The 72,089-nt window shown below is 42.9% G+C and overlaps 1 protein-coding gene and 1 long non-coding RNA gene across 8 annotated transcripts; one reads left to right on the top strand and one right to left on the bottom strand.

Moving 5' to 3' along the window:
- Positions 1–15,237: 15,237 nt before the first annotated feature.
- Positions 15,238–56,317, bottom strand: MORC2 (MORC family CW-type zinc finger 2). 6 transcript variants are annotated; one of them, XM_021703454.1, is made up of 26 exons: positions 55,348–56,317; positions 49,125–49,178; positions 47,061–47,095; positions 40,293–40,361; positions 39,684–39,774; positions 36,107–36,215; positions 32,086–32,245; positions 31,871–31,982; positions 31,237–31,362; positions 30,342–30,421; positions 29,529–29,611; positions 28,889–28,974; positions 27,441–27,581; positions 27,205–27,359; positions 26,964–27,092; positions 26,352–26,457; positions 25,901–26,033; positions 24,810–24,884; positions 24,344–24,724; positions 23,622–23,753; positions 23,101–23,155; positions 22,541–22,682; positions 22,161–22,412; positions 21,975–22,068; positions 18,035–18,409; positions 15,238–16,960 (listed from the first exon to the last, which is right to left on the bottom strand). In XM_021703454.1, exons 1-26 carry the CDS (start codon positions 55,413–55,415, stop codon positions 16,892–16,894), a joined length of 3,312 nt encoding a protein of 1,103 aa, XP_021559129.1. In that variant the 5' UTR covers positions 55,416–56,317; the 3' UTR covers positions 15,238–16,891. The 6 variants fall into 6 exon arrangements, with proteins under 6 accessions (XP_021559129.1, XP_021559130.1, XP_044776996.1 ...); XM_021703455.1 differs by having other exon boundaries at positions 18,221–18,409; XM_044921061.1 differs by having other exon boundaries at positions 18,230–18,409.
- Positions 56,318–56,801: 484 nt separating this feature from the next.
- On the top strand, positions 56,802–66,734 carry LOC110592446. 2 transcript variants are annotated; one of them, XR_002481107.2, is made up of 3 exons: positions 56,802–59,291; positions 60,432–61,160; positions 62,800–66,734. It is a non-coding gene; the product is annotated as an uncharacterized LOC110592446 (long non-coding RNA). The 2 variants fall into 2 exon arrangements; XR_002481106.2 differs by having other exon boundaries at positions 60,432–61,175.
- The last annotated feature ends 5,355 nt before the right edge of the window (positions 66,735–72,089 follow it).

The raw sequence follows: 72,089 nt of genomic DNA, 5'->3' as shown, positions 1-72,089 counted from the left end.
TCACAGATGGCCAACTCAGTTATGTGGGTTCTTCCCAAATCTACAAATCCAACATGATCCAAATCAAAATCCTGTGAATATTTTTTAAACACTTGACAAATAGATTGTGAAATCTACATGGGAGAATTGAGCAATTCTTAAGCAAAAAATAATAGAGAATAGAGCAATTCTTAAGAAGATGGGGAACATGGACTTGACCTACATATACCCAAACATGTTAGAAAGCTACCAACAAATTGCTTCCTTTTTCTCCACTGCACTCTGGCATGATGTGTCATACCATATATTTTATTCATTTGTTGACTATCTCCCCCACCCCACAATGGACTGTGAGCTTCATGAGAATAGGAATCATGTCTGTCTTACACACTATAGCATCCCCAGTGCTTGGCACATAGGAGATGCTCAGTAAATAGGTGTTGAATTAATTCCAGGCCAGAAGGCCCAGACAGAGCAAAGGCTCAGGGGGATACTCCCCAGAGCCACTGAGAGTGTGGCTGCAGCAGCAAATTGTGAGGGGGCAACTGGGAAGAGCTGAACCTAGGGACCTAGGAAACTCCTGCTCCCACAAACTCTACAATCCAAGTCTTTGCTCCTGACAGACGGTGGGGAGGAAGCCTGAAGTTCCCTTATTCCCAGGGCTGGGGCTCAAAATAAAGTGGGTAAAGGACACCAGATAGAAAAATGTCAAAGTGTAGCACAGAGACACCATCAATGCAGTTTCTTATTCTTCTTATGAAGCTGGCCAACATAACTTCAACAACAAAACGTGGTAAAGACAGCACGGAAAATATAAGAACTGTGTATTTCAATCTCACTTTAAGAACAGAACCTGGGTGGCTCAGTTGGTTAAGCTTTGACTTCAGCCCAGGTCATGATCTCGGTGTTCTAGGATCAAGCCCTACACTGGACTCCCCAGTTGGGAGTCTGCTTGTCCCTCTCCCTTTGCCCCTCCCCTGCTCATGCGCTCTCTCTCTCTCTCTCTCAAATAAATAAATAAATAAATAAAGTCTTTTTAAAAAATAGAATTTTCAGGGCGCCTGGGTGGCTCAGTCAGTTAAATGCCTGCCTTCGGTTCAGGTCATGATCCCAGGGTCCTGGGATTGAGCCCTGCATCGGGCTCCCTGCTCAGTGAGGAGCCAGCTTCTCCCTCTCCCTCTACTTCTCCCCCTGCTTGTGTGTGCATGCTCTCTCTGTCAAATAAAATCTTTAAAAAAAGAGAGAATTTTCGGGGCGCCTGGGTGGCTCAGTCGTTAAGCATCTGCCTTTGGCTCAGATCATGATCCCAGGGTCCTGGGATCGAGCCCCGCATCAGGCTCCCTGCTCCACAGGAAGCCTGCTTCTCCCTCTCCCACTCCCCCTGCTTGTGTTCCCTCTCTCGCTGTCTCTCTCTGTGTCAAATAAATAAAATCTTTAAAAAAAAGAAAATTTTCAAAAATCCAAATAGCAAATAGAATCCAGCCACATACCAAAGACTAATACCTCAAGTTGGTAAACCCATGCCCAAGTTAGGTTTACCACAGAAATGCAAGAATGGGTCGGTGTTGGGAAGCTTTTCATTATAAATCATTCATTATATCAACCACCCTTGTATAATACTAGGCATGCTAGATAAAATTTTAAAACATCTTAAAAGCATCCATGAGTTGGAAAGAATATAAGGAATACTTGGACCAGATATTAAGTGAGTGTAGAAATATGGAAAGGTAAGAAGAGTCTGAAGTCTGCTTTTCCCTCATAGCCACTTACTGTACCAGTGAGCTTAAGTTTTCACCGCCTCAAATGACACTTCCAAGGTAGGGTATTTAACATCAGATGTCCACCATAAAGCTGGACTCCCAAAGGTCTATACCTTTGATATAATGAATCCAAAATCAAAAACAGGAAAATTGTTTGTCTTAAAGATTGGTCCTAAGCAGAGCAGAAAAGAATCCCCTAAGAATTAGTAATTGGGAGCAGACCCTCTCCTGGTTTGGTTTAATAGCCAAATACATACTATCAGATAGTCCAATAAAACCTTTGGCAGAGAATATAACATGGTCTCAAATTGGCAATGTCCCTAGTCACATGAGAGAAGCAAAGAAATCCTCTCTGAGGCTCTCCCCTTCATTCCAGGTCTTATGGAATCCCAGATGTGACACTGCAAGGAAAATGAATAGCTTACAGTGTGATATCTCTAAACACACAAGGAAACACAATACACAAGTTGGCCCATGAGCATAGGCCAACAGAAATAACAGCAGAATCAGACATAAAACTCCATATAGTGAAATTATCAAACACAGAATATAAAATAAGCACACGTAATATATTTCTAGAAATAGAAGGTTTCTAAAATTTTCATTCCTGAAAATGAGTGAACACTATTTTAAAAAACTAAAGAATTTCCAGAAATTAGAAAAAAATCACTAAAAATAATAATATTAAAACATACTACTGAAGAGAATAGTGACATAGAAGTAAGATCTGGAGAAAGTATCCAGAATACAACACAAAGATGTGAAAAATATGAAAGAAGAGACATGGAGAATAAAGTGAGAAGGTCCCATATGTGTCTAATCGAAATGGAGAACTCTTTTTTTTTTTTTTTTTTAAGATTTATTTGTCAGAGGGGCGCCTGGGTGGCTCAGTTGGTTAAGCGACTGCCTTCGGCTCAGGTCATGATCCTGGAGTCCCTGGATCGAGTCCCGCATCGGGCTCCCTGCTCGGCAGGGAGTCTGCTTCTCCCTCTCCCACTCCCCGTTTGTGTTCCCTCTCTCGCTGTGTCTTTCTCTGTCAGATAAATAAATAAAATCTTTAAAAAAAAAAAGATTTATTTGTCAGAGAGACAGAGCATGCACAAGCAGGGGGAGTGGCAGGCAGAGGGAAAAGCCGGCTCCTTGCTGAGCAAGGAGCCCGACGGCGGGACTCGATCCCAGAATCATAACCTGAACCGAAGGCAGACGCTTAACCGACTGAGCCACCAAGGCATCGCAGAGCATAACTCTTTAAAGAGTTAATGATTTTAAAATTTCCAAGAAGTCATGAGAAAGACCAACATACAGAGTAAACCTCAACAAATCCTAGTTAGGAAAATAAAAAGACATCCACAGCAAAATACAATAGAGTGAAATTGCAAGACTCTTAAAACAAAATCTTAAAAGCAGCCAGCTTTGGGGTAGGTGGTGGGAATTACCTTCAAAGAGCACTGATCAGACTAAGAGTTGACCTCCTAAGAAAGAAGAGAAAAGTGATTAGAGGAGAAAATGTTAGATTTCCCAGGGAAAATATCTTTCAGGATCCAAGGGAAAATAAAGGTATGAATAAAAACTTACTAAAACAGTATTAAGAGACTTGTGGAGTTAGACTTTGGTGGGTTAAGTATTTGGTAAAACACACAGAGTAATCACTAAAGAAAGAATAACGGATTTCCAAAACAAGGGAAAACATTGTGTATGGGGGGGGGAGGAATTTTCAGTCAATCTAAAAGAAGGCAAGAAGGAGGAAAAAGGAATGCAGATAAGGTGGAATAAAAATTACAAAATCAGACAGAAATAAGTCTGTAATGCATCAATAATACACAAAATTTAAGTAAGTTAAATCTTTGGGTAAGAATAAAAAGTATCTAGAATAAAACAAAATCTTGCTATATATTGTTTACAAGAATACACTGAAAACATAAATATACAGACAAGATAGACTTTAAGGGAAATATGTATTTCTATATGTCAACTCCTATAAATAAAAAAGTCACTTTGTAATGATAAAAGGTAAAATTCACAAAGCTCTAAAACTCCTATGCACCTAATAACATCTCAAAATAAAGTAAAACAGACACAATCACAAGGAGAAACAGATAAATCCACAATCACAATGGAAGATTTTAACATACCTCTCCCTGTAGTGAGAGCTCAGAGAGGCAAAAAATATCAGCAAGGTTTCCAACAACACAATCAACAAACTTGATGTAATGTACACATAACTGCAGAATATATATTTTTGAAATGTACATGGAACATTTTTGAATATTAACCACGTATTTGGGCCAGTCATAATGCCTCAGCAAATTTCAAAAAACTAATACACAGACCACATTCTCAGACTAAAATGAAGACAGTTTGGGGCGCCTGGATGGCTCAGTCGTTAAACGTCTGCCTTCGGCTTAGGTCATGATCCTGGGGTCCTGGGATAGAGCCCCACATCGGGCTCCCTGCTCGGCGGGAAGCCTGCTTCTCTCTCTCCCACTCCCCCTGCTTGTGTTCCCTCTCTTGCTGTGTCTCTATCAATAAAATAAAATAAAATAAAATGAAGACAGTTCAAAATCAGTAACAAAAAGGCAATTAGAAAAAAAATCCACTCTTGAACATTAAGAAACTCTTTTAAATAACTAATGGATCAGAGAAGAAAACAACAGAATTATACAGTTAAAAATTAAAATGCTAAATATCAAAACTTATAGGACAAAGGTAAAGCAGTATTTACAGAAAAACTTATAGCATTGAAAGCTCATGTTGTAAAAGAAGAAAGACTAAAAAATAATGAGCTAACCATCCAGTTAGAGTAAGAAAATGAACACTAAGACAAACTCAAAGGAAATCAAGATCAGAAATTAATCAAAGAGAAAACAAACACAATAGAGAGGATGATAAAAGCTAAGGTTGATTCTTTGAAAAACTAAAATTGTCAACACTGATAAGGAAGACAGAGAAAGGGAAGGAAGGAGAGAGGAAATGGATGAACCTAAAAAACACTATTTGAAATAAAAAGAAGACATAAATATAAATGCTACAGATATTGTCAAATAAGGATATTATGAACAACTTTGTAACAATAACTTTAAAAACAGATAAAGTTCTAGAAAAATATAACTTAAAACTGACTCAAAAATTAGAAAATCCTGAGTAGTAGTATAACCATCTTTAAAAATCAGTTTAAAAACTCCCCGCAAGGGTGCCTGGGTGGCTCAGTCAGTTAAGTGTCTGCCTTTGGCTCAGGTCATGATCCCAACATCCTGGGATCAAGTCCCACATCAGGCTCGAGTCTGCTTCTCCTTCTGCCCCTCCCCCTGCTTGTGCTCATGCTCTCTTTCTCTTAAATAATTAATTAAAAATTTTTTTAAGTAAAAACTCCCCTGACACATATACATACAAAACTCCAGACACAGCTGACCAAGGAATAATCAGCCTTACAGAAACTATCCCAAGAGTAGAAGAAATAATCCCCAACTCATTTCTTGAGGCTAGTATAATCTGGTCACCAAAACCTAATAAGGACAGTAGAAGAGAGGAAAATTACATACTAGTGATGGTATAACTCAAAACAAATATTAACAAGTCTAGAAATATAGAAAACTTATAATCATTATTCCAGAAATGCAAGGGTAGTTTACCCTAGGAAAAACTAATGAGTGTAATTCACCACATTAACAAAACAAAGAACACTACAAGGAAAATTGGACAGCCACATGCAGAAGAATGAAACTGGACCATTTCCTTACACCATACACAAAAACAGACTCAAAATGGATGAAAGACCTAAATGTGAGACAGGAATCCATCAAAACCCTCGAGGAAAACACAGGCAGCAACCTCTTCGACTTCGCTGCAGCAACTTCTTCCTAGACATCGCCAAAGGCAAGGGAAGCAAGGGCAAAAATGAACTATTGGGACTTCATCAAGATAAAAAGCTTTTGCACAGCAAAGGAAACAGTCAACAAAACCAAAAACAACCAACAGAATGGGAGAAGATATTTGCAAATGACATACCAGATAAAGGGCTAGTATCCAAAATCTATAAAGAACTTACCAAATTCAACACCCAAGGAACAAATAATCCAATCAAGAAATGGGCAGAAGACATGAACAGACATTTCTGCAAAGAAGACATCCAAATGGCCAACAGACATATGAAAAAGTGCTCAACATCACTCAGCATCAGGGAAATACAAATCAAAACCACAATGAGATACCGTCTCACACCAGTCAGAATGGCTAAAATTAACAAGTCAGGAAATGACAGATGTTGGTGAGGATGCAGAGAAAGGGGAACTCTCCTACACTGTTGGTGGGAATGCAAGCTGGTGCAGCCACTCTGGAAAACAGTATGGAGGTTCCTCAAAAAGTTGAAAATAGAGCTACCCTATGAACCAGCAATTGCACTACTGGGTATTTACCCCAAAGATACAAATGTAGTAATCGGAAGGGGCACCTGCACCCCAATGTTTATAGCAGCAATGTGCACAATAACCAAACTATGGAAAGAGCCCAGATGTCCACAGACAGATGAATGGATAAAGAAGATGTGGTATATATATACAATGGAATATTATGCAGCCATCAAAAATTGAAATCTTGCCATTTGCAATGACATGGTTGGAACTAGAGGGTATTATGCTATGTGAAATAAGTCAATCAGAGAAAGACAATTATCAGATTATCTCACTGATACGTGGAATTTGAGAAACAAGGCAGAGGATCATAGGGGAAGAGAGGAAAAAATGAAACAAGAAGAACCAGAGAGGGAGACAAACCATGAGAGACTCTTAATCTCAGGAAACAAACTGAGGGTTGCTGGAGTCGTGGGGGGGTGGGAGGGATGGGGTGGCTGGGTGATGGACATTGGGGAGGGTATGTGTTGTGGTGAGTGCTGTGTATTGTGTAAGACTGATGAATCACAGACCTCTACCCCTGAAACAAATAATACATTATATGTTAATAATAATAATAAAATAAATTTTTAAAAATAACACTATATGGTCATCTCGATGGATGCAGAAAACACTTCAGATAGAATTCAACATGCACCCATAATATTTAAAAGGAAAAAATGCTTTAAAATAGGAATGGAATCTTCCTTAATATGTTGAATGGTGAAGAAGAAGAAGAAGAAGAAGGAGAAGGAGAAGAAGAAGAAGAAAGAAGAAGGAAGAAGGAAGAAGGAAGAAGAAGAAGGAGGAGAAGGAGGAGGAGGGAGGAAGGAAGGAAGGAAGGAAGGAGAAGAAAAGGAAGGAAGAAAGAAAAAAGAAAGGAAGGGGAGGAGAAGAAGAAAGCTTTGTCAATGAGATAAGAAACAAAAAAATAGGGGCGCCTGGGTGGCTCAGTTGTTAGTGTCTGCCGTCGGCTCAGGTCATAATCCCAGGGTCCTGGGATCGAGCCCCAGATCGGGCTCTCTGCTTGGCAGGAAGCCTGCTTCTCCCTCTCCCACTCCCCCTGCTTGTGTGTCTCTGTCAAATAAATAAATAAAATCTTTAAAAAAAAAAAGAAACAAAAAAAACCCTGCTTTTCCCTTTATACTCAACATTGTACTGGCAGCCCTAGCCAATGCAACAGGGCAAGAAAAATACATGAAGCATGAGAATTGGCAAAATTATCATTCCTCACAGATATGTAATAGCAAACTCAAAAGAATCAAAAGATAAATTAGTATAACATGAAAATCAATTACATCTTTATATATTAGCAACAAACTGTCAGAAAATGAAGTTTTAAAAGTATCATTTACAATAGCATCAAAAACCATCAGGTACCTAGGCTACATCTAATCAAGAAAATAGAAGATCTCTGGGGTGCCTGGGTAGCTCAGTCAGCTAAGCATCTGCCTTTGGCTCAGGTCATGATCCCAGTGTCCTGGGATTAAGCCCTGCATCAGGCTCCCTGCTCAGCTGGGGAGCCTGCTTCTCCCTCTCCCTCTGCCTGCCACTCCCCCTGCTTGTGCTCTCTCTCTGTCAAATAAATAAATAAAATCTTTTAAAAAAAGAAAATATAAGACCTCCAAAAGGAAAATTATAATACTTTCTTGAGAGACACTAAAGAAAGATCTAAATTAATGGACAGTTTTACTATCTTCATGGTTAGGAAGACTTATAAATATCAGTTTTTCTCAAACTGATGACATAGAATCAATTCCAATGAAACCCCTTCAGGTTTTCTCTTGGAGCTTGAGTAAATGATTCTAAACTTTATATGGAAATGCAAAGGACCAAAAATAGTCAAGACACTCTTGAAGCATAAAAAGTGGTTAAATTGGGGCGCCTGGGTGGCTCAGTTGGTTGGGCGACTGCCTTCGGCTCAGGTCATGATCCTGGAGTCCCGGGATCGAGTCCCGCGTCGGGCTCCCTGCTCAGCAGGGAGTCTGCTTCTCCCTCTGACCCTCCTCCCTCTCATGCTCTCTGTCTCTCATTGTCTCTCTCGCAAATAAATAAAAAATCTTAAAAAAAAAAAAAAAAAAGTGGTTAAATTGGCTCTACTAGATATAAAAACTTACTGTAAAATGATAATAATTTAATCAGTGTGGTACTGGCATACAGAGACAACAGCCAAATGTAACTAAATAAAAATTCAGAAAAAGATTTACACATATAGGAACACTTGATATAAAAGAGAGGTAGCATTGCAAATTAATGGAGAAAGGTAAGACTTTTCATTAAAGGATGTGGGGACAATCAGAAAGAAGTAAGGAATTGAAGCTCTACCTCATACCATACACAAAAGTCAATTCCAAGTGGATTAAAGATTTATATGTGAAAGACAAAACTACAAAAGCTCTATAAGATAATATAAAATAGTATCTTAATGACTTCATGACAGGGAAGAATTTCTTGAAACAAGCTACAAGAAATGCAAACAATAAAAAATATTGGTAAATTAGTCTACACTAAAATTAAGAACTTCTACTCATCAAGACTCTATTAAAAAGTTTTTTAAAAAGATGCCAAAAAGTAGAAGAAATCTGCAACACAGATAACAAAGAACTTGTATCCAGAATATACAAAAATACAAATCAATAAAAAGAAGACCAAAGAACAGAAAAAATGGTCAAAAGTCTTGAACAAACACCTTATCAAAGAAGAAATCCAAATGGTCAATAGACAAGAAAAGGTGCTCAACCACATGAGAAATCAGGAAAATGCAAATTAAACCACAATGACAAAAATAAACAAACAAACCGCAATGACCTACCGCTATACACCCATCAGACTGGCAAAAAAATTCAAGTCTAAAAATATCAAGTGTGGGTGAGGAAGTAGAGAAATGAAGAATTTAGTGCCAGTGAGCATGTAAACATATACAAGTGCTTCTGAAAATAATCTGACATTACCTAGTAAGGTTGAAAGGGGTATGACCTATATGATTCAACAAGTCTACTCCAAAGATGATGCATGCATACATAAACAAGAATGTCCACAGCTGTATTGTAATAGCAAAAAAACTAGAAACAACCCAAATGCCAGTCACAGAGATATGGATAAAAAGTTATATGTTCCATTGTAGGTGTGAATCATTTTTCATTACTGTATGATATTCAACAATGATAGAATAGTATATGGTAGTGAAGATTAATAAATTACAGCTACATCTAACAACATGGATGGATTTCTGGAACACAATATTGAAAAGAAAATAGCATGTTGCAAAACAGTAAATGTTATGTCTAAAGTCCAAAAACAGGCAAAACAAAACAATTATTTAGGAAGGTAAAAGGTTTTAAAAGAGCAAGAACAAATATGCACATCAAATTCAGGATGGTGGTTACTGTTGGGCAAGGAGGAAACGGGAGAGGACCCAGGAAAGGCACACAGATTTATAAGGTAAGAAAAATGCTTTTTTAAAAAACAAGATGATAGATGTATATTGCTTATTCTTACCATATAAATATTTTATAAATACAGTATTCTTTTGTAGCAACACAATGTCTAATAAAAATAATTGTTAAAACAGCAACTTAAAGGAAAAAATACCCATATGATTTGACAGTCAGGGTTGTGTCCCTGATAATTGTGTGCTCCCCAACCCACATTTCAGTCTGTGTAACTAGTGCCCCCTGGTGCTCCACTCAGGTAACACTGGCAGTTTAAACAAGATGGAAACTCTTCCCACACTTTAAAGATCACTCACCAAAACCACAGCCAATATTCTGCTCAACTCTAACATGTGGATTTCCAACCCATCAGAAACAAGACCCATATAATTATTCAACATTGTTTCACCGTTTCTAGCTAAAGCAAAAATAGCAGGGCCCCTGGGTGGCTCTGTCAGTTAAGCTTCAGACTCTTGATTTTGGCTCAGGTCATGATCTCAGGGTGTGAGATGGAGTCCTGCCATGGGCTCCACGTGGAGCCTGCTTAAGATTCTTTCTCTCCTCCCTCTGCCCCACCCCACTTGTACTCTCTTTTTTTTTTTTTTTAAAGATTTTATTTATTTATTTGAGAGAGAGAATGAGATAGAGAGAGCATGAGAGGGGGAGGGTCAGAGGGAGAAGCAGACTTCCCGCCGAGCAGGGAGCCCGATGTGGGACTCGATCCCGGGACTCCAGGATCATGACCTGAGCCGAAGGCAGTCGCCCAACCAACTGAGCCACCCAGGCGCCCCCCACTTGTACTCTCTTAAAAAAAAAAAAAAAAAAGGCATTAAAATATTTTTAAAAAATAAAATGGCAATTAAATTGGTGTACTGGCAAATTTAAGGCTTGCATCTATGAAAAAAAATAAGTTTATTTTTAAAACTACCAGAGTTCATAACATAGAAAATAAATTGTTTGCTTTCTCTCTATTAATAATCAGGAACAGAGATGGAAAAAATATCCCATTCACAATACTGACAAAAACCGTAACAGAAAAAAATGAGAAAGTTATAGAAATTATAAGATCTTATTGTAGGACTAAAAGGAGTCAAACAAATGAAAAACCACTTTGTATCCTCTGGGGAGATTTAAGGTCATAAAAATGTCAACCTCCCATAACTTACATCTAAGTTAAATGCAATTATAATTTAAATCACAATGGAACTTTTTTATTTGGCAAGGATGGGGAAAAACTGGGTAACATGATCTTAAATTTCACTTAACAGGGGCGGCCTGGGCAGTTCAGTTGGTCAAGCGTCTGCCTTCTGCTCAGGTCATGATCTCAGGGTCCTGGGATGGAGTCCCATGCTGGGCTCCCTGCTCAGTGGGGAGTCTGCTTCTCCTTCCTGCTGTGCCCCTCCTTCCGACTCTCTATCCCTCTCAAATAAATAAAAATAAAATCTTAAAAAAATAAATTTCACTTAACAATAAGTTCTAAGAATAGCCTGGAAAAATATTTTAAAAAAGAAAGAAAGAAAGAAACAGTGAGGGAGATTGATCCATCTAGATGCTCCTGACGCCCAAAACTCTAGTTTCAGCTGGGACCCCACCCCTCACATCAGAATCACCTGTCCAACCGATAACAGGACGTCTTCACTGACACGTCCAAGGAGCCACCAAATAGAATGGAATATAAATAATGACCAAGGTTGTTCACTTAATAAATGGGGCAAACTGTCCCTCCCTTTACACTTTTCCTCTAACGAAGAAGAAGCTGCTTCTTTCAGAAGAATCAAAGCTTGACTCTTGCCTTACCGCTTAAGCTAAAATTCCACAGGGAGTGGACACTTTTTTTTTTTTTTTAATATTGCAACAAAACGTAAGAGAATTTGGGGGGAAGGCAATGAAGAGGAAGAGAGAGGTTTTCCTAAGCATGGTAAGAATCCCAGATCCTAAGTGTTTACCTTTCAAGTAACACCATACACCAAGCTAAGGACAAACCAGTAGAAAATGGGCCAAGGTTGTGAGACACAAGATGCCTCAGGTCCTGGGAGAGGCCGACAGGCTGGCAAGCAGGCCAGACCTTCGAGGAAAATTACCTGGAGATGGCTATTTTACGACGTAAAACATGCAGCTTCCTTTCCAGGTCCTTTATCTTGCAGATATAAAAGCACCACACCGCAAAGTCATCTATACAAAATGCTTTCTGTAGTGGCCAAAAAAAAGTTGAACAACTCGGGCTTAATACGCAGACGCCAGAAGAAAAAAAACAAAAAAACAACAAAAAACCCCACCCACTTTTCTGCTTGGGGTGTGGGCAGGCCATTGGATCCCCAAGGCCTTTCGCTCGCCCTAGGATGTGAAGACCCTGGGGCCGCCGCCCCCCAGCTTGCCCCCAGTCTGGCCGTGTGTGGCGGTGCTGCCAGGTCTCCACATCCCGACCCTGCAGCCAGCAGGCCTCGCGCACCTTATTTTCCTCACGCGGCTTCCTCCCCACTAGCCTGCTCCCCTGCCCCACCGCCCCATTGGCGGGCTTGTCATGTTCCCAGACGCATGCGCATGGCGCAGCCGCACACGCGCGTGCCGGGCAGCAGCATCGCGCAGGTGCTGTTACGTTCCCGCCTCGAGGGTCTGGAGAACTGGCGTAAGGGACGCGCTCGGCCGACCGGCAACGGTTGGCGGGCTGGAAGGCCGGCGCCCGGATGGGACTGCAGCTGGATCCTGGCCGCGTCTTCTGGGCCAGGTAAGAATTTGCAGCCAGTTCTCCAGCCCATGTCGTATTGTGATAGATGGTTTAGAGTAAGAACTCAGAACTCTTTCCCTTCTAATAGTTCTCCTCCTACCGCAGCGCCCCACACCCGGTGACAGATTGGCCTAAAAGGTGGCATTAGGGAGGGCAGTGAGAGCCCAGAGCTTCGTTAGAGGAAAAGTGTAAAGGGAGGGACAGTAAATTCAAAGTGGTGAATTAGAGCTGGCCACGGCTTCCCAAACAACCGGCGGTTGCTCGAGCAGGAAGTGGCCCCAGCGTATCCCATGGAAGCATCTCTGCCAAGTCCAGAGGGTAAAGGGGAAAAGATATGTCCATGTCCATCAGATCCTTCTCTCAGTGGTCTAAGTGTGCCCCTGCGGTATGAGCTCCCCCACTCTCTAGGCCTTGGCCACCAACTACTGGGAATGCCTGAATATACCATAGGCAACCTACAGGGCAGCCCCGCCCCTCCCTCCCCTTAAGGGATACTTTTGAAACAGGCCAAATTGTTAGGCAGCCATGAGGATGGCTATGGGGTAACACCCCCGGAGGGCCACTGAGTAAGCAGTGAAATGCCTACAGGTAGCTCGCAGGGACCAGTGAATCTTGGACACAAAAATTCAGGGTCAGGGCCACAAGGGCTTTGGACCTCCATTCCAGCTTCAGACCAGCCCTAGATTAGTGGCTATCTATATGGGCCTCTGAGTAAATTTAAGGTGGAGAACTAGCCTCATGGCTTAAATAAGCCAGGATGGGCAATGATTTGTCTGAGGCCTTGTGAGCTAGAAGGAAAATTCTACAGGACCCACCAGGAGCCCTAGTTAGAAGACCGCGGGGTGGGGGGGAGATACTGGTCAGTATTTTGGCTTGTTGCAGAGTGAGATGTTCCTTGCCAGGGTCTTCCTCTGCCCAGTCTTTGTCTTGCTCACTATGAAGGGTGACCCCATTAGTGCTGAGAACAGAACGGTCTGAGGCCTCAAACAGGGCAGCAGAGAAAGCGTGTTCCCTTGGAGCTCTGCCTCCCTTGGCCAAGCTGGCCATTTACCTGTTCAGGGAACCAAAAGCAATGAGGTCATTCAAAAGGAAGCCTCAGAGGTGCCATCTCCAACAAAGGCCAGACCCTCTAGTGGAATTCTGAGGATGTTTCAAGCACCTTAGTGACCATAGGTCCCTTATAGCCTGGCCCAGCTAGAACAATCTTCCGACAGGGACAAGTAACCAGGAGACACTGCCCACTCCAGTCGAGCCCTGTATTCTACGTAAATGGCAAAGAAATTTGAGCTTTATCACTTACTGGTCCTTAGAGCTAAGAACTCTTGGCTACCACTGCTTGAACCACAGGTCTGAAAGGCAGTTATGTAGACATGGGGAACTGGACCCAATAAGAGCAGCCAAAAAGTAGTGTCACTCAGATAAAGGAGGAACCAGAAAAGTTTTTCTCAACTATTAACCCATGTCTTCCTTGAGTAAACAAACACGTTAAACCTTTGTCCTGACCTAGTAATACAGTACTGATCCTAAAGTGGGGATTATAATCCTAAATCCATGGGACACTTGGGGCCTGAAAGGGTCGTACAAGGTGAACATTTTCCTGAGGACTTCACCCCTTGGTTATCATCTTCTATTTTTGTAAACACTTTTGTACAGAAGTCCCTAATCCAGATTCAGAACTATAGACTGCATCAGAGACACGACTGGCCAATGAAGGTGCTCAATCGTAGTTCAAACCAACTCAAAAATATATCACTTTTCTCCTTTCAGATTAGTACACAGGATGGAAGAGACTGCATACTGACAAGTGTGGTGGGGGCGGGGGCAGAATACACTGCTGGTAGGAGTTAAAGTTGGAGGTCTTTTCTGGACTATATCTTAGTATTTTTAATATTAGTATCTACCATTTGACACAGCCATTTCTCTTTGGAATTTCCCATACACACACATAGATCTGAGTTAATAATACACTCATCATAGCATTTTTTCATAAATGTTAACCCAAATGTTTGTTAAGTAGGAGACTCTTAAACATCAGTACATCCAAGACAATGAAATGCTATGAGGTTGTGCAGAAGAAAAAAGTAGACCCATATGGGCTATTCTGAAACAGGTTCCAAGATACACTGAGTGGGAAACAGGCAGAAACAGAATAGATGTGTGCTTAGCATGGATACTCTTTTCAAGGAAAAACAGGGATCAAGGGTGAAAGGGAGTCTTGCTTTTCAGGCTTTCCAGCCTTTTGTACTGTTTGAATTTTTACTGTTATGCATGTGTCACTTAAAAACTAAAAGTCCCCATTGCTCTCATTCCTTAAAAACAAGCAATGCCAGGGTGCCTGGGTGGCTCAGTTGGTTAAGCGACTGCCTTCAGCTCAGGTCATAATCCCGGAGTCCCGGGATCCAGTCCCGCATCGGGCTTCCTGCTCAGCGGGGAGTCTGCTTCTCCCTCTGCCCCTCCCCCTCTCATGCTCTATCTCATTCTCTCTCTCAAATAAATAAATAAAATCTTTAAAAAAAAAAACAAACAAACAAGCAATGCTGTACTCATTCACCTTTTTGCAGCCATTGTGCTATGGACCCTCAGGCCACAAACCAGCCAGACCACTCCCTCCTCCCAAGTCTTCAGAAAGTTCCAAGCAGTTCCCATCACATGGAAAGGGGAGGAACCCTGCACTTTATCTTCCCACCCAGAATGGCAGGAGCTCTGTCTGGGCAACAGGCTACATTCAGTACAGCTGTGACTGGATTTAAACAGCAAAGTGGGCACATGGAGTTCAAGCTAAAATGTTTTAAGAAGTTCAGCATTTCTGTTTCTGTGCGTGTTAAGGAAGGTGAATATAGAAAAAGATGGTGATGAGGAATAATCTGAAGACAGTTTAAAACCATAGTGGTAGAAAGAATGAAGTAGGAAGTGCTAGATTTTACTAACAGAAGAAAACAGACTGAATTCAGGAGTCTCACCAGTAAAAGTTTTATAGTATTGCATTTTGATTACAGGTATGTAAATAAAAAACTTGGGTATTACCCTCTGGTAAAAATGCAGAACCAACTTCCTTTAGATTAAAACAGTAGGTTTGGAGACAAAAATGAACCACATGCTGCCTGGGATGAAGAGAGCGAGGTGGACAGGAGAGGAATCACCAGCTCAAGAAACCCCTAGGCTCAGAGAATCTTCCAGAGGAAGAGACCAGGTTCTGAGTGGTATTTCCCCAAATAACCCTGCCACAGGGATGTGGTTTGGGGAAGCCCCAAACCCACAAATTGCAGGTGCTTCTGGACACGTGCAGAAGTGGGTAAAGACTTCCCTCACCAGTGCCTCCCAGTCTTCTGCAGAGGCCACAAAGTGGCATGTGGGCCACTGTTGACCTGGAGTGGGTAGATGCCAGAAACACACCCAGAAAGGTTCGAATCACAGACCAGTGGTACCAGGCCATAGTTCTTGTGCCTCTAGAAAACCCAAAGTCCCCAACTATAGAGAAGAGAGAAGAGAGTTGGGGGAAATCAAACCAGAATTTTTCCAATGACCACTAAAGAGAAACAGCAACTCTTGCCTTTGTCTTTGACCCTGAGAAGTCACTTGAAGGACACAGCTGCGTGAGGCTGTGATTAGATGGGAGGGAAGGCATGGTGTGCTTCCTACAAAGCTGCCTCTGGAGTCCCTGTGGCTCAGTGACCCCCTCTCCTATCTGGCCTAGAGCAGGGACCGGTGAGGCCAGGCAGAGGGGAAACAGTAAAAACAGCAGCAGCAGGCTCTCCAGATCAGCCAGCACCATCTGAGGCAGTGTGCTCCCTCCAGACCCTGCCAAACCCACAGGCAGAGGTCACCACCAGATCAGCACCAGGGGCTCTGTCATAAGGAGCTTTCTCAAAAAGAATCCTTTGGAATTCAAACATTCATTCAGTGTGTATTCCACTAGAGTCAGATCTACTACTCAATCTGGACTCAAGTTTTTGAGGTGGGAAACCTCACTATCCATAGTTAACTGAGGAAATCACTGCCACAGGGAGAACTTGAACGGTGGATGGGGGAATTGAATGGGAGGATCTTTCTTCCCCAAGCTGTTTGGACAATGCCACAGCATGACTGACAGCTGCTTGGGCCAGCATTCATGTCCCTGAGAAGGGAGCTGCTCAGCACTGAGCCTCTATCCTGATCCACTGCCCCCAGGGGTCCCCCAGATCAGAGCCCCTAGGAGAAGCACAACTCTGGAGGGCTCTTTCCCTTATCAACACTGTTCATCCTCTAGAAGAGCTAAGCCCTGCCCCTGAAGCCTCTCTGACTTATGGATGACACTGGGTTTACCATATCTTGAGGAGCCAGGAGCCAAGAGAAGGAACTTGGCATCCTGGTTCTCTGTCCTTTGCCCAAGAGTCACCAAAAGAAAAATGTATGGTCTCATAGCAGGCGCAGCATCTTTTTTCTTTTAAAAAATAAATATTTATAAACTTAGGGAGGAAGATTCAAAGAATCAGAGTATTTTTCCCTCAAAAGCACAAATGTCTCATGTGAGTCAAATCAAGGTAAGTCCACCAACCCAGGAACAAAACACTCCCCCCACCCCGAGAACTCTGCCTTGAAGGGCAGAGGAGCTGATCTTTGTCTCTGAGCCCCTTAGTCCCCCTTGGTGATCAGGTCCTCGATGTAGGCATCCAGCTCATCATCTGTGTTGATGTCTATGTCCTGGAATAGAAGGGAGCAATCAGCTAGGGGCCAGAAGGCGGTGGGCGGAGGGGGGCCACCTCCCCATCCTTCTCACAGGCAAAGGAGCCTGAGCCCAGAATCCCCAACCCCCTCCTCCGCCCTTGCTGTCAGGCCTGTCCCATCTTGATCATTCCCCCCCTCCCCATCCTCTGTGCACAGATGACGCCCAGATTTCTTGCTCCTGCCCTGCCTTTACCCCAGGTTCCCGGTGCCTTAGATGTGTTGCAGACTTCTCAGACTCAGTATTCAAAACAGCCCAACTCCATCACCCCACCCCGGGTTGTGCCCATCTCAGTACAGGCTACCACCTTCCCTCACCCAGGGGCTCAAGACAAACCATTAGAATCACCCGTTTCCTTCCTTCCCCCCAAATATTACAAATCTGTCTTTCTCACAGTCACCATCCAAGATTCAGGCCACCAAATCTCTCATCCAGATAAGTGTGGGAACCTCCTCACCCAAGCCCTAGCTTCTAACTTCCACCCAACTCCAGGACTTCCTACAACCAACCACGTAAGTATCTTAGGTTGCAAAAAGGACTGTGCCAAACCCCTCCAGGGACGGCCCACCTCACATAGGCCTGCCTCTTCTATCACCCACAAGTCCCTGCCTTTGACCTCAGGTCCTACTCTTCTCTCTGCCCAAAGCACTCACATCCAATCTTGTAGGACTGATTCTACTCTCAGCTCAAATACCCCCTTCTTAGAACATCCTAGTAAAGTGGCCTCCATGTTTCCTTCTCTTGTATTTACTTCATAGCACTTCCCCCCATCAGTAATTCTGTGCACCAGACTGTTGGGCCATGAAGGTAGGGATCTTAGCTTGCCTATCTGGTTCACCGGTATCCACAGGACAGACACAGAGCAAGTCCACAGTTTTCACTGCCTGGGTGAAGGACTAAGACCCTACAGAGGCACTCCCCACTTCTGGGCAACCCAATCCCAATCTGGGCGTCATCTGGAAAAGCAAGAACTTCTTTCTGTTTTATGGCTTGGAGGATTCTCAAACTAGGTTGTAAATAAGAAGATCTAAACAAGGGCAAAAATCTGATACCGTGGGTCTGGCTGGGATGAGGCCCAGGCAGCCGCACCACCTCCAGCCCTCCTGGTCAGGATGCTGTGCAGCCAGGGTTGGAACCACAGATTCCTGTGAGTGGGGAGAAGGGAGCAGGAGGTGCCCAGGCCCCCCTCCCTGAGACACCAGGTGGTCCAGCTGCAATGAGAGGGCTGCCTGGCTCACCTCCTGCACCTTTTGCAGGAGCGCCACGATGTTGGTCCTCAGCTTCTGCAGCTTCTCCTCTGTCTCTCGGAGCTTTCTCTCAGAAGTGCGCAGGCTCTCCTCGGAGGCCTTGGCCCGTGAGTCGGCACGGCTCTGGTAGGAATGGCACAGATTCTGGAGTCCCACTTCATACTGTTTGAAGTACTCTTTCTGTAGGGAGGGAACCCACAGGATGATTGCATGAACTTACAGGGGCCCCAAGGGTCCCTCTAGATTAGCACTAGTATCCCCACCCTGGCTCAGCACAAGGATGCTCAGTGTGAAGGGATGTCACACACAAGGGACAAGCGGGCTCTCTAGCTCCAGAGTGGAAAAACCTGATGCCCATCTCATGGGGCTGCCATGAGAGGGAGATAGGATCACCCAATGTGAAGCCCTCAGCCCTTGGCAGACAGCAAGCTATTAGTGAGGGATGCCATTCCAGTTGGCACAAAAAGGACGAGTCCCTCTCCCAGCTCAATCATACCTTTCTAACTTCACCACAGTCCTCTCGGCAGCCCATTCCAAGTCACGCCCCACAATGTAAGAACCAAAAGTTCTCTTCCAGAAATATTTATCAAGCACCCACCAGCAGCAAATACCTTCAGATTTGTGTAGTATACTTCTATAAATAACATTAGAGCCTTTACTATCTTTCCTGAGTACCTGAAACTTCCAAAATGTGGGGTATAGTGATGGTAAACTAGCAGTTTCTCTAGACATGAGGCTTTTCAAACTTTTAAAAGGTAGCAGAACACTTGCTTCAAAAGAAATGTTACATGGAATCTAATTGTAAAAAAATTTGAGCAGTATCTATTTTCAAAGCTCAAATTTATAACATCATTTACTCTTAAGTCACCAATGAGAATAAGGCCATTTTGATGAAAACGAGTGGTTCTGGCTGACCACTGTAGTCTTATCAACTCATGTGTTTATATGCTTCTATAAAGATTATGAGCTACTGGCATTGAGGGGCTCCTGAATGATTTTAAAAAGCGTTACTGGCTCCTGACTGCTGTTTTTAAAAAGTGTGACTGGAAAGTACTTAACTGTGTCATTTACCTTACAATGTAGAGTATCCTATTAAACCAAGATGGCAAAAGAAATTTGAAGTTTTATGTGAAAAATTATGTTGGCAGCACAAAATAAGTGAGCAGACTCCAAAATATTAAAACTCAGTATACGATGTCTTGAGCCTATGATGTTAGTTTTTTAACTCTTTATTACAGATTTACATGGTTATATTACTTTTTAAAAATATATATTTAAATCTAGTATTTGCAGGACTCCTGAGAACTTTATGGAACTCCTAGTCCAGTATGCTGGCAAAAAGGATGATCTTTTACAGACTGACAAGAGCATAATGAACATTAGACTCTGTTGTGTCCCTGACATTAAAAAAATTAGTTTATTTTAGACATTACAGTCAGCAGACTATAAAGTTGATGCATTGAGATGATGGACTCTGAAAAACAAACTGAGGGTTCTAGCGGGGAGGGGAGTGGGAGGATGGGTTAGCCTGGTGATGGGTATTAAAGAGGGCACGTTCTACATGGAGCCCTGGGTGTTATACGCAAACAATGAATCATGGAACACTAAAAAAAAATAAATAAAAATTAAAAGTTGATGCATTGGTGATATACCTTTTATAAGCATAAGCTAACAGACTTTTAGGCTCAGATGATCCTGGCTGTGTTTCTGGTCTGAGCAGCAAAGATCCCACTCAGGCTTCACTCTGAGTCTGACAACTTTAAGCCAAAATCAACAAATCTGACTGACAAGAGGATGCCAGGCCACCCTAGCCATCCTATCAGTGGTTTGTTCCTGGGATCTGCAGAGAGCACCTGCAACCTCAACAAGCGCAACAGCTGAGGCATGGAGCTTTCTGGGGACACTACCACGAGCTCTGCCATCCCCTAGCTTCCTTTGCCAACACCTACCCTCTCATCTCATGGGGAAGCAAAGCAGTACTGGAAGAAGGGCAAGACCCTTGTCCTAAAGAAGAAGTACCTGGGTTCAAATCTGGGTTCTATCACAAAAGACTCTTCATCTCTCTGAGCCTCAGTTTCTTCAACTCCTAACTTTTTTTTTTTTTAAGTAGAATGGAGACTTAAAACCCCATCTTTTCCTCTTTGGCAAACCATCAAGCACACAGCTGCCATACGAGGGCCCAACGTCTTGAACATACTAGCCCTGCAATTTCGATTTCTAGTTCTGTTCTCTAGAAACTCCTCCCTAGAAAACTTAAGCTATTCCAACCATAAAAATATCTATGCCACTCAATGAAAGACAACTCCCAGATCCCATATGCAGCCCCGGCCTTCCTACCCCTCCCAAGTGCCCAGTCCCCAATCTCCACCTGCCCACTGGACATCACCAGAAATGTAGGTGCTGGTGCTTCCAGCCCAACACATATCACAATTCATCACCTCTCTTACCCTCACCCTCTGTTTTCTCTTCCAGTTAATAGCTTTGTCATCACTTCCCAAAGGCCTGAGACATAGAGAAGCACGTGGCCTCTGCCTCCTCCCCCATCACTTGCCTCCAGTCAACAACCTCTGACATGGCCCTTTCACCCACCAGTCCACCCCCTCCACTCTGGCTCAAGTTCCTGTTCCCTCACCTCTGAGCGGTCACAACTGGACCTGCCCCCTTGCCCCTGCATCTCCCATCCACGCATCCCACCCAAACATACTGCCACAAGAGGTATCCTCTTAGGGCGGGGTCAGCACACTAGAGCCCCAGGCCTAATCAGCCTGCCACCTGTTTTTGTAAATAGAGCTTTATTGGAGCACAGCCATATCCATTCCTTTACAAACTGTCTACGGCCGCTTTCACGCTGTAATAGTGGAGTTCAGTAGTTACCACCGAGACTGTATAACCCACAAAGCTGAAAATATTTGCTAACTGGCCCTCTACAGAAAGTTTGTAGACCAGGTTCAAGCTGACAGTTCCCCCAGCTCAAAACTTTGCTGGCCCTTCATTTTATTCAAGGTTTAAACCACTATGCCTAAGACCAGACATTCAAGACGCACCATATCCTGGCTCTCAGGCCCTCTTCTTCCCTCAATGCTCACCACACAGCCTGCTGCCTTGACTTGGGAACTTTCATCCCTCTGACCCCTTGCTCACGAAGTCCCCCTACCTCAAAGCTTCCCTGTCACTTATACAGACACTTCAGACTGCTGCTCTCTCCCCTCCCAAGGCTGCCACAGCCCAACTACCTGCTTCCACAGCACTTACTGCTCTCAGTCTCATGTCCAACTACTGGTAAAAATTCAGTCTCTATTGAATCCTACGCCACTTGGGAGGCAGGACTCTCTTCTGCTGCTCGTTAAGAGGTCCAGCACAGGGCCTGTGCCACATCAGCATAACACCACCCAGTGCTTACTTTCAAGACATCTCCACCTCGCTCTAAGAGTCAAGTTTTAGGTACTTTGAGCCTAAGTTCTTCACTGTTGCCTGGGACAAGTTTACTCCCTCTGCTGGGGTAGAGGGAAAAGGATATACTCATTCTAAAATGTCAAACCAGGCCTGCTGTCCTGAAGTGAGGACTCAGCCCCAGCATCTTATGGTTGTGGTTGTGGTTGGCTTCTGCACATCACAGTCATATCCAGCTACGGGGGGACGGGGCGGGGGGGGGGGGGGGGGGTGGACACAACAAGGGCCGGCAATCACAAAAAGCATGAAGCTGACGGGTCACGCAGAATAAAAATAAAGGTTAGGCCAAACTCACCAGAGGAAATGATATTAGCTCATCTGAATTCATAGCACTAAGTTCCTTCTTGGAGATGGGGAAACTTGGAGGCAGAAAGTACCGTAAACAATTCCTAAAGAAAGAAGAAGGTGGGAGCGGAAATTCAGAATAGCAAGAACAAGTGTGGAGAGCCACAGCTAGCCCCAGAGTCGGAAGACACATTACCGGAGGATCTGGACAAGCAGGTCAATGGTCTCGTGGTTGGTGCTCGGGGCAGTGGTGTCAGGCTCTATGCGGATGCAGTCAGAAGTAGAGGGCTCTGCCGTGGCTACAGCCTGCTGGGCCACCACCACCTCCTCCTCCTCCTCCTCCTCCTCCTCCTCCTCCTCCTCCCTGCCCTCCTGCTGCGTGTCGGGGCTCTGGTACTCCGGAGAAGGGGGCTTCATCAGCCGCACATCCTCACTGCCTTTCTCCACCCTAGGAGGCACACAAGCACTTGTTTCATGTGTGCCCCAGGCGCCCAGGATGGGCCACCTTCTGGGAGGCCAGGGATAGACCTCCCCCTGGCCTGGCCAACTCTGTCAGCTTCTGGAAAGGGGCATTACCAGCGGTCTCTCGGAGTGGTGTCTGTGGGCACGTAGTCAAACTTCACCTTCCACCGCACCACATGTTTGCCCACCTCCACAGCTGTGACGCGGCCTGTGTACCACTCCCTGTTCACACGCACCTCCACATGCAACCCTTTATCTGAAAGAATGAGGATGGAACGGGAGTCAGAACACTAACAAAGTTCCCCACTCACCAGGGCCACCTTGAGAGAGGCGGTCCCAGGATCTGCAGAGACAAGAACCCCTAGATGCTTGCCTGTACTTTGCCAGGAACATGAAGCCCAGCCACCCTGATCTCCTTTCCCCATCTGTTGTGAGGGTGCCAAAGAGCAGCAGAATGAGTGACTGCCAGAGGTGCAAGCCAAGAAATCTGTGCTAAAAATACACGTAAGGGTGTGCTATCTTCAGAATTCTTCTCGGGATCAGACTTGGAACCATTGCTGCACAAGAGCCCAGAGCCAGGAAAGCCTTCAAGAGTCTTCAGGATAAACAGTTGCTGGCTGAGGGGCCCCACTACCCTTTCCCCCACAGGCTGCCAGGTACCTCCCCAAACTCACCTTTCTGAGCCCTCTTAAGATCAGCTGGGTCCTCTTCCCCAGCACTGTCCGAGAGCTGTAAGGAGAACAGAGTCTGTTAGAACCATCCCCAGTGCCCCCGAAAAGCAGACTTTTACATGACTGGCAACCCAGGGTCATTAGCTGTCACCTCATGTTATCTTATGTGGCCATTTACATCTCCATGTCTCACCAAGAGCTGCTCTCCAAAACACTACCTTGAGTATCTACCCTTCTGCCACCTTTATAAACAAGACAGTATGCAAAGGAAAGTCACAAACACAGGGAAGCAAAGGGTTTCGAGCCTCCCTGATATGTGTGTGACCTCCATCCTGTGATGAGAGCCAGAAGCCAGTCTCACTCAGAAGCCTACCTGGCGCCATGTTTCTAAGTCATCTGTGTGACTAAGAGTCCTATAGAGATGAACTGGGCTTCTGGAAGGCTCAAATCACAAAAGATAAACGAAGCTGGTGCAGACTGCAACCCTGGGGAAGGAGGTTCTAACCTCACCTGGTACCACCTACCTCATTCAAGTCCTTCTTTTCCTCCTTCACAGCAAACTTGCCCCGCTTAGACCTCTCCTTCCTCCTCTCAGCCTCCTCCTCAGCTTCTTCTTCGTCAGAGACCCCAAGAGTCCGCTTCCGACCAGGAGTGGTCTATAGCAAGAGGAGAGGGAATGTGAGGAGGGGCCGTGTCAGCCCTTGAAGTGCAGGAAGGTTCCATCTGGCCTAAAGGAGCTGTTCCACTTGTGTGCTTCTCAGGTCCCCCAGGGCTGAGCCTCCCGACATTACTCAGTATACAGCAACCTCCTGATCCCTGTGCCCACAAGGACCTTTGCTCAAAGCTGTCGTAGGGGGAGCCTCTCAGTTTACTTCTCCCTTAGCCTGCCTGGCCAGCCAGCTGTGACCTCCCTGAGACATGCTGACCACTGTTGCAGCCCAGCAAGGCGGTCACCAGGCTGCCAACCTACACCTACACCACAGAAGCTGGTGGAGAGGACTCAAATATATGGCAGACCAAAACGTGAAGGGAGCAGTGAAGAGCTCCCTGGACAGGAAACCAACTTGCTCTGTGCCCTGACCAGATCAAGTCCCTTCAGCTATTAAGACTCCTCCTCAGGGGCAACAGGAAGCTTTAGATTTGATGATCTCCAGTGAGGCTCCCCCAAAACAGCTTTGACACAGCCTGATTCCATTCCTACACCACTGAGGGTAGACTCAGGGCTGGAAGAGAAAAAGCATCTCACTGGGGAGAGTTTACTGGGTGGCTCTGGCTTCTTGACCACTGGAGTCTTGATGGCTCTGGGAGCTGGGACCTCCCGAGGGCTCTTGGAGTTGGGTAGCAGAGATGGTGACAGTGGCTGCACCACAGGGGTGGGCCGGGGCGCAGTCTTAACCAGTGTGCTAGCAGGCTTTCGGGGTGCCTCGGGTGGTTGCAGCAGCCTGGATGTACTGGCCTCCTCCCGAGCTGCCAGGGAAGGAGGCTTTGGGGTACTGCTGATGACAGGAGCCTTTCGGGGCTGGCTGGCTGGCCTGGGAGCTTGCAGGGAAGGGGGTCTGCTGGGGGCATTCTTGATCACAGCAGGTAAAGGAGGTGACCGAGGTCGCTGAGGTCTACGTGCAGGTTCCTAAAAGAGAACCGGAGAGAATGAGAACACTGATCCTAACACAAGACACCTAAGGAAAAGCCCTTCCCCCCGTCCTGGGCTTTACCTCAGTGGAAGGTCTGGTGGTCACTTCCAAAGGCAATTTCTTCAGGTCAGCTTGGGACCGGATAGGTGTGGTTTTCTGCACAGCAAACATGATGATGAGGTTGTTTGCATATGTTGGTACATTCAAGCAAACTCTGGATCCCTACTATGTGTCTGGGACAATGGGCACATAAAAAAGAAAACCTAGGCACAGTCCTACTATTTTAAGACTCCCATTCTCACTAGGAGACAAAAAATACAGACACTATATCATCAGCAAACTACAGGATTCTATGTGATTCATCTAGCAATTGAGAGACCAGGAAAAAGTGTCAATGGACTAAATTCCTATAAAAGAAGCCAAAAAGGCAAGAAAAGTCTGATGGAAAAGGTCAGAAAAGACAAGTGCGATTCAGTAGACAGGGAAGCAGGCCTAAGACATCCAGGGTAGTGTGAACATCTGCACAGACACAGAAGCCAGAAAAGAAAAAGCTTTTTATAATAAAAATGATAAATGACCATAAATACATCTCAAAAACCTGACAAATCAATTATGAAAAAAATACATGAGAAGAAGCTATCCTGAAAGAAACAAATAGACAAAAAAATTGTCCAACTCAAAAATATGAAAGAAATTCAAATTATAAGATGTGTACCTCTGCCTGTCGAATTTGCAAAAAAACTTTAAAATAAATGTACTGCTTGTAAAGAAACAGAAATCAATATATCTTCTGGAGAATAACTTGGAAGTAGTTATAAAAAGCCATAAAATTTTACAAATGCTTTTACTCTTTCAAATTCACTTCTGGAAAATTATCCCAAGAGAAGTATGCACTAAAAAGTGTGTCATAACACAATTTCCATATTTTTATTATAAAATATATGTGTACATAGGCAGCCATAAAAAATTAGAAATGTTAGTTAATGGTGGTTACCTCTCTGGTAGAATACTTACTTTCTGCCCACATTGGAACACATAAACAAAATAGTTTGATTTTTTAAAATGATCATCATTAATGTACTCAAGAACCAGGGAGCCACTGAGGGTTCCTGTTCCCATCCCAGACAGACCTGACACAGGCTAGCTCTGTCCACTGCCCATGACCCACGCACCTGCAGGGCTTCTAGCTTTTCCTGCTGCTGGCGAATTTTCTCTGTCAGCTGCTTCTGCTTCTCTTCTTGTGTCTTCAGGTCCTTTCTGAATGTCCCCAGAGGAACCTTCTGCTTCTGTTCAGAAGCCTCACATCTGTAGAAAAGAGGGTGTTAGGGAGGTTGTGGCAAAACAGGGCCCTAAGTAGGACACAGTCCTTCCTCTTCAGCCAACCCATGCTGTCTCTCATCACAGCAACAACCTCAGGGTTCCCAAATGTATAGAATTAATACTCACTGCAGGACAGACATCTATTCTTATTTCCAGGGCACTTACTATTTGCAGCAAGACAGAGATGTGAGAATATCAGCACTGACCTCAAGATGCACAGCAAGTTATTTACCCAAAGGGTAGGGAGAATACAGTGAGGAGAGAGGAGATACCCACAATCTCCTTGTTAGAGCAAGTGCTCACCGGTCCTGCTCAGGATCAGGGTTCATGGAGCAAACCCAGGTGTCAGGGTAATCTTTTTCCACAGAACTCAGCTGGAAGGGGAGGGTTCGCCACTTCAGACACAAATCTATGACACAGAAAACACCCCCACAAACATCAGCCATGTCCCATAATATCTTTAGTAAACAGGTTCCTCTCAACCAGGCCCAAGGCAAAGATACCCCCGACTTTCCATGGCTACAACTCTGCCTTCCTTACACAATGGTAATTCTTCTCAGGGACAGTGATTCCAGCAAGAATAGACACTTTATATCATGGACTTTCAATGTTCCCAGCCTCTCTCCCTCCTCCACCAGGATCCTGGCTCAATCATCAATCACACCATTAACAATGGGGTACCAAACCAAGTGAAGCCTGGCAGGTTAGACACCTTCTGCCTCATTCAGGAGGGACAGGTGGGACTTGACACAGCCCCAAGGCTGAGCTCCCAGGCCCATCACCAAACAGACTCATCCCCAGTGGGACCCAAAGTCCATGAATGTCAGTCAAGTCAGGAGGCCAGCAAGGGGTCAGAAAGAAGAGGGTCATGGATTATGGTGGAGAGTCAGGAGGAGGTTCCGACCACCAGCTCACCACACTGGATGGTGGTTGGGATTTCCATAGCTCTCCGGCGCTTATAACGTAGATCGCTGGATGGGGGCTGGTTCCAGTTGGCAGAGAGGTAGCCAAACTCATCCCAGAACTTGATGATTCCCCTCTGGGCTGGAAAGGAAACACCCACACATATTAGGAGCCAGCCTCTCGCTCTTCCTAAATTTACATCCTTGGGCACTAAGGGTATTCTAAGGTTGGAAGTGAACAGAAAGGGAATTACCAATGGCAATGTCCTTCCAATACTGTGCCAGGTGCTCCCCCATCGCCCGCAGCAGGTGCCGGTACTCCTTAGCATCAGCAAAGTCCTGCTTGTTGTGTGTAGGTTCCAGGACCAGGTAAGGCACATCAACAACCCCAACAACCCCACCGCATGCCCTGCAGGGAGAAAAAAGACACAACTCTGTCACCCCACTGGCCCACTGCCTTGGTGAAAAGCTCGCCTTGGGCAATACTCACATGCCCCCTTCCAGCTGTGGGCCCACTTTTTCATACATCTTGATCAGGCGGCTACAGTTATAGATGAACATGCCATCCAGGTCCCGGTGCTCAATGTTGACCCCAAAAACAAAATTCAGTTCTTTAGGTTCTTTAAGTGCTCTGAGAAGACACAATATAAATTTAAGCAGATCAACCCATGAATACACAAACACCATGTTCTTGAAGATATGTTAGCTTAAGCTTAAACTTGAGACATGTTAAGGAGTAAGTTTTCCATTTCCAGTCAACATGTAACCCATCAGACTTGGTAGGGAGATGGTACTGTGCAGTGACTCTAAGCATCCCTAATTAAAAGCATGTGACTTTGGCTAGCTTCTGGTAACAAAACAGGGACGTTAAGATTTAAGTATGAATGGGATACTGTGGAGCTGCTGCAAATCTCTGTGAAGATAGTTACATGGTGGACTAAACACAAGATCATACCTACTCCACTAATGTGACAGTAATAAATTTTAAAAAGGTAAAAATTCACTAGAACAATGAACATGTATGTGAGGGAAGAGACCCTCATGTGATAAGTAACAAAATCATGGAGCTGAAAAGCAGATGGATGAGCAGCACACTCACTCAGAAGAATCCAAAAATGTATGCCTGTGGCAGGAAGGCCAAGCAGCAGCAACCCAGGAATTCAATGTCCAGAGCCCCAAGAAGCTCCAGACATAAGGTGGGACACGGAGATAATCTAATCAGTCAGGACAAGTGCCCATTCTAGATGAAAAAGGTCCAAAACTCAATCTACAGCATTACTCCACATTTGTAACCAGGGATAAAATATTAAGAGTAGATATTACCAGATGGTACAAATGTAAGGGAGTTTTAAAATGATATTTCTAAAAATGATCTGTTTTACTAGTTTTATATAATAAGCATTTTATATATCCTTTAAATGAAAAGGAGAAAAAAGAAAAAAGAGAAAAAAGGAAAGAGAGAGAAGAGAGGGAGAGAGAGAGAAAAAAAAAAAAGAAGAAAGGGAGAGAGGGAAGGAAGAAAGAACGGGAGTTGCCAGGAAGGGAGGTCTACCAGGGAGTGGGCCCACCCTGCCTTTTCCTAGCTCAGGAAAAAATCTGCAGTGGGCATTTGACAAGCATTTGGGATCACATCAATGGCTCTCAAAGCAATCTTTGTGACAGAATAGCGACCTCACAGGGTGGGGAGGGATTCCTTAAGCTCTTTAATTTTGACTATAAAAGCTACATAATTTTAAAAAACCAAAAGCCAGGGACGTCTGGGTGGCTCAGTTGGTTAAGGGTCCTGGGACCGAGTCCTGCATTGGGCTCCTTGCTCAGTGGGGAGCCTGCTTCTCCCCCTGCCTACCGCTCCCCCTGCTTGTGTGCACTCGCACTCTCTCTCTGACAAATAAATCTTAAAAAAAAAACAAAAATAAAAAACCCAGCCCTGGCACTCACCGCTGCTTGGCCTCCTTGATCCGCTTCTTGACATCAGCTTCTCTGCGCAGGGTAATGGCTGTGTTCTGGACCTGCCGCAACATCACCTGGAAATGTACGTTGGCACCAAGTGAGGGGAGGAGGTGCTCTGGACCACAGCAGGCAATATTATAACAAACATCTGAAACTTCTCACTTTAAATCACATGGAATCAAAAACACACTCTGAGATTTACTTCTTTTCTACAGAAAATGGCCTTGATGGGGACAAACTCAAAAGCTATGCTTTACCTGACCAGGCTGAAATGAAGGAGGAAACACCCCCAAATGAAATAATAGTGTCAGACAGAGGGGTAGAGAACTGCTCAGACTCCTTCACTACTGTGTGTGACCTGGGGCAAGTGACCATCTTCACTTCAATCTCCCTTTCTATAAACTGAGAATACTAACAGTGGCCACTCCATATGGTTGTTAGGATGTTGAAATGATTAGCTAAGATTCTACCATACAGTGTGTTCAATAATGATTATGGAAACACCTTAATATCCATTTTGCAGCTTTAGGGTAAGGAGTTCATGACTAGCCTGGGGCTGAGCCAGGCCAACTCTGGGATCCTAATGCCAGAAATGCTAGACAATAGCTGCTCAGATCTGGGGCCTTACCCTGGAGTCCCGCGTGAGGTCTCCACCTAGGCGAACTTCTAAGGTCCGAGCTTTGCTCTCTGCCTCCCGTGCCTTCTCCTCAGCTGAAATCCAGAAGAAACCATGAATAAGGAATACAAAGGTTCAAAAACTCTTAATCATCCCTCCTGAATCCCAGTGTAGTACCCGCTGGGCAAGATGTGTGTACACTGTCAAGGAACAGGAGAGCTGGGAGAGCAACCTCCAACCTCCCTGCCTGGAATGCAGTCAGTACAAAAAGGAAAATCCTTTTGTTTGGAGGTCCCAAACAAAACAGGCACTATTTATACTTGAGACATGTTTTTTAAACTTTATAAATGAAACAGAACAGGTCAAAAACTGCCCACGGTAACCAGAGTTACATCCTCAGCAGGAGCTGGAAGTTATCCAAGTCCTCAGCCAATCACTCTCCATCAAGCAGCCAAGAAGCCCTGTCAGCATGAGAGACCTTGAGATGTTTGCCTTGGAGTCAGGAAAACCAATTTCACAAGTATTTGGGCCAAAGAAAAGTGTGAGATTCTTCACTCTGAGCAAGCCAAGGAGTTGACACTGTTTTAGGTAAGTCCCTATAAATGGCTGATGAAGAGAAACTAGAGTCTGGGAAGAAAAACTGCTGAGAGGATTGGCATGCAGGTATGCAAAAGGAACTAGACCTGTGGTTCAGGAGAACAGCCTGCCCCTGGGTGCTAGACAGAGCTTTTTTTGGATCCTGCTTTGGCCACGACAAGTATCCCCCAGACAATCCCAACCTGATCCCCCCTCCTGCCTGGGGGGGGGGTGCGGGGTGCACATTACCAATCCGTGCTACATGCTCAGCTTTCTTCACCTCCTGCTCTGCACGAGTCTTGAAACGGCTTGATGTGTACTTGTACATCCTGAACAGGGGGAAAAAGCAACCTGAAGACCCAAGCAGCAGCAGGGTTGGGCAGCAACCTGAGCAACTCAGGAATACCCTGCCTTCCTGCTCCCTTCCAAGCTGCACTGTACTCATGATGAGTCAAAAACAAACTTTTTTTTTTTTTTTTAAAGATTTTATTTATTTATTAGAGAGAGAGAGCACAAGCAGGCGGAGCAGCAAGCAGAGGGAGAAACAGACTCCCCACTGAGCAGGGAGCCCGATGCAGGACTCGATCCCAGGACCCCGGGATCATGACCTGAGAGCCAAAAGCAGACGCTTAACGGACTGAGCCACCCAGCCACCCCCAAAACAAACTTATTGTAGCAAAATACCCAATTCCTTACTCCACTTGCCCCTTGCTCCATCTTTGATAAGCAACCCCACTACTCACCAGGTGTATCAATAATCCCACAGCAGAAACAAATCTCAGCAATCAGCCAGGGCCTTTGCTCTCTCCTGTGTAGTGTCTAAAGGCCCCTTGGCCCTGAAGCTGAGAGGCTCACACCGTTCACTGTGCCAGGCAGGGTACCCTCCATGTCACAGAAGGCACTCACACTCAACAAGCTTCACCAGCCAACCTCCACAGCTCATCAGCCATCTGTGTCCCTCCCTCAGGACTTAGAAGTTTCTATGCAGTAAATCACAAGTAGCTTAAAGGCCCAAATGCAGTCAACACTGTCAGAGCCTCTTATCATCACTCCTAGCATCCCTCAAACAATGCCCCCGAGAAATACAGCCACGGCCCCATCCTCAGCTCAAGGGAACAGCAGACCAGGGTGGGCAGACCCCTACCTGGGCTTATATAGGCAGCAGGAAAGCCTCTTGGTCTGCACCTTGTGCCCATGGATGAAGATCCGCATCCGGGGATCAATATAAAGCACGGCAGCATAGGCACGGAAGGAGCGCCGCTCTGGCTTCCTAGAGGTGGCAGGAATAGAGGAGTGCTATCACCCACCCCACAACCAGCTTGACCAAAGATATGAAAGGACAGCCTTTCTGCAGACCCTCCACCTCACATGTTGGCTTTTCTCACCACCCTGAAGGGCTGCTCCCTCAGTGTGGGGAGCACACCCTTCACATCCCCAGCACAGGCACTCCACAGACATCGGACCCCGCCTTACCACTGGCCCCACCACAGACCCAGCAAAACCCATCCTGTCTCTAGGCTCGGCTTCCAAATCAAGGAGTCGGGGCAAGGGACCATTAATCTTTTCTTTTGGCTTAGCTGAGGAGCTGCTGTCCTATTCATCCTTCTGTTTGTGGTAAGAAAACTTGGGAGTGCTCAGCTTCATCAACTCCAATACTGGGAAATTCAGGGAATGAGCCCCACCCCCCCTTCGCTATTAAAGTCACCTCCTGAGCTTTCTCTCCCTGAGAAAATGGACCACCAGTTCCAAGCCTTCCCTCCCTTCCCAGCCACACTCACGTGCCCTCTGGGGAAGTCTCTGCCATCTGGATATCTCTTGGATTTGAGATTATGTCTAGCTCTGGCTCTCCATTATCCATGAGTTTGAGATTGAAGATGATCACCAGTGTTCCTGGGAAACAAATCCTCCTTTTGTCCTGCCAGGCACCACCTGATCATCCCCACACCACTCATGGCTCCTGGATTCTAGGGCCTGTAAGCTCAAGTCTACTTACCACTGTCTCCAGGAATCTTCATGAACTGAGTCATAACTTCCTCTTCATTGTGGAAGGGAGAATACTTGTAGATGAGTTCTGTCTCGATGGCAAACTTCTCCACGTTGTCTGTGACAGGTTCCCGGGTCCGAGCATTCCAGGTGGGCAATGGGACTATCACCTTTGGAGAAAGCACGGGCAGACACTTTGAGGGAAGACCCAGAATAGCCTTCCCCCAAAATGTGCATCCATCTTGTCCCTCTCCACAGTGGCTCCACATTGCCCCAGAGGTGAGGTCCAAGCTTTGCAGCCTGACACCAGAGGCTCTGTGGCTTCTGCCCTTCCCAAGCCTCAGTCTCACAGCAGAAGGTCCTCTGGAATATGCTGATTTATGCCCTGGGGGTCTTTGCATGAGCAGTTCCCTGCTTGGGATGGCCCTGGCCATTCTCCCAATTTGATATCGATTCTTCTCTCTCTACTACTGAAAAGATATTTGTACTTATCTAGTGAATCTGAAGATACATATAAACATACAACTCAGCAATTCCACTCCCAGGTTCTGGGAGTGTCTTCTGCACATATGTACCAGCAAACATGTAAGAGTAATGTAAATATCCAAAACAGAATGGATAAATTACACTATCATATATTTATACAATGGAATAGTGTATAGTAATGACGATGAACAAACTAACAGCTATCAGCATCAACATGCATGGATCTCAAAAACGTTATGTGAGGGGCGCCTGGGTGGCTCAGTCGGTTAAGGGTCCGACTCTTGATTTTGGCTCAGGTCATGATCTCAGGGTCATGAGATCAAGCCGCAATGTTGGGCTCTGTGCTGGGCATGGAGCCTGCTTGAGATTCTTTCTCTCCCTCTGCCCCTCCCCCTAACTAAAACAAAAACAACCAAACAACGTTATGTGAAAAAAACAAAATAGAAAAAAAAAAATCTATGGTATGAGCCCACTTAAATAAACGTCATAAAATAGACAAACTATTATTCAAGAATGCATACACAACACAGGTGCCAAAACTATAAAGAGAAACAAGGAAATAATCATTACAAAAGTTACCTGAAGGTGGTTCCTTCAGAGGTACAATAAGGAATACCATTAGTGAGGGGACACACTGGGGGCTTCTGGTATCAGTCTATTATGGCAACTACCTAAGTGTTCACTTTGTAATTATTCTCTCAACTGTACCTGTATTTTAATACACAATTCCATATTATGGAATTTAATCTTATGTTTTTAAAAGTCCTACCTTTCTCAATTGTACCTCAATAAAACGGGGGGAAAAAAAAATCCTGCTCTTTCTTCTAAAATCCTACCCTTAAGTGCCACACCCAGAGGCTTAGATGTGCTTCTCTCCCAGCCAGCTGCCCAGGAGCCCTGTGGAGAGATGACTGCTTCATTCCCTCTGTAAAGCAAAGCAGTCCAGGCACCTAAAAGCTCAAATCAAATGGCCCACCCTAAGAATAAAGGGATTCTGTATTTTAAAAAGTGCCGGGGTGATAAACTGTTAAGGGTTCTGAGAGATTTTACTGGTTTCTAAGAAGCTTTATCCCTAATGGTATTCATCCCTAGAGCTGGTTTGGACACATTCCTACCCAGTAGAAAATGATCTTATTTTGAAATCTTGGCTGAGTTTGCACTGGAGTACAATCCAAAATAGTGACCTTCTAGCACCAAGTAAGGAAAAAATTTCAACCTAGCTTTTTCACCCGGGGAACTGAATTCCATTTATGTTCTGTGAATCTATACCTGACTCTGCAACCCCCATTCTTCACAGCAGCCCCAGGTGATAACAGCATTGCTTTAAACAGCATACACTTCCACTGGCACCCAACCCGGCCATCAGGACACTTCCTTAATTTCAATGTCACCATACTCCTGGTTTTCCTCCTACCCATCTGGTCACTCCTGTCTCTTCTGCCACCTTCTCCTCTCCCTGGAGGAGAGCATCCCTGAGATCCCAGGTCCTCTTCTCACTCTGAACACTCCTTTAGGTGAGCTCATCTGCTACCAAGGATCCCAGAGCCCAGGCCTCCCCTCAAGCTCACGACCCAAACTTAACTTTCCATGTCCAGGAAAACTTACTCTTCACCAAAGAGGAGGATGCTATTTTCTTTCATTCTTCACCAGCTCCAAACAGCCCACATCATGCCCCAGCTACCACACCAGAACCTACATCATTCATGACCCTCCTCCCTTTTCCCCTCTCCACTGATCAAACACCAGATTTGTGGGTCCCACATGTTAAAGGACCTCCCTGCTGTGGTCCTACCAGGCTACACACAGCTAGGGAATTTCAACTAGTTCACTCCAACACCTGTCTTTTCAATCCAATCACCACATAATAACAAAATGATTTTTTTTTTTTTTAAAGAGAGAAAGAGTGCGAGCAGGCAGGAAGGGGGAAAGGGGGAGAGAGAGAATCTAAAGCAGGCTCAGCACTGGGCATAGCCCAATGCGGAGCTCCATCTCACGCCCTGAGATCACGACCTGAGGTGAAATCAAGAGTCAGATCCTTAACTGACTGAGCCACCCAGGGGCCCCACCAAACTGATCATCTTAAAAGGGAATCTGATACTGCCACACCCTTGCTTAAGCCCCCTTTGAAGGCTGGTGTTAGTAAAGTCCTGTATTCACCAAGGCCCTGAGGTCAAGCCTGACCCAGCCCTCCCTGCTCTCCAGAGGCCACCACCTTTCTTCAGGTAGCCCCTCTGCCAAGTCCCTTCCCACAGCCCTCACCAGCCCTCAGGGCCTTGAACAGACTATTTCCATGGACTTGACCACCCTCCTCCCACTACCCACAGTCCATCAGGAAACATTCCTGAAAACCACAGCCTGGGCAAAAGTTCTCCTGCCCTACCTTCTCCCAGGAGCGTTCTTTCCAGCTGTAGCACTTCTCTCACTGCATGTATGATAGATGAACTGACACAGTGCACCAAAAAGGCAAACAAATCTACTGGCTTGCCAAGTAAAGGTGGTGGAAAAAGACCGCCTTTCATTCCCACCATGAACTAATTTGCTATGATTTAAGCTCATTACCTAAATAGGGCCAGCACAAATCTAATCACAGCTAACCAAGAGAGATTAATCAGATTGAAACCCTGACTAAATTCACCTATCTGGGGATTTCTCTCTGCACACCCTCTCAGCCCCCTCTCTACAGCTCTGGCCACCACCTCCCACACATGAAAGGAGGAAGAGTCCAGTCTGAGGCTGGGCAAACTAAAACTGTCTCTGATACCCCCTCTGGTGAGGAAGCACAGACCTCACCAGACCAACTCCGTAGATGTCTGAGCCACCAGGCCACAAAGAGAATCAACTGAGCATGTGTTTAGCTTACATAGTTATCTAATTACTGAAATGTTTTAAAATGAGAATATTCCAAATTCATTATGACTTCTTTCCAGCATAGCAATGATGAGCTGGGGCTAAGTGTCATCTGTCATTTAGCAAAGAACTTACAATGATGTTTTTCCATATACTCACCTGCTTCACTACCTGCCCAGGCCCCCCAAGTATCTTACTTGTTCCTTCTGATATAAACGATTAAAGCAACATATTTCTTCAAAAGGAAAATACATTCATAGCACATTCCACAAAATCACCATCATATGGGAAAGACAGTGCTGCTCCTATTATTAGTTCCTATTACTACTGCAGGTTGTGATCTCCACCCACAGTAAAGAAGCCAAAACACTCCCCTTGATAAAACTCTTCATACTAACACTCCACCAGACTAAATTTAGGCTGCAGGTCTAGAGAAGCTGCAAATCCAACTCTTGGTTCCTGCCATTTTGATGGCCTCATTCTCAGAAACAGGACAACTGTTCTCTAAAGCTTTGAGATTTTTACTTCCTCTCACACTAAGAGGTCTGCCTAACCCCTCAACCAGTTCATCCAACCAGCTAATCCCATAAAAAGGCATGGCCGCAATCCTGCAACCCCAATGAGCCCAGCATCGCAAATAACCTAAGCAGACCCAGGAAATGTGAAATAATGACTTAGGCCACGAGGACAGGACCTACTTCATCAATGCCTTCCTCCTCATGAAAGGTCCGAGACAAAAAGAGGCAGGTCATGGTGTCTTCCTTCTTGGTGAAGAGTATAAAATCCTTCCCAATGCGCATTGAGCCCCTGAAAGGAAAGCAGAAATGGGTTATTCTCCCAGGGAGATTTTGAATCCCAGGGATTCAAAAACTCACCTGAAAAAGGAGCAAATTCACCCTCTGGACATGACTGAAACTGCCTTTGGAGGGCTCTCCTCAAGACCTCCCTCCCTCGCAGGACCCTGAGATGAGGTCCACAGTCCTCATTCCCTCTGCTCTTCCATCAGCCTTCATTGTTCCTCACAACCAGCCTGACCACACTTACCCACCGTACAAGGCTTCCCCACCACCCTTCTAGGGCACATTCACCACGGATCGTCAGCCCCAAGTTAACTCCTGACCTGCTGCACATGGTAAGTAACCCTGCTGCCCATGCACCAGGTTCATCTCAGCTACACAAGGACTGCTGTACTCTTTGTGCCACCATCAGATTTCTCTCCAGGAACCGATACCTTCAACACATCATCATCCATGCTGACCACATCCAGTTCCCATCTGATCCTTCCTTTGTTGACACAAACTCCATTCTCATTCACTCATCAAATGGCAGTACCATCAAGGGCACAGCCCACAGTCTACACTCATAAATCCTCAAAAAAAAAAAAAAAAAAAAACCAGTATGATCCCAAGGCTCAGCCAAATATAGGGGCTAACCATACACAACATAATTCTTAATCATAGTTTTTAAGAAAGCCTATAATTGGCTCATGTCCTGTAACTACAACCATCTTCTGTCTCAAAATTGTTTCGCCACCTCAAGCTCCTTATGACAGAGGCAGTCCCTGCTTTTAGATGCAACTGGTTTCTGGGAAATGTGCCTTGAGGCTGGGTTCCACAACGCAAAAGTCCGAATGGAATCAACTGCTTCCTTCCTGTTTGGCCACATTAAATCATCTGAGAAACAGGCAAGGACAGGCCTTTCTGGGCAACGTGGAACAGGGCAGAAGTTCCAACAGTTCATTGCCCAGTGAACAATGGGGCTGTTTAGCTCCTTTCTTCTGAGCAGCTTCTGGGGCTTTATGGCTATTATCTCATTAGTCTTCATAATACCCCAGGGAGGGGATGGCAGTGGGAAGCCTCATTACTCTCTTGTATGTACAAATACAAACCAGGCTGGCATGCCAAACACACAAATGAATGCCATGTCCCATTTCCCCAAATGCTCAGGAAAACGCCCAGGACACTATCCAGAGACACTTGGCAGCGGGGGCTGCCAAGTTCTCTTTCTCCTCTTCCAGTTCCCAAGATGCTGGCAATGCTGCTTCCTCTGACAGATTTCACAGCCCTCCTCCTTCTTCCCTGAAGCTTATGGATAGCAAAATGAGGCATATTACCTTGCCTTTTGTCAAAGCTTGCTCTTGCCCTAATTTGGCAAAAACTCTCACTTTGTGCTTCTTTCTTCCCTCTTTGATCCTGACCTTGGAGGCTAAAGAGCAACAACCCCCAAAATGCCACCTCTCTGCTGGCTTCCTTGCTTCTCAGCCCTATTCTCACCATAAATCACTCCCTCTTGAAACTCTTATTCAACTTCTGGTTTCAAAATAAATATACTCTCAACACTAGATGGCTCCAACTCAATGCATCCTTTACAAAACTCATTCTACTAAAATATGCTAATGACAACACTCTCAACTTCCTGGTCTTCTAAGTACTGTCAGAGTCATATTTAGTTTGCTCCTCAAACTTGCTCTGTAAGGGAGAATGTCAGAGAATAGAACCCCATTTTCTAAATTGGAAAACAGATATTCAGAGACGTGAAACAGCTTGCCTGCGGCCACAAAACTGCTAAGACCAGCTAGGAGGAGGCTGGCCTACAATCCAGATGGGAAGTCAGGACTTCTTTCACACTGACTCTAAGAGACCTCAGTTATTGGGATTTAGGGCACCAGCAACAGAATCACTTGGGGAACCTAACCTATAGATTCCTAGACCCTACCCTAGACAAGCAATCTGCTAATGGAAAGAACAAAGGAGAAATAAAATAAGAATCCAGAAACTAGTCTAAGGCTCTCAAAGCAATGACAGCATTTAATCCTTAACTTACTTGACACGTATTATAGTCCCAATTTACAAAGGAGGAAACTGAGGCTCAGAGAAATAATTAAGTGGCTGAGGTGAGATTTGAATTTTAATTTGCATGACTGAAGTGAGATGGATAACAGCTCCGGCTTTGCAGTCAAAAGGACCTGGTTCATATCTCAGCTCTACACTCAGGCAAATATTTGTATACCTCTGGGCAAATCACTTCATCCCCATAAATCTCAATTTCCTCATTGGAAAATGAGAATAAAAAACGAGAATAGGGGCGCCTGGGTGGCTCAGTCATTAAGCATCTGCCTTTGGCTCAGGTCATGATCCCAGAGTCTTGGGATCAGCTCGGCATCAGGCTCTCTGCTCAGCGGGGAGCCTGCTTCTCCCTCTCCCACTCCCCCTGCTAGTGTTCCTTCTCTTGCTTTGTCTCTCTCTGTCAAATAAATAAATAAAATCTTCAAAAAAAAAAAATGAGAATAGGAGGATTAAATAAGATCATCCAAGTAAAGTTTTTAGCACAGTGCCTGGCACATGGTAAGTACTTGTTATTACCATTTGGTTTCTCCGCTGAAAAACAAATCAGAAAGTCCAGATACCATGTCTCCGATGTCTTTGGAAGCACTCTCTTTCCCTGCCACACATCTAAAGCATGCTGCATGTGAGGGACAACTGATACTGTTGACTGACCAAAACACACCCTCTAACAAAACAACATGTTTCCACAGCAAGACTGGAAACGTGACTCAGAATTCCATTTGTACAAACTCCAATTCCACTAAATCTTATTCCATCCAAAGGTATGTACAGCTGGAAGTGAGCATTTCAGAAATAGAAACCTTTCTCTTGGGGCTTCACTCAAAATCAGAACAACACATTCCAAACAACAAACAAGTGGGAACCAAGGGCTGAGAAAGAAGTCCCAAAGGATCTGAAGACATTAGGTAGGTCCCTGCTACAGGGTCTAGCAGGACACAGAAGTGGAGACCATGTCCTCTGAGAGGGAAGGTTCAGATCTCTATTACTCACTCTGGATCCCCAGTGCCTGGCTCAAAACATGACATGTGGCAGGTGCTCAAGGCACACTGCTGTGCCATGAAGCAACCCCTTTGGCATCTCAGATACATCCTAACCCCACAAAACAACCACTTGCATCCTCAAACCACAGGGTAAAAATAAGATTTTTCATCAGGAGGAGAAATGCGGTTCCAGAGCACATTGCCAAGAGAAACCTACAGCTTGCTTCTCTCACCCCAAATGTTTAGGATGTTCATTCTTTCAATCTGTAAGGAAAACTTGGCTGAACGACAGTTGCTAAGTCTTAAAACTACTTCTTTCTGACTTAATTCTTCTGCTCCAGAGTTACACTAATGGAAGGATAAGGAATACAAAGTTTTCATTGGACAACAGCAGGAGAGTACTGCTTGATTCTGTATTCAGTCCTACAACAGGCTTCTAGTATACTTACGATTTTAACCCATTCCCATATTGCCCAATCTGGGTGGACTCAGGTGTTCGTTTGGCCGACTTCCCAAACTGGATCACACTGGCAGCATCACCTGAAGTGACAGGCACAAAAGAAAGTGAAGCATTTGCATTTCTTCCCCAGGATCCTCAAAAATAAAAGGTCTGAGCCTTGTTAAATCTAAGCAGGGCTGTGTGTCTACTAAAACCACTTCCCAAGGAAATTCAGAACCATGAGGCAAATGGAGACAACCTCTGACTGGCCTGTTAGTACCACCATCACTAGGAGTTTATTCTGTTACCAGAACATGGTATGAAGGCTGAGGGAGCCCTCTGTAGTTCCAGCTCCAGGATGTTGTGCAAGCTGATAAATACAATGTCAAAAGACAGGTAATTTGACTGACTTCAGGTTGCCATTCAGATCCTATCTCCCATGCTAGGACAAGACCTGGCAAATCCATTAGTGAAATTAAGCCTGAGATGTTGCAACAGACCTCTCTCTCTCTCCAGGTGGATCTTCTAATCACAATAGTAAGGCAACAGAAAAACAACACAATGAGTATTTAGTAAAAAGAGTTACATCCTCCCCAAAAGAAGAAATCTCATCACTTACTTGGATCCATTCCTGCTCCATCATCCAAAAAGCAAAGCATAAATCCTCCTCGAAGGTCCTCTCGCCTTTCTGTAAAAGAAGCAGTTGCCATTACTGGGTAGTTACCTACCAGAGGATAGCAACATGGGTAAGGTCAAAAGGTGGATCAATGTGACATTTGGCCCAAAAAGGTTAGGACAAACCTAGCTCCTCCTTCTAATAGTCTATTAGAAGGTAAATGTCAGGGTCCTTGAGGGTGGATATTACTATCAAAAGTTCTCCAATGCTTTCTAGTAAATGACAAAGATTTTTTTTTTTTTAAAGATTTTATTTATTCATTTGAGAAAGAGAATGAGAGAGAACACATGAGAGGGGATAGGGTCAGAGGGCGAAGCAGACTCCCTGCCGAGCAGGGAGCCCGACGCGGGACTCGATCCCAGGACTCCAGGATCATGACCTGAGCCGAAGGCAGTCGCTTAACCAACTGAGCCACCCAGGCGCCCCTAAATGACAAAGATTGACAGAATCTTTGAGGGCAGGAAATACCCGGTCCACTGTCTGAGTCACCCAGGCACCCCTGAATATGCATGTATTTAATGCAAACCTCAATCATCCTTCTGCCTCTTCCACCTGGATTACTTCCACCTCTGCCCTCTGCTATGGACCCCAAGTCACTAAAGTACTCCAACTACAACAGACTGTACCTTATCAACACTGCTCAAATTCAACAGGGCATCTCCTTTGTGGGTTAAATCTGGGGTAGCCTTCAGACAATGTGATCAAGCCAGACATGCTGTGGGCACAGTGGTGGCAGTTACTATCCAGAGAAATTGCTAAGTCTGTGTATGACTATCCCCAGGCTAACCTGAATTTCTGGGTTATCTGTATTCATTGCCACACCCTCTGCTTGTTATGGGTACCTGAAATGGCTCCCTAACCTAGGAATATGATGGCGCAAGATCCAGTAAGAACTGCCTGGTTCCCAGCTGGACTTGCTCGACTAGAAGGAAGAATAGTCTTTTGACAAGAGAATTAAGTCCTTTGACAGTGCAGCCATGGCAGGGCTTCTTGGTTGACAGAAGGGGAACAAAACAAACTGGCTGCCATTTCAGTGGGTGGAAGAACCTCTTCTTTCAGTAGCTGTCTTCTGTAGTAGCAGGTGGTTACTCAAAGTAGTATGGGTCTAAGCATGTCACAAACACTAAAGAAGAGATTCCCAAATAGGGAAAGGGGCGATATTGGAGTTTCCAAGGTGCCTATGACCAATGATGAGGATTATGCTGACAAAGGAGAACAGCACAGGCTTTGGAATCAGGAGATCACTTCTACTAAAAGGAAAAAGTCTACGTAAGGGACTATAGGAACAAGCCCAAGGCTGCTTTGAAGCCTAGTTCCCGAGTACTTTTTTGTTCCCCCCAACTTTATACAACTATCAAAGCTGAAGAATCCCAGTTTAAAATACTCTTTGTCCTCCCCTTGGGCTAAAGATTCAAATGAGTCATGATCACCTTCTGTTAAATTGACTAGTTAGTGTAATTTAAAACGCTATTTTAAAAGTACTATAAACCACAGATTTTCAAGTATCACTAAGTGTTCAGGAACCTGACTTTGCTGAAACATTAATAACAAGTGCTTCTTAAAAGTTCAAGAGCAAGGACCTTCCTATTAAGTACTTACGGTAGATAAGAAAATTTCTCCTTATGGCAGTGCCTCTTATCAGTGTGGAGAATCCAAGTGAGATCTAGTAAGCATGAGCAAGTGCAAGAAAAGTACAAAAAGGCTTCAAAGTTTCCTTCTGGAGGAAGCAAAGTATTACATGGAGACTCAAACTAGGACAGATACAGAGCATGGTAAAAAAAAAAAAAAAAAAAGTGTTCTAAATCTAGCCAAGAGCCATTTGTTGTACACTTCAGCCATAAAACATTCATGAAGATTCTGCGTTGGAATCTAGAAATTGGTTCAAGCCAACTAGTATTCCTTGAACACTATATAGGAAATTACTGCAAGGCCCCTGTGTTTGTTAGGTACATAATCATCACTTAACAGTGGGCCTGAGATCCCTTCCTTGTTCAAGGACTTCATTTAAATATTTTTCATATGGTTTACAAGGGTAAAAGTTCCACCAGTAGAGGATCCTCCTGGCCACATAGTGATCAACAGCCTGTAAGCAGCTAGTAGTACCCAAGTCCACATGATCATATGCAATACTGCCTCAGGGCCAAGAGAGACTAGCTGACACAGCAGTCACTTCTTCAACTTTGGAAACAGGCAATGTGGCATCATCACCTGGCTACAATGCTTATCCTCATCACTTGTTTATTCAATGAGTATTTACTGAGCACTTCCTCTGTTCCTGGCTCTGTGATGAAGACAGTAGTAAACAACGCAGATATGACCACTGCCTTCATGGAGCTTACAGTCCAGTAGATGCTACTCTCTGTAGCAAATCAGTTAAGCAGAAGGGTTTAAGCAGGAGACTAAGAGTAACAGCTAGAGCAAAATGTATTGTGCGTTAAGAATCAGTTGAAGAGCTTGTTAAAAATACAGATTTTGGGCTCTACCCCAGAAAGTCTGTGTGGGTCTGAGGAGGTACCTTAGAATTTGCATTTCTAACAAGCTCCCAGGGGATGCTGATGCTGTCCATCAGTGGACCACTCTGTGAGAAGCACTAAGCTAGAGAATCAAGAACCAGAAGGTTTCCCGGCTCAAAACTATCTCCCTAGACATCCCACCAGTTAAAGATGTATTCCTAACACCTGATATTTACTTATCAGTCAGTTGAGTGTTATCTGAAGCCTCCAAGCAAAGGACTTTGATGAAGGAGGGGGAGTTCTAGAGAGAGGAGAGTCTAAGCAGCTGGGTGTTGTATGCTCCCACTCCCATCACACATCTTGGAAGCAAGAAAGGGAAGGCAAAGCCAAACTGCCTTCTTTACAGTTGTGCTTCAGATCCTAGTAGCAGCTATGTAAGATTATCAGAATGAGTTTGGAAGGATGCACATCTAAGCTCCCCCCAATATGACCAAGTCTGGCTTCTCCAAATTAGCCTGACATCATCCCATCATCCAACTCCCACTGGGGAGAAGACAGAAAGAAGCAGGAGAAGAAATGTAAAATGGAACTGGTAAGGCAAAAATCAGAGATGAAAAATAATATTGTCCTTAACGGAAGTTGTAATAAAATGATATCCAAGTTCTTCATTGTTCTTTTGCAATCTGAGCAGTATTCATTTCAGTTACATGTGCTCTAATTTTCCACTTACTAACCATGGTTTAGCATCACAAAGGGGATCTTTCTTTGAGGAATGGCATTGCCTATCCAAGGAAGTCAAGAAAGTCAATAAAAATACGGAGTCTACTTCTGACAGGCACATTACTGTCTGGCCCCGTCTAATAGGAATGCTTTGGGTAAATGAATACCTCCACACTTTAAGAGTCTGGTTCCTTTGTCACCCTTCTTTTAAAACATGACTTTTTAAGGGTGTCTGGGTGGCTCAGTTGGTTAAGCGACTGCCTTCGGCTCAGGTCATGATCCCAGGGTCCTGGGACCGAGCCCCGCATCAGGCTCCCTGCTCCTCAGGGAGCCTGCTTCTCCTGGAGCCTGCTTCTCCCTCTCCCTCTGTCTGCCACTCCACCTGCTTGTGCTCTCTCTCTGTGTCAAATAAATAAATAAAATCTTTAAAAAAATAAAACATGACTTTTTAGTGAATTCAAACTAAATCTGATGTTTAAGGGGATTTCCAAGCTCAGTATCACTCTAGTCTCAAAATGGGAGACAGGAAAATACTTTCCCCCGTGTACTGACAATAAGAACTTTATAGTATTAGGATATTACTAATTTTATCATTGTACTCATAAAATGAGGTTGCTTTTATTCCTCCTGTTGAATGTGTTAACAAGGCTCTGAGGTAGAAAAGTGTGAAGTTGGGGCTCCCAGGTGAGTCAGCCGTTAAGCGTCTGCCTTCAGCTCGGGTCATGATCCCAGGGTCCTGGGATCAAGCCCCGCATCGGGCTCCCTGCTCCGTGGGAAGCCTGATTCTCCCTCGCCCACTCTCCCTGCTTGTGTTCCCTCTCTCGCTGTGTCTGTCAAATAAATAAAATCTTTAAAAAAAAAAAAAAAGAAAGCAAAAAAGAGAAGTGTGAAGTTAAAGATATCTCAGCCAAGATACCCAATCTTGAGGTATTTGGAGTAAATCAAGTCTTTTTCTAAAATGCTGTAGTGCAGGGCGCCTGGGTGGCGCAGTTGTTAAGCGTCTGCCTTCGGCTCAGGTCATGATCCCAGGGTCCTGGGATCGAGCCCCGCATCGGGCTCCATGCTCTGCAGGAGGCCTGCTTCTCCCTCTCACTCCCACTGCTTGTGTTCTCTCTCTCTGTCAAATAAATATATAAAATCTTAAAAAAATAAATAAAAAATAAAAATAAAATGCTGTAGTGCTTAGTACTTCTTTTTTTTTTTTTTTAAAGATTTTATTTATTTATTTGAGAGAGAGAGAATGAGAGAGAGCACATGAGAGGGGGGAGGGTCAGAGGGAGAAGCAGACTCCCTGCCGAGCAGGGAGCCCGATGCGGGACTCGATCCAGGGACTCCAGGATCATGACCTGAGCCGAAGGCAGTCGCTTAACCAACTGAGCCACCCAGGCGCCCAGTGCTTAGTACTTCTAACACACCATTTAATCCTTAACTGCCTTGACAGTTCCCTCAAGATCAAGTTATTGTTCTCTAATCATCTGCAGAGTGCTAACTGTCTTCTCCAATTTGAGACTTAAATTCTCTAATGAGAACTTAGAAAAGGCCCCATCACATCCTCTCTGGACTCTTCCCAAAGCACAACAGGAGGAAGAACACTGAGCACAGAATAAATGCACAGTGGTCCTTTTTCATTTAAATTGAAATCCAACTGTTCTGTTGCATTCTGAGTGTAAAGGATTAAATTTTCTTAGTGAAATTCACCCACCAAAGGTGGTAGGAGGGGGCAGGGATGACCTGTGTTTAAAATGCTTCTTTCAAGTAGACAGACTCAGCTATGATGATTTGTCCTTTCAACATCACTTGGAGTAGAGGCCCATTCTCTGCTTTACCATCTGTGCAACGATTAAAACAACATTTCTTTCAGAGGTAGCTGTAATTGCTCCTCATTAAAGTACACTTGAGATGTAAGATACACACTGTGACTTGGGAATGGTGCCTCCATTTGGCCTTAGGGTTTAAGTAACAATCTTCTAACACTCTTCTGCTGTGCCTCTGAGATATATCCCTAACACCTGATATTTACTTTGTTCCTTTCCTCTAAAAATAAAAAGTCTTATTTTCACCACTTTGGCATAGCCTTTTGAGCAGAAGGCTTTCAGAATTTAAGCAGTACAGCTGACTTTCAGCTGTTCTGAATTTTCTTTGCTCCAAAGTATATCAGGGATGAGAAAGTCATCCTATATGGGAGATTCTTCATAAAATTATGTAACATTAGAGGTTCTGAAAATTACCTCTTAGTTGTTTGCCTGTTCCCATTTATGAAATGAGTCCACAAAGATGGGTTATTTGGTAAGTGTATATTCCCACAAAAACACTTCAGTCTTCTTAGAAGCTAGTCAATGTTATTCAAGACTTAAGAAAAGTTTGTCAGAGACATGTATTATGCTAGCCAAATTGGATTTAAAAGCCATCTTCCTCTATTTTGCTTCCAAATTTCTAGCATTCAAATGACCAAAAACATGCTGGTACATACACTTAACAGGCAGAAAACAAACTAAAAATAATAATTTAAAATTTTAAAAAAGCCAGTGATAATAACTAAGAATTCTTCCACTATTGCACCCACTCCAGAAAAAAAGAATCTTACTACCAAACAGCAGAGCCAATTAAATAAGCAAAACAGGAAACACCGTTAATAACATCTTTAAATTCCAGGGTGCCTGGGTCGTTCATTTGGCTGAGCATCTGACTTTGGCTCGCATCATGATCTCAGGGTCCTGGGATCAAGCCCTGCGTCAGGCTCCCTACTCAGCACGGAGTCTGCCTGTCCCTCTCTCTCTGTCTCTCCCCCTACTCCTGTCTCTCCCCCTACTCATGCACTCACTCTCTCTCTCAAATAAATAAAATCTTAAAAAAAAAAAAAAGAAAAAAAACTTTAAATTCCAAGCAAAGCAGCTCTCCTCCTGACACCTGTCTGAGAACATCTCCTTAGCAAACCCCAGTGCCAACCCAGTTAACCCAAATGTTTTATGCAACTGACACCAGCAACTCTCTAAGTCCTCACTGAGGTTGCAGAGAGAGAAACTGGCCTCCAACAAGATCTCTCTTTGGCTCCAGGTACCAGTAAAATCAACCGATCAGTAATCCAACCAGTAAAATCACCAGTACTTGGTCACTTCACTCCCCGCTACTCTACTCCATCATCCCATAAATCTCTCAGTGGCTATCTAAATAGATCTACAGGGGGCACCTGGGTGGCTCAGGTCATGATCCCAGAGTCCTGGGATGGAGCACTGAGTCAGGCTCCCTGCTCAGCGGGGAGCCTGCTTCTCCCTCTCCTCCCTCCTCGTGCTATCTCTCTCTCTCAAGTAAATAAAATCTTTAATAAATAAATAGATAGATCTATAGATCTGGGAACCACATGTTAGAAACCAATATTCTTGGTTTCTATTACATGCCTGACCAGAGCTGCCCTATTTCTACCCTAGGACCTGGAGTAATTGTGCCATCTCCCCAGGCTCTTAGGCATTTCTTCTTAGGCATAGCCATACATGCATTCAAAGAACTGAACATCAGAAGAAAGGACTGACGTCTGACTTACCTGCGTAAATATCTATTCTGGTGGCATCCGCATCTCTGCAAAAGAAATCAAGATCGAATGAAATATGAAATATCAACCATCAAAATACATAGTATTTTAAGCAGGATGCATACTATTTTAAGTCTATTTTTAGGACGTCACATAGAAATTCTGTATCCATTAAAGTACCCTTTCATACTTGGCAACACTATTTTCCTTATGTGTCTGTGAAACAGTTCTGAAGCTCTAAATTATTTAAAATAACCACACAACACATAGGGTCTGGATACATCTTTTTAATATGGATTTCAGATTTCACAGTAAAAATATCTAGAGAATGAAAGAACATTCCCCTTTACACACTAAAAAATGACTCACAACTATGTTTCTCTAATTTGATAGCCATCATAAAAAAAATGTTCCAATAACTTGTCCATTTTTCTTTTGTACAAGATACTGAAAAGAAAGAAAAACATCATCTGCCACAAAACCTATGAAAAATAAGGTCCCATAGTATATACATTACAGTCAGCAGACTAATTGACAAGCCTGTAATCTTATCCTCCCTAACCTAGAAAGGAAGTTGGGGCACTCCATTAGACTCCAACCACCAGCTGAAATACAAGTTCAGTCATCAATAAAGGCTTGAAACTAATCTAGTCCAATTCTGCCAACTGCAAGGAAGGAAAATGAGGCACAGAGAGTTTCTTAAGTTCTAAATGCAAAAAACCCACTCAAATCCATACAGTTCTACATGTACCTATTCCCAAAAACATAAAAACAGTTTCAAATATGAGGAAGACGGGCAATATGTGTGCATGACCAGGAACACATACTCCCAGGAATCTCCAGTTCACCATATGATATACAAAAAGGCAGTCTGCCACAGCACACCATGGTCTCACTAAGCTAACAAGTGGCAAATTCAAACATCGTTCCATTAAGCTACAGCATTTTTAAATTAAATACAAAAATTATGAGTCAACCAGGATTGAAACAAAATGGGGAGTTTTCTGATTAAACAGCTGTTAACAAGCACACTTCCATAAACAGTCTGGTGAATAACAATAAAACTAATAATGGTACAGGATTATAGTATAAGATATAGATACAGACAGAAAATTACCGGCAAGCTCATTAATTGGGGATGTTTAGAAAGCACTTCTACCAAAAAAAAAAAAGTACTTCTCTCCACTCTTACCCTCTTCTTTCATTATTCATCAACACTTGGTCAATAAGCAATGTGTCTGAATTTTATCTTTGCAATCAAAAACAAAACTGATATAATATTTTCATAATTATTAACAGAATCTTGATTTGGATGTTGCTATTTATCTTTGAGCCAACCCAAACTTCTTTCCAGTCCTACACAGTAACATTTATAGACTTCCATCACTAAGAACTTAGTATAACACAGTGCTAAAGAATTTCTTCCAAGCACAGCTGCTAACAATAGAAGACACTTTGATCAATTGGAGTCACTGACCTTAAAATGTACATTCTGAGATCACACATAACTGTGGCGTAATTTTAAAAACTTTAAATGGTGTACTGTCCTGACAGCACAAATTAAATCAGCTCTTGCCTGTCCCATTAACTTGACTCCTAAGTTTCTATCTTAATTCCCTGCATTTCACTACAATTACCTTGCTCTAATACACAAGGGAAGGTAACTTTGGGGGTCATAAGCTCATTATTTTTAGGAAAAGCAAATTAAAGTCAATCAAGTAAACTAGAATTATCAACTAACTTGCTATTAAAAATACTTTTGGGGCAGGGCGCCTGGGTGGCTCAGATGGTTAAGCGTCTGTCTTCGGCTCAGGTCGTGATCCCAGGGTCCTGGGATCGAGTCCCGCATCGGGTTCCCTGCTCCTTGGGAGCCTGCTTCTCCCTCTGCTTCTCTCTCTCTGTCTCTCATGAATAAATAAATAAAGTCTTTTAAAAAAATACTTTTGGGGTAAGAGACCTCTTAGGAGTGAATTACAGCTGCTTACAGAATTGTCTTCCTCCCACGTCTTCAGAAGCAAAGGTCACAACGACCCAGAGAGTTTTCAAGCACAGACTGTATGCCTAAAGACTACATACCTTGCATTATCAACCAGTTCAGCAAGAGCACCAAACAAGAATTCATGAGTAGTTCTGAAATGATAAATACTAAGAATCAGCAGAAGAATTCAGAATTGAACTATGACACCTACTAAGGTTATAAAATGTTAGTTTTTAGGAAAAAAAAATCTAAAGTTGCCATTTGTGCTGTCAATTCATGCTACTGAAATTTAAACTTCCCCATAATTAGAGCCTTTTAAAAGCCTTCTAAGCCCCCTCAAATGTTAATCAGGTTCTGCTATCTACTCATGTTTATTCTTACTATGTTAAGAAACCCACTGTGAAGCATTAAGATTTCTATGTATACTACAGATTTAAAAGCAGTTTTTTTCACTACTCATGTTCTGCCTAGAAAAATGTCTGTGTTTTATTTTTCACTGCCTTAACCAGCTATCAGTTTCTGCATATCTCTAAGCATGCTTAATGGACAACTTGCTAACATTTTGCTTTACCAATACTTGCATATTATCCATTGGTGAAAAAAGAAAACCCATTTGTTTCTATGCAGTTTGTAAGCAAAATATTCCATATGAAAGTGAGGAGAAAAGAGAGAATAATCTATTTCCTGACATTTCAATTCTAGCTAAAAACCACCTTCTCCACATTAAAGAAAAGAATCAAAGACCCTCTTGTACATATTCCTCTTAGAAGGACAGCTTGGTGTATTCTTCCTAGAGTCCCTGATAGCCCCTTTAAGAAGGTCATCTCTCTTCCAGGAGACTGCTCAAAGTTGGGTTAGGTAAATACACAATTACCATAGTATTCAGAACTCAATAAATATGATATTTATGCAGAAGATGAATCCTTAAATTCTTTCTCCATTTACATTCTCTTTAATTTGTGCTGTTTCCCATAATAGTCCTCTTTATATAAAAGTTAGGATGTGTTCATCTAGAAACCTTGACTTTTGTTAAAAGAATAAAATAAAATAAAATCATTAACCTAGATAATACATTACCATCATCAATTTTTCAAAAATAAATTCCTGATTTTTTCGTATACCATTTCAGCCACTAGACAAAGTGAAAATTTCTGAAAATTTAGAATATACCAAAATTAAATAACCAGTGTCTAGGATCTCTGATCACTTACTATATCATGTAAAACAAAAAACAAATTGTAAAATATTTGCTTATAAAATAAACACCCAAAACTGAACTGTCCAGAACACTGGTTTTCCCTCAAGTAAACCTACATATTTTTACAATAGCAAATTCTGAATTAAAACTACTAGTTATTAAAAAAAAAGAAGAAGAAAAAGCGGTTCTTGGAATTTTAGGAGTAACTTTCTCCCATGAGATCAGTGAATATTATCTGCTGCTAATCCAAAGATGGCACCAACAAATATGTCTTAGCAAAAAGTAGAAATTTATCTCCAACAAATTCTTCTGACCAAAATCCAATCCTTAACTATTTTACATGAAAAGAAAAACAATTTCTAAGAGAAAAACCTGCATAAAACAGATCTTTAATTAAAAAATTCACATCTCTATAATCATCTTAAATTCTTCAAATTATCAGTTGAAGAAACAGAGAAGTATTCTGTAGATTACTACACTAAAGAAATAGGGAGAAATATTAGAAAATTAAGGTGATTTGCTAAAGGTAATATAAATTAAATCTAACATTTGCTCTCAAGCTTTTAACCATTTTCCTGTCTTAGAAATGGCTTAGAAACTTACAAAGTGAGTTAGCTTTCTATACTCTAAATGTTTTTAATTTTGAGGATAGTTAGATAAAAATATAAAATAACAAATTCTACTGTAAAAGTGCTCATTTCAGTGAGAACCTGTACTTTAACTATAGTCAAAGAAACTCAGAAATAATAGCTCCTGTAACAACAACAAAGAGAATACAACCATAATAAGAATGGGACTACAACTTGTATGCAGGAATCTTGGGAATAAGTACGTTTAAGAATGACGTACTGGCCTTTGGTAGTGAGAATAGTGAATACAAATAATCTTGAAAACTAATTTTGATACCCTTTGCCATTAGGGCAAAGAAATAAAAAACAAATGGCAACTGTTTCTCAGCAATACCTATTTCTGACTGCTTCACATGAAAAGGAGAGACATTCAGAATTCAATAAGATCTCAAAAGGGCAAACACAAAGTATCTCTGGCTAAGTTTTCACTGCTTTCTATAAAATGTTTAGAAATGTGCCTTATAAATTCAGAATTTAAAGAAAACATTCCAAATGGCCTTCGTTGTTCCACAGAGTATCAATGTTGTTCCACACATACGTATTTCAGATAAGTTAACAGATAACTTTAAAATGTAGCTAACGGATACTTTTGATAAGTACTGACACATCATAAAAGGGGTCTTTTGTGACAACTGTTGGGAAGGTCAGAGACAACACTCATCTTCTCTAGACCTTCAAATGATCGATGGGTCCTACTAACAAAGTCAGAGTTCTAAATATTTCTTAAAATCATAAGAACCAAAAATACACCGACATAATTTCTCCTCCTTTTTTCAAATAATATTCAAAGAGACACATTCATTGCTTGCTAGCATTTGAAACAGGTATTTGAATAAATATCAAAGAAAATTATTTTCAGAGATGTAAAGATTCTTTGCATGTTATCCAAGAAAGGTCAACCATATGGAAAAAGACAAGGATTTTTAGCAAACTCTCACTTTCAATTGGCTTTTATACCATTTGCGCTATGATCAAAATAGTTTTGCAGCTCAGCATTTCCAGTGACAAATTCACGGGTAAATCTACTCATTACATAAGGAAAATGGTGTCCCTATTTATATTCAACCTGAATTTAAACCAATAGATTATCCACAAGTCCATCATACAGTAATAGCTTCTCCTGTGTTCTTAAGAGATGTTGACAACAGTTAATTGCCTTAATTGCTAGAAAATAAAGCTGAGAAACTAGAGCAACCATTTTACATTCAAATGGCTTTAATATATTTAGAGTGTTAACCCACATTTCAACTAAGTCACCCAAAATATTAAGTCTCTAGAGATGGCAGGTTCCTCTATATTCACTACATATATACATAAAACAAGCCAAAATCATCATATTGCCAAGATTAAATTTTATTAAAGTGCCAACAGAAATAGACACAGAGTGCAGGGATCTTACACTTAAGCATTCTGCTGTATCAGACCACTTAGCAGTACTGCAGTGACGTAAGATAAGCACCTTATCAAAAAGGAACATCATTACCACCACTATATCTGGAACCTAGCACCTAGACTGCTCAAGAACTTTTTACTAGTAGTCACAAAACCCAACACTAAAGAGCAGTAACAGCATAAAACTGTTTTTATTTAAAAACCGTAACTTATCATTTTATACTAGCAACACCCTGTATTAAAAGGAAGTAGCCTAAAACTTTCATGTTATCATGAGACTCTCCCAGGCCTGCCTTAAATCTTAATGCTGATGTAACCAAAATAACCATCAACAATTACCCTAGACATCATACAAAAAAGAACAAAAAAAACCCCTCAAGACAGATGTTTACTGTCTCCAACAAATGCTCCAGAATTTACTAGGAACGTATCTGCCTAATGACTACCACCAAAGAGCAAGCTGCTATTATATAAATTATTATACACTGAATAAATAATCACCATCTATTCAATGTTTACTGTGTCCCATGCATGAGCTAATTATAAACATTTTACATAATCCTCAAACTGTCGGATTAGCTCCCTTTTATAGATGAAAAAACTGAGGATCAGGGAAATCAACTTGCCCAAAGACTCAGCCAGGAAGCAGGCAAATCCAAGCTTGGCTGGCTCCCAAGCCCATGCATGCTCCCTCCATTGCACCACACTGATTTCTATTCTTCTAGCCTGCCTGGGTTCAGCCTGCAAGTCCAAATTACATGGGGGGTAAGCAAAGGGCCATACCTTTCATAATTCACAATATGGCAATATTGTAGATGTCAGACACCCTATTATGGTCTTATGTTTTAAAAATTAGACCAAAGGAGAAGGTACTATAAGACAAATCTTCCTATTTCTAAAGGTGACACTGCATATCACTTAACACAGAGAAGATCCATCCACCATCACTAGGAGTAACAAGTCACATCTTATGAAAGTTTCCTGTAGAAATGAATTTCCATTCATGTCACCATGATAAATAAATTTTGAAATTGGTTATAAGCTAACTTATCATAGTACTTTAGGGTTCATATTTTCTTCTGGCAGGACTGGACACATCCAAAAATAGACAACTTCAAAGGTGTGACCCAGACTAGAAAATCTAAAGCTTCCAAAATGGTACATCCAACCCTCAAAAGTTCATCCAAGCAGGTGGTTCCAATTCAATATGGGAAAGTCAAATTCACAGAAATTCTCCAATTTCACTTTAAACAAGTGACTTAACTAGAGCTCAATTCTTTACCTTAGTTCTGTTCACCTATTAGTAAGATAGCAAAAGACGTAATATTCCAGAACCTCGAATTAAAGGTTTTTGATAAATTGAATACATCTTCCAAGTAGGAAGTAAACCGTTTGCTTTAGAAGCAAAACAAGCCCTTAAAGGTAAAACTGACCAGAGTTAGTACTGCCTAATGGTTAAAGACACTAACCATTGTGGCCAAATAAATCTTATTGCCTTATAGTTTGATGCCTTAAATTTGCCACTTAGAAGATGTGTAACTTTTGGCATATTATTCAATCTGAGCCTGTTTCCTCAACTGCAAAATAGGAATAATCCTTACTCCAGCAAGGTTACTATAAGGATTACTTTACACATCTTTAGAAGCGGCAAGAAGCAATTAACTGTTGTAACTATTATTTTATCATCAAATAAAGTCCTTGGGGGAAACTAGAACAACCCACCCAGTTTCCCAAGTCCCATTCATGGTCTTCCAATGTTATCATATAGTCTGTCATTCCAAATTTGGACTCTCATGCCACAATTCAGAACTGAAGTAACCATTTATCAAACCCAATCACCTGTGAACATCTAAGTGGCCTTCAAATGCTTGTTCTTAAACATGGCAGTTCAAATATAAAAAAAGGATACTGAAGATTTTGCCCAAGACTGTTACCAACTAGGTAAGCAAGCCTGATCTACAACCTTATCTAAGTGGGTTTCAGATTCATCATCAATAGTATGAGACTTCACTTAAATGGCCTCTACTCTAAAACTTTCTAGTTCAATAATAAGCTTCCTAAACAAAAATAAAACCAGGCTATCACCATTTGGTAATTCACTTCACTACCCAGAAAAAAATTTATTTCCTTGATCAGAAAAAGAGCAAACAAAAAACTACTCTCATCACAAATAACATACTGTCCTTTCCCATAAAAAACTAAAATTTATTTTTATTATTTTATTATTACTAGATGATTGAAGTCTATATCCTCAACCCTCAGGGTGGTTCGTCAGATCTCTGGGCCATTCATGTAGCTGCTCATCACTTCTCCAGGAACTAAAATGGTAGAATACTTACCTTCATCTCGAAAGTGACAAACAAATGTGTTAAAACACTATGTGGTTATGATCCCACCGAATTACTTCCAAGAGAGTGGGCATAAGAATTAACCCTAAAACATTCCAGGTCAACACGGGATAATGATAATCTCTTCATTAACTCAAGAACCGTAAACACATGTGTTCTGTGATTTGCACACATTCTGGGGAAAGGCTAAATTGTGGGTTTAAACAAGTTACCATTTCCTGCTTAGCACATAAAATCTATATTGGATGTAGGGACGAATTTCCCAGGAAGATAAGGCCAACTGTTTGCTGAAAAGAGAAACTAATAATTTCTTCTCACAAGTTGTCATTTAAAGGTCTTCATTCTTTTTTTTTTCCTTCTTGTTAGGAAAAAAAGACTTGTTATAACCCAACTGTTTTGGCTGTTGTCACTAAAGAGAAACAGTTGATTCTAGAATAGTCCAACTTCTGGCGATCCAAAGAAGAGTATTTGTTGGATTCCTATCAAACACTTGAGTGAAACAACTCAAAATATGGACTTCAAAACAACTAAAATTTGCATTTGGTCAAATATATTTTGATCCAACAAATGAAGATCGTATTCTTCTGGATTAGCAACAAATATTTCACTGATCTCAGTTCTTCAATACAGAGCTCAAGACTCATCCAGTGATACATCCCCAAAAGTAAAAAAGCAGAATTTTCTGGGAAAAGGAGTTCTGTATTATCAAGGAATGAGTTAGCACTGACCTCAGTGGCACCTAAAGGATACTTACGAATTTGTATGCAGATATTCAAAGGTTAGCTGAGCTCGATTCAGACTGCTGTAATTTGTGAAAGCCATGAGTGCAGTGAGGTCTCCAGTCCTTCACCCACTAACTGGGAAATACAACCTTACAATGGAATAGATTTTGCAGGATTCCTTCCAGTAAAGGTTTGGTTAAGTCTGTGCTCCTTACGTTAAACAAGGTTACCTAGTATCTATCCAAAATATATTCTAAGAGATGTCTAACACTACAATTGATTTCGCTTTTAAATTTTTTATCTTCTTAATGACTGTGATGTAATATTCTGGAAAAAACTGTTATAAATCTGTAGTCTTAAAGAGCTTTAGCATTCAGTTGCGATAGTTCAAAGAGTTGAATGTAGATGGTCTTGGAGTAGATGGTATTGGGAGTTGGAGGTTTTATTACTGCTCCATCTTCACGTTCTTCAAGTTTTTTTGCTCCTCTAAATTTCCGATCAGAAAATTTACCAATCCGGAAATTTACCAACTTCTGTCATGAAACTGGACAGTCACCCATTTCTTCACCACCAATGATCCCAGGGTTCTTAAATAGGCCCCAGGCTGGCGGCCATGAAGTCGATGGAGTGCATATGGCGTTAGTTCCGGCTTCACCACCTCCCAACTGAATGGTCTCGTAAGCGCTGGTGATGATTTCTGTTTCCAAAGCCCAGACCCAACCTACTGCGTGCTCCCTTCCCAATCTCCTCAGGGTAGTGGGTCAAATTACCTCACAATGACCCACAAAAATGCCTCAGAATTGACCCGCCCAAATCACCTGAGGCGGGCAGCGCCCCTCCCCCACTTCCCTCAGACAGAGGCCTCCGGCTCTCAAGCCCTTCCTGGGCCTGGGTTCCGAGGCCGCCGCCTCCTCACTGAGAGGAGTTAGTCCCAGCTTTCAAGGCTCGGACGAGGGCTGTGTGGAGAGCGCACAACCCGACCGGGCGTTGCCCGGTGCTCAAAGCTGCCTTTGTCCCTCCCCACGGAATTGGAACCCAACAACCGCAGCGCGCTCTTGGAACCATGTGCTGCCTCCGCCGCTGCCGCCGCCGCCGCGAGACCAGCCGCCCACGCGCCGCGCTGAATGAGATGATGACAGGACTCAGCACCACGGAATTCGGCGTTTAGGGCTGCTCTGCCGCCGCTACCGCAGCCGCCTCAGCCACCTCAGCCACCGCTTTGTCTCCGCTACTGCACACAACCCGGGCCGCCTCGCGCACTCCCCGACGCCCCAAGCCCCCGAGGCCTCCGCGGCGCATTCGGCCAATCACAGAGCCGCAGCTCCTCCCGCCCCCGCCCTGATGCGACGCCTCCTGATTGGCGGGTAGCGGGTCTCCACATGACCGGATCTTGCTAGCCGGGTCCGCCCCTGTCACGTGAGAGCGCGCGCCTCTCTTCCTGCTTTCATGACCCTCTCCGCCATTTAAAGAAACAGTACCGGGGGCGGGCCGAGCGACGCAGCCGGGACGGTAGCTGCGGCGCGGACCGGAGGAGCCATCTTGTCTCGTCGCCGGGGAGTCAGGCCCCTAACTCGAAGAAGCCCTGGCGCGCCCTCCCCCCCTCCCCGGTCTGGTAGGGCGAAGGAGCGGGCGCGCGGTCGATCGAGCGATCGGTTGGCGGCTCTTTCTCCTGCTCTGGCATCCAGCTCTTGGGGCGCAGGCCCGGCCGCCGCGGCGCGCGCCCGGTGGCCGTTGGCGCTCGCGCCGCGTCTTTCTTCTCGTACGCAGAACTCGGGCGGCGGCCTATGCGTTTGCGATTCGACGAGGAGTCGTCCGGGTGGTCGGCGGCGGCGGGCAACTGCTCCGCCCCGCTCCCGGGGAGGCGGCGGCGGCGGCGGGATTTGGCGCGGCCGGGGAGGCGGGGGTGGCCGGGGCCGGCCTGGAGGCCTGGCGCCACCCTTCGGGGCCTGCAAGGACCCAATTGGGGGGGCAAGAGGGCGCTGGGGGATGGTTGGTGGTGGGCTTTCTACTTTGCCTTTTCCTCCTTATGCCCCCTTAGTGAGGGGCGGGAGCTCTGGCGGCAGCTCCGGGGTGGGGAGACAAGCCCCGGAGTCGGAAGAGCTGGGTTTGCTTCCGGGCCTAGCCACCAGCTGGCCGAGTGACCTTAGGCAAATCACTCTGTAATTTGTCGGCGCCTCAGTTTCCTCCTCTGCCTATCAATGTTTGTGGGGTTGAAAGCGCTTTGTAACGTATAAAGCGTCGGTGTACGGAAGGGATGATTATTGTTTGTAATGGGGTTTTTTTTGAGTTGTAAGAAAAGTTAGCAATTGCCCAGTTCTTGAATTTTGGAACCTGGGAACCTTGGATTGAAGTTGGAGATCCCCCAAACTCCCCGAAATTGTATGTAGAAATAGTGGGAGTGTGCATTTTGGGGACTGAGGATCCATCGCCAGCAAGTTATCAAAGGGGGTTGTAACCCAGAAAAGTTAAGAACTACAATTGTTTTATGCCACAGGGAGGAAATTGAGGCCTAGATGTCATTTGGGACCCTTCACAACCGATTTGAAGCCCCTGTTTGAATCCCTGGGATATGTGAGCTGTTTCTATGCATAATGGATATTTGGGGTAACAACGCTCCACTGCTTGGCTTCTATTCTGAGTCCTTTCCCTTTACCATGGGGTGCCTGAAGGGTGGCTGACACGTTGGTATGGTTCAGTGGCACCCAACATAAAGCAGCTAAAACGAGAAATGGGTGTGTTCTCTAGTATCAAGAAGCCTGTTGAAGCTTTGGCCCAGCAATTCTTAGTGTTCTGCTGCTTATACTGGTACCTGACCACCTGTCTCTTTCATTGACCATTTTCCACAACCATGGTTGCCATCCATTATCTGCTTCTATTTTATATCCTTAGTCTGTGCGGTTGGTAGTGAGCAGGCTTATTTTTAAATGGTGCTGCCGAGTCCAGCTAATTAATGGTGCAGGTGGATTTTTAGCAAGCTGGCTCACTGGTACACAGACTAAACCAGGCCTGGAATTCCTGAAGATGTTTGGGGGTTTATCTTTATTAATTGAAGGTTAACACTCTCTGAAGAGTTTTGCTATGACTTCTGCTGAACTTCAAAATCAGTAGATTTGGAAGTGTTTCAATGCTTAACTTTTTTTCTGGCCTGCTTTGTATTCTCTTTGCTTGCAAGTGTGTTACTAAGATGGCCAAAATGCCAGTTATTGCTTCTTCGTTAATTGTCAGCTGCTTTTATCAAATTCCAGGCCATTGTCCAGCAAACACTATAGAAATGTTTGAACAGTTGGATTTCAAACATTTTAATTTTGTGGAGTGGTGTTTACCAGTGGTACAGCTCTAAGCAAGTGAACATAAACACATTTAAGTGTATTTTGTCTGGTTAGGTGTTTACCTGTTTTGTTATTTCATACAAATGTCTGAGAAAATCAGTTGACTATTCCTTTTACCTAAAGGGCAAAGACAAATGATCTCACTTCCAGAGAAATGACTGTTTTGGAGAAAAATGTGTTGGTCTTTTAGCTCTTTTGTTATTATCTGGATGTACCTCAAAAGAATCTTAAGACTGTGGTGATCTTATAAGATGCTTTCCTCGGAAGAAAGGAGGAAAAAAAACAACTGGAACTCAAAGCTTGAAATTCTGTGACAAAACATGAGATGTCCAGGATAGGAGGCCGAAAAGGTTTCACTACAGTGTTCTGCACTAGCTGGAGCAGATGCTTTTCTGTATAGCCACGGCATGGCCTCCAGATTTCCAGATTTTCAACACTTGGGACCTGAAGAGTGTGTCAGGATGTGACAGGAACTCTGGAGCTGAATATTTTTGGTTTTGAATTTGGGGGCTGTTGACCTTGCTTTGAGAAGAGACAGCAACTGAGCAAGCGCTGCCACCAGCACCATTACTGGGAATTTGAAGACCTGAGTTTCTGCCAGACCTTCAGTGCAAACTCTAGCAACACTCCATCAAAAGTGAACTACGGTACTTGCCATTTTCCAAAATGCCTCATTCTTTACTTACCATCTCTGCACTTTTGTTCATGCTCTACTTTGGAATGTATTCCTCTGGTTCTTCACTTGTCAGAACACTGCCATTTCCTCAATATCCACGTCAGATGCTCTCTACTTCCATGAGTCTCCTTAACTTTATCTTTTTTTAAGTTTCATATTCTGTTGTTTACCTTTTAGTTATCTTTGCATAGCATACCTTGTAAAGTAGTCATGTGCAAGCATTTGCTCTTTTTCCAGATAGCAAGCCCCTTGAAAGCAAGGGCTTTGTTTTAAGGATTTTTGCCCGCATGTACTACCTACATATGATGAAGCCTTTCATAGAAAGGAGTAATTTAGAGAGTGGACTATCGGAATAAACAGTAAGCGTTTGCTTAATGGCTGTGTGGTAACCTAATTACTTTTGATTAGGAAAAAGATCAGTAGTTATGGGTCATGTTTCTTTCTGTGTTTCATGGTGGGTTTTGTTTTGTTTTTTTATTCTAAATTTAAAAAGATTTAGGGAGCCCTCAGATGTGAAGAGAAACTGAAAGATTGCATAGGGTATTAACAGAGGGTGCAAATACCAGGGTCTTATTCCCGGGGTACCTTATTCTCTCCCACACAAGATGGGATCTTGTTAAAATGAAAGTTAAAGACTGCTTTTAAAAAAGTACAGGTCATAAGATAATTTGAGGAAAGCATTGGAAAAGGAAGAAGGACAAGATCTCCTTTGGTGTTGGTATATAAATTTAAATTCGGTTCTTCTCGTGCTACCAGTGGAGCCACTTCTTTCTCCCCAATCAGGCACTACTCAGCAGCCTGAATACAATCAAATTACTCCCCCAAATTACGAGACTTAGGGCAATTCCTGTTTGCTGCTTCCCTAGGACAGTTTGTTCTCAAGAGTCAGGAAGCAGTCCCTGCCAGAGAACAATTATCGTCACTGACTGTTAATCAGAAAGCTTTTTTTACTCCCCATTTATCATTTGTCAGCTTCTTAGCTAGGCTTATCTAGAACTAGTACCCATCAGGCAGCTGATATGTTGACAGCACACCCACCCTAGTGTTAGTGTCCTGTGTTTGTAATTCCATGCATTTGTTATCTTACCTGTTTTGTTCCTGTCCCTTCCAGTCCTGTGCCTCCTGATTGCTGAGTTTTCACCTGGACCTTCTGACTACCTTCCTTGTACTATTCCATCAGCCTACAGATCTGGTATCTGGATTTTTGCCCTTGGTGATTCCTTCACCTTACTGCTGAAGAAGACACCATTCCAGTGGACCACGGTGATCCAAGAGGCATTCAACCATCATGATGTGGCCTTCACCTCCACTCCTGTCCTGTTCCACCCAGATTCAGCACAGCCCTTTATAGTGAAGTCAAACTGTTTAAGTCAAGTAGCTGAAGCTATTTTATCACAACAAAGGCCCAATTTGTTCCTTGATTGTGCATTTCATTTCTTCAGTTAAAGCCTTCAGAGACACATAATAAATTTGGACCAGAGGATTTTTAGTTATCAACACTGAAGAATGACAACATCTTTTCAAGAACAGCATTGGACCATACCCCACAATTTCAAATGATTGAAATTCATGAAGTGTCTAGGATCCTCTCCAGGTCACTGGATCTTATTCTTTTTCCACTTCAAGTCTATAGTAGCCTACTGAATAGAAAGCAGATATTCTGACCAGCAGATAATTGGGATTAAAACAAAGGCACAGTGAACTCACAGCATCTTTGGGATTACTCAGGAACCAGAACTTTTCACACAAATTTAAGAAATTCTGCCAAGGAATCCCTTTATCTAACAGCATCTCACAAAGCTGCAGTCAGATTCCAGAAAAGGCATCTTGATACATCCAGGTAGAACCTATAATGGTAATCCCTTATGTTTATATAGCACTTTATAGTTTCAAAGCACTTTTACATGCATTAATCTCAATTATCAAAATAACACAGTAAATTATAATCCCTTTTTGCAAATGAGGAAGTGGAAATTTAAAAGGTTATCCAAGGTGACACAGCTACAAAGTGGTAGAGGTCAGGCCTTCTGACTCCCAGTCCAGTTCTCTCCATGGAATTAACTTAGCTTCAACTTTACCTGCAGTGTTAAGATGACTGGAGGTTGGTAACCCCAGAAAAGTTTTCAACTTCTGATCTGGTACCCTCAGTCAGTCAGGATGTCATAAGTGTAATCTTGTGATGGCTGCACCTAGACCAGAATTCCATGGCAGTATCCCTAAGGTTTAAGAGAGGACTGTCTCCCTAGTGGCAGATTATTCCAGTCAACAAGGCACACGTTCATCTGACAATAAGACTATGTAACATGAAACACAAAGCTCCTTTTAGATCTGTTGTTCCCATGGTCTTCCCAAATGGCCTAATTGATTGGAGATCCTTGTTCATGTTTTGTCCTTTTTTTTTTTTTTCTTAAGTCTTACTAATAACTCTTAGACACCAAGATCTTATCTATGGTCCTCTATCCCCAAACATGTACTTGACATGAGTCCTACATTTTTTTTAGAGCAGTGCTGTTCATATATGTGTGTATGTATATTTGATGCATACTCATAACATGTATACGTAGAGCTTCCATAGTCCTGTAAGATGGTAAAATAAGTGTTCCCTCCCCTGATTCATTGTAGTGTATTAAAGGATCTCAGAAGGCTTGCGACAAAGAGCCTCATTGAGCTGTTTAGCCCAGTGTGTCCTAAGTATAATCAAACACAGAATGTTATTGTTGCAGCATTCCTTTAAACGGAATGGGGAAACTGCTTTAATGCAGTATAGCCAGTACTGGAGACCCAGGAGTAAACAGCATCTTTGAAGCCCCTCCCCCCATTTCCGACTTTGTCAGTAACTGCTTGAATTGGTATGTCTTTATCATCTGAGAGTCCTACATCTTGACCATTACCTCTGTTTTTCTGTTAAAGGAACCGTTAGAAGATCTGTGAGGATATATGGGAAGGGAATGGGGAAAAGTTAATGTTGACCCCCAAATTGGATGAGTTCCATGACATTTAGCAATATACTTCTCTGTCCTTAGAATTGTGCTGTAAATCTAGCTCAAAGGCATTGAATCTCAGGTGGGTGAGGAGATTGGGAAGGGAGGAGGAGAAAGATGGAAAAAAGGGGGAGGAGGGATGAGAAGGAAATATTTTCTTAGAATTTGAGTTGTGGCCCATTGAGATCTTACCAGTGCTTGAAGAGAAGTCCTCTAGCCATGGACTTGGGATAATATTTGCAAAGAAATGGAATGCATTTTGCAGACGTATGCTGACTGCAAAAATCCAATGCTGTTGTCACTTAAAACAAATAGCCTGTTCTCTGATAGTCACAAACCCAATTTGAGGCCATCAGATTTTACAGCAAACTTGAATGTTAACATCATTCTGTAATGTGGCCCATATTAGGGAAAGAAAGACTAGGAAAACACCTTCTTGGCTTACCACAGACTTTGCTCACAGTTTCTGGTTTCTGTGACCTATTTTTTGTATTTCAGCATTTTGTGAACAACTTATTCTTAGATCACTGGTTTTCCAAAGGCTTTGTGACCATGAAGCCCTTTGGATGAAAACTGTGTGGAAGCCCAGAGTAAAAGAGAAGCTGCTGTAGATGAAGCAGGAGTGGGGGGCCTGAAACCTGCCACACGAGCATCTTCCTTTACCACCATGGTGACCCCTAAGGAGACTTCTTTACAACACCTAGAATTCTTCAGAACACAGTTTGAAAACCACTGCCCTAGACAACATGTGCAACCTGAATGGCATTCTGATCTGTACCTCTACCCAACCCAGTCCGTGTTCAGTTGATGCTGCACATTCTTAGGAATACTTACCGTGGGCAGAATCAGAAAAGTGCAAGAAGATGGGCATATCTTTGCCCCCCCCAGAGTAGTCATGTGGGCCGAAAGTGGTATCAAATGGACCTAGATTAGCAGCCCTGTACCCCCAGATGGATTTCAAGTCAGTGATTCCTGGGATTCAATATAGTCAGCAATTCATATGTACTCCACACTGACACACCCCCTTACCCAGCCTCTTTAACAAACACCAGATGCTCTAGCGGTACTTGAAATATGTAACTTTGAAGTCTTGATCCTCCTTGGATACCTGAATCGCCAGGTGTTGAAGCTGGTACTAAAGTTGATGATGCCTCATTGAGGCCATATTAGACCAACTTGTACATTGGACCTCCCATCATCAGCCATGGTACTTTACTTCGGGGGCAAGGGATAACCATTACCCATGAAAGTAGAACTGAAATTCTGGCAACATTACCTAAAAGGGTACCTGGTTATTCATCTTATTCTCAAAACTACAAGTCACTATGACTCAACCAGTGGCAGTTACACTGCTTCTTGGTTATTATTCAGTTTAACTGCTGTTTCCAGGATAAATGAGCTAATAACCTTAAAGTTTCCTCCATCATTGGCATGTCTGCTCCACAGTTATGAATACTCTGCTCTAACTACATGTAACACCTGATCCACAAGAGACTATTTTTGAATATCCTCTCATGTATGTGATTTTAAATGTGATCTTTTGGAAAATTTTCTTCTAACCAATGAGAGGTGTTCTTTTATGATGGCTCTTTTGATGTCTGGTACCATCAACTGCAGGTGTTAGGGATATTTGGAGGTAGGCCTCTTGACCAGGCCATGGTAGCTTGCTTGCTGGGCATCTCAAGTTACATATCATCTACCTTTTTGCTGGAAATGTAGACTGACTTGAAAATCTACAAAGCCTGCAGCTAAGATTTTATCAGTAGACTCAAGAGCTTCCTGCAGCTTCTTCCTAATGTTACAAGACCAGTGTCTTGTCTTTGTGGATGTTTTCATGGAATTTCATCTGTCTCAGTACTGTTGTTTTATACTGATTCAGAGTGGCTGACTTCATTCCTTGCTATGAGATACTCTCAGGCATTAAGACACTTACCTGTTTCTGCAGGATGGATTCAGTTCGTGAACTCCCAGACCAGATCATGTCAAACAAGTAGACTTCAATTTGTGTCGTGAGAAAAATCTCAGTCCCTTATTTCACAATCTACTTAAGGGCCAGCTGTCCTCAACTATACTCTAATGAATGCACTGGTTAAATGTTGGGAATGGTTTCTTTGTATCTTTGTCTCTTATTCTCTAGACTAACCCTGATTACGTGACTCTGTCTACAAATCATCAAACAAGGCCTGTGCATCCTCAACTAATAAAAATCTAATGACTAGCTTGCTTGTATATACAACTATTTGTTAATAAGAAGTTATCTACAAACTCCATTTTTCTACTACCTTCAAAATGTCAGCTCGATTTTCTCTTCTGTACTTACAGAAAAAGACACTGATCTACACTGCCAGTCATTCCCTTTAATCCTGTCAAATGCAGTCAAAATGAGGGGCTTAAGGTGAGGATGATCATCTATTCAAGAGTCTAATGTACGCTGTGTATAAGAATTGATGGTTGAAAATGAAGAAAGCCTAAAACTCAAACCCAGGATCTTAACTACTATCTGCCTGCCTCAGATCTCAATCTAAGTCTTTCAGCAGCACCATCCAACCAATCTAAGGCCTTGTTTATAAGCTGATTCTCAGAGATGGGCTGAGTTTCAGAAGATGGAGACTTGATTACCAAAGAGAGTAGGGCCAACCTTCATGAACCTGGCTCTCCCAATCTTGTCATTCCCAGATGTAGCATAGACTCCTCAACAGAACCTCAAGTCTGAATTGAGAATATAGCCTTCTACTGAGCTGAAAGTTCTGGGGCAGATAAACAGAAAAATGAAAGCTGCTATACCTGACTGGCCCTTTAAGATCAGAAAATGATATCCAGAGTAAACCCTAAGGAATGACCCTGGAGTACTCAGGGTAAAAACTAATTTACAGAGCTTCGATATCAATCTACCCATTTTTCCAGATCACATCCTGGCTATTGGTGTGGCTAGCCCTGCTGAAGGTACCCTATTTGTCTCTTTAGACTCAGCCCTTGTATGCCTTTTTTGACATGTTGGCAATCAGACTGGCTGTGCATGAGAGAACTACAACTGGTATCAGCCTGTCTTACACTCAGTTGCACCAAGGAGTTTTGAATAGAAGCAGCCTGCATCTCACACACACACACCCACACCCAGGACTTAATGTTCACAACTGGAAGGACTGTGCTGTATACTACTTGACCAGCAGCCCTTTTTTTTTTTCCTTAAGTGCAGAGTAAGCCTCTACACTTATATATATTTCATCATTTTCAGCACTTGAGACCCCTTCTACCAGATCTGAAGGACTACAGATTGAAAGCACTGTCCATTCCTCTCTTCTGCAGTAATACAGAGGTGACAGAAATGTACCACTTCACCTTGACAAAAGACTAAAGGAATGCAAGAAAAGTTTTCCACTGAACTTAGAAGTTACACTGACTTAATAGCCTCACAGAACTATTTGCCAGTGGGAGGCTTGTTGTCCTGCGTTGTGTCTGCAACATGGCTGGGCTCTCAGATTCAAGGCCACTGAGTTTACTTCTGTTGAAACGCTATTGCATCATCCAAAGTATGCTATTGGGCACAATTATTCCATTGAAATGGATTACAAGCTTCCTGAGTACAGGACAAACTTAACTCCTCATGATGTTTTTTCAGAATACTTTTATTGTCAAGAAAGTAACAAATGCCAGCTGTTAGTGAACAGATACTAAACTTTTTCAGTATTATGGGTCATATTGACATCAGGTTTTGATTGACCAGCATCCATTCCATCTCTTTGTAGCAACTCTGTGATGTTTCTTGGAACCACTTTTCCGTATCTTCAGTCCACATGATTCAGACAGTCTGGCCCAACTTGAAGCTTCATGGGTGGACATGTAATTCAGACCTGATCAATCAGCATAGTCCATTCTTTCACCATAAAGATTGGTTCTGGAATGGTTGTGTGATCCAAGTTGGTCCAGTGATACTCAGCCCTAGGAGTTCTACTGAACTGTGGAGGAGAAGCTCAGAAGCTCTCTTTACTGAGGTTGCTTGGCTTTGTAGTATGAAAAGCTCAAACCAACAGGGCCCACCATATCAAATGAGCCAGAGAATGAAGCCAGTGCAGAGCCAAATGATGGAGAGACTTGAGTCCTGATGACAATGTTTGTGCCCCTGGATCCAACCGTGCCTGAAGCTAGTATATCCCTATGGACTTTTCAGTTATGTGAGCCAATAAATACCCTTTTTTGCTTTAAGTTACTTTGAGTTGGGTTTCTATTGCTTAAAATTGAGTCACTCCTGACTAGTATACTGTCTACCAGCATCGAAACTTGACAAATTCAGGTATTTATTAAACTGGAGGTCATGGCCACACGGAAGTCTTCCAAACCAGAAGACAAAGTGAAACAGGAAGTGACAATGTTTAAGTTACTACAGAAGCATAAAAATTACATGGTAGAAAAACACAGAAGAAAACCTAAATGTGTATAGGCAAAGGATTGGTTAAATAACACATGGCTCAGCCATATAAAATCTACATGGCTGTTAAAATTAATAAAATACAGTTATTGTGTATGAACATGGAAAAATGGCCATGATATATTAAGTGAAACAAACAATAGAAAAATGTATAGTATGAACTCAAAATTTGTGTTTATGATGCATAGAAAAGTCTACTAATGGCTTTCTTCAAATAGTGTAGATTACATGAACTTTCAGCTTTATACATTTCTGTATTTGAATATTTTCCACTAATACTACATTTAAACTTTATTTAAAAATAAAGAATTTTAAAAATTAAATTTAGTACTTATTGTTTGACTTGGCAAGTTACTTACCACTGAGCTTATTTTGTCAAGTAATTTAAAATACCCATCTTTCTGTTAGTGAATATTTAGATAAATATAGTCATCATCCATTAGTGAAGCTGACAAGGTTATTGTACCTTGTTTGAGGAACTCAAACTCAGTGATTGATTCTTAATTTTTCAAGCATGTCTCTTTAAATGAGGTTTTTTTGGATTATCAGGATATCCTAGTATCAGTGTTCATCAAAGATTATTCCAGTTCTCAACTGATTAATTTATTAAGTCCTCTATTGCAGTGTTCACAGTAGGTAGGTAGAAGAAAAAGATCATCTTTTCTTTGAAATCCTGGAGTATTTTGATACCACAGTCAAGTTCAATAGTGACCTTTTTATTGCTAAGTCTAGTACATATTCATCTTACCTGAACTTTCAGCAGCACAGTCTGCTCCCATCATATCTTGGCACACTCTTTTTCCCTTAGGAATTGTGACACTTGTCATTTTCTTCCTCCATTTCTGGCTTTTGCTCCATTGTAGATAGTTTTCTTCTCCCCACCATTTAAATATTAGTGTAATGGTGTAATCCATTGATTTTTGCCTCCCATTTCCCCTTTAATGATAAATCCCCACTTTTTCTTTGTAATGCTATTCCTTTCCATTCTGAGGTTTTAGTGGAACTGTAGATTACAGTATTCCAGCCTCGTGCCCCCCTAGTTGATCGTGTGATCCAAGGCTTGTCCAATCAAAATTCCCCTCTCACCAGGACTTCGAGTGTTAAGAGAGGTGATGCAAACAAAATCAGGAATTGAGTCATTCTGATGGTAGTGTCCCAAGGAAGCTATATCAGAGTTGGTGCAAGGACATTCCCCCATGGTGCCCTGGTTCCTGTTGCAAGGCCTAGTTCCCAAATTTTCCTTTGATTCTGTAGACTACCATATATCCTTAAAATATGTTCCCTTTTCATTTGTCAGCCAAAGCAGGTTTCTCTTGCTTACAACTAAATGACTGAATGATAACAGAAATTGATACCAGAGAGTTAAATGTGCTTCAGACCTTTAGGAACATGGAAGATCTGGAATTGAGTCTGCACTAAAGGCAGCAAAAACTTGCTCTGTATCCCAGGGTAGGGGAAATAAGCAATTTATATTGGCAAAGGAGCCAGTAAAGATACTTTGCCCTTGTCCTTTGGAAGCATGTGCCTGTTGATAACCAGGTACTGATAACAGATACTTCACACTGACCCCATCATTTTTCCCTCAAAATATGCTCTTCTCATTCTTTTCTTGATAAATGGTTCCATGCTCCACAGACTAGAACACAGGAATTATTCTTGTCACTTCCTTTTTTTCTGTCACCCCTAACATCTCTGTTAGTCATTAAGGTGTATCATGTAAATGATAAACTCTCCTGGTGTATCATGTAAATATACCTTAAAACCAAGTATCTGTTGACAGTGGGACAATTTGAAATGGATAAGGAAACCATTCTACTGGCAGTATTTTCTCACTAATATACACAGGTGTGTTGGTTAAATATGGTAGCAGATGCATAAATTGTTGATTTCAAGGTACAGTTTAAGAACTAAAGGACAGTATCACCCAGAAATTTTAGGTTTGACACTGGATGTGATAGTGGAATTTATTTTTAAGTTCTCACCTTGGGGAGAAGAAGAATCCATTTTCTACAGTATGTTGAATGGAAGCATTTATAAAGTTACTCATGTTGAAGAATGCATGTCCTGGGCAGCCAAGGGGTAGAACATAGTGGGCAGTGCATTTACCTAACCAGTGTCTCTCCCCGCCTCCTTTGAGAACAGCACCTCACCTTCCCTTTGTGAAGCTGCCCCTCTACCATGCTACCAGAACATAATATGTAAATGGCATATGAGTTCATGTTACCGAGGTTTCCTCAGTTGCCCAGATTCCTGATTTTCTTGAATGTTAAGCTTCTCAAATTTTTGTGAACTGCCTTGTATCCTTCCAGTAAATTGCATCAGCTGTGCAGACTAATACATATGGCTGTAAAAGGTATCCCTTTACAACCAAAAGCAAAGGCCTGGTAGCCAGGACCAATTTTTGTTACTTACAGTCAGAGAAGCCCAACCGAATCGGTGTCCCTCCTGTGTCTTAGGCCTTCTTGGCCTACTCTGAAGAATCTCCCCCATTCCCTTGTTTTGGTTTCCAACTGTATGTTGATAACTTCAGATTCCTATTTTCAGCCCAGATAGATTTCCTGAGCTCCATATTTGAATGTCCACCTGTCATTTGGATATCCCCCTGCTTGATAAACAGATACTTCACACTGACCCCATCATTTTTCCCTCAAAATCTGCTCTTATTCTTTTCTTGATAAATGGCTCCACGCTCCACAGACTAGAACACAGGAATTATTCTTGTCACTTCCTTTTTTCTGTCACCCCTAACATCCCTGTTAGTCATTAAGGTGTATCCTGTAAATGATACACTCTCCTGGTGTATCATGTAAATGTACCTTAAAACCATCTCCATTCTATCAGCCTTGTCCAGGGTATCTATTGACAGGACTATTGTGATGCCATCTAGTGTCACTCTCTCTGCTGCTGTCCTACTACAGTCTGTTCTTCACAGAGCAGCTAGAGTAATCTTTGATAAGCAGATCTGATTGTGTCACTCTCCTGCCTAAAACCTTTGAACAGTTCCCCCATTGTTTCAGAATAAAATCTAAACTTTTATTCTGAAACTTTATACTTTTTTTACAAGGCTCTTCATTTTCTTACTCAAGCCTTTCACCACTTCAAACAGAAATAGCTCAATTTTGTATATTGGCGTTTACTGTAATATTTCATATGAAAAAAGGATTCCAAGGTTCTCTTTCCATGAAGTTTCTAAATTAAATCTGATATGTGTTACTACTATATAAATAGAGCTACAGTAAGTGTCTAGAGAGCAACCAGATTCCTGCCTCACAACATAGACGATACCAAAGGGACTGCAAATTCAAATGTTAAAATGAAATATTGGAAGAATTTTGAGGAGACTTTATAATCGTATGATGGGGGTCATAAGCAAAACAAAATCTAGAAGTTCTCAAGGAAATTAGAGAAATACTTGACCACATAAACAAATTTGGGGAAAACAAATCTTGGTTCTATAAAAGACACATGAAAAATTTCCAACACAAGTGGCAGATTGATCATTAATATCCCTAATATACAGAGAGTTCCTACAAATTGATTACTACAAAACAATCATCCCAATAGAGAACATCCGATAGGCAACTCAAGAAATTTAAAAGACCAACAATAATAGTCACTAACCACTTACTTAGAGCTTGCTATGTGCTAGACATTGTTTCACGCACTTTACAAGCATTATTTAATACAACTTACCCTTGGAGATAGGTAATATCATCCCTGTTGTACGGCTAAGAAGACAGGCTTAGAGGAATAAAGTAACTTGTCCAAGTCCTGCAATAGGTGGTCACATGTCTTGAGCTATGACACAAACTCAAGTGGTTTGACTCTTGAGTCCATGCTTCAAACCATTGTTCTCTCTGGCATATCAAGCATATGAAAGCAGATCAAGTGTACACATGGTCAGGGAGATGTAAATCAAAACGGTACCATTGGTCTCCTATCAGATGCAAAATTTAAAACAGCAATGACCTCCAGTGCTGGCAAGAATTAGGGTAAATGAAAACTTTTGTACATTGTTGGTGTGAGTGTGGATTGTTCTAGTCTTTTTAAGAGGTAACCTGGCTGTAGCAATTACAATTTTTAGATGCATCTTTTAACCTAGCAGTCCCACTCTGAAGAACTGTATGTCAAAGAACTACAAGCACTGAGATACAAGGACATCAGTGCAAGAAGTTTGCTGTAACATGGCCTGTGGTAGGAGAAAAATGGGAACAACTTGACAGTCAAAGGGAATGATTGAATCATTTGTAGAACAACTACAAGCTGGAGTATTATGCAGCTGTTGAAAAGAATGAGTCAGACCTCTGGGTCTTAACCTGTGGCATGTCCATGATATATTTAAGTGAAAAGACAGTTACAGAGTAACGTATATTGTGAACCCATTTTGGTAAAAACAAAACCTACAAATATGTCAATGAATGAATGATCATGAAAGAAAGGTGGACACACAGACTGTTCTGGAGTAAACTGAAGAGTTTAGAGAAACTTAGTACTTTGTACATATTGGCATTATTTCACTAGTTGTGGGAAGCACATGCCGTTTTTTTTTAAGAGAAAATTTACTCATTTCTGAACTGAAATTTTTTTTTTTTTAAAGATTTTATTTATTCACTTGAGACACAGAGATACAGAGAGGGAGAGAGAGTATGAGCAGGGAGAGAGGCAGAGGGAGGAGGAGAAGCCGGCTCCCCGCTGAGTCAGGAGCCCGATGTGGGGCTCGATCCCAGGACCCTGGGATCATGACCTGAGCCGAAGGCAGATGCTTAGCCATCTGAACCACCCAGGTGCCCCTCTGAACTGAAATATTTTTAAAGAAGCAATTAAATTGCCATTGGACATTTTCTCATTAGAATATGCTAATAGAAGAGTGATAAAAAGGAGAACAAAGAGTAATGATTAGTTATGTCTTACATATTTAGGGTTGCCTTTTGAAGGTGCTTGGTTTCCAGGTGACTGGTCTTTAGCCTTTGGGTAGGCCACTCTACAGCAAAGAGCTGTACATTAGGGTGCTACATTCTGACAAAGACTGGTTGTCTCCCTGTATCTGCTCTTCCCAGAATAAACACATTTCCCATCCTCCCTTGCATGTAAGTATAACCCACTGAGTACATTTTAGCCAATGGGGCATGAGCAACTGCTGCAACTTGTCCTTAAAGGAGTGTGTGCCTATCTCTTTCTTCCATTCAGCCAAGTACAATGTGGGCTTGGAGGCTGGGGACTTGAGCATGTCACAGTTGGACCATGAAGGAGAAGGAGGTGTGTGGGAATGGTCATGGAGCAACAAGTTAGAAGGAGCTGAGGTTTATGATGAATAAGGAACCACCATACCAGGCCTGAACTATTCACCTCTGGACTTTGTTTA

This window comes from Neomonachus schauinslandi, chromosome 14 (assembly GCF_002201575.2).
Source record: "Neomonachus schauinslandi chromosome 14, ASM220157v2, whole genome shotgun sequence".
Classification (NCBI taxonomy): domain Eukaryota; kingdom Metazoa; phylum Chordata; class Mammalia; order Carnivora; family Phocidae; genus Neomonachus; species Neomonachus schauinslandi.
The sequence above is the reverse complement of the archived record's forward strand: the minus strand, read 5'-3'. Positions and strand labels throughout refer to the sequence as shown.

Excerpts from the sequence above, each read along its gene's own strand:
- MORC2 (XM_021703454.1), bottom strand. The coding sequence starts at position 55,415 with ATGGCTTTCACAAATTACAGCAGTCTGAATCGAGCTCAGCTAACCTTT. Across the intron at positions 22,683-23,100 it reads TCTTAAGAGGGCTCAGAAAG|ATAAAGGGTTGCATGTGGAG; the intron begins GTGAGTTTGGGG and ends TCATTCTTTCAG. Across the intron at positions 18,410-21,974 it reads AGCTAATATCATTTCCTCTG|AAAGAGTACTTCAAACAGTA; the intron begins GTGAGTTTGGCC and ends CCCTCCCTACAG.